General features: G+C 43.9%; 2 long non-coding RNA genes across 2 annotated transcripts; one reads left to right on the forward strand and one right to left on the reverse strand.

Annotated features, from left to right (window-relative positions):
• Positions 1-11,839: 11,839 nt before the first annotated feature.
• On the reverse strand, positions 11,840-37,609 carry LOC307220494. Its single transcript, XR_013840895.1, has 3 exons — positions 37,559-37,609; positions 13,117-13,325; positions 11,840-11,986 (listed from the first exon to the last, which is right to left on the reverse strand). It is a non-coding gene; the product is annotated as an uncharacterized lncRNA (long non-coding RNA).
• On the forward strand, positions 32,508-51,141 carry LOC307220557. Its single transcript, XR_013840925.1, has 3 exons — positions 32,508-32,876; positions 36,296-38,704; positions 50,930-51,141. It is a non-coding gene; the product is annotated as an uncharacterized lncRNA (long non-coding RNA).
• The last annotated feature ends 20,948 nt before the right edge of the window (positions 51,142-72,089 follow it).

Raw genomic sequence — 72,089 nt, forward strand, 5'->3', positions numbered from 1 at the left:
CCAGGGGAGCAGAAAAGACTATTTATGTATGCAACAATGGCAGCACGGATGCTATTAGCCCAGAGATAGAAAGAAGATACAGTAAAGTCCCTACCAGAGAAGACTGGCAAATCAAAATGATGGACTATGCCAAAATGGCAAAATTGACCGGAAAGCTCAGGAACCAAGAAGACCAAAACTTTAACAAGGAATAGGGAAAAATATATAATTTACCTTAGAGACCACTGTAAACAAATGAAAACATTAGCAGGATTGAGCAACACTTGTAATGCAATGGGTATTATGGAGATAATGAAGTTTTTTGTTAAAAAGAATATGGAGTAGAGAAAAAGATGCAGTAGAAAAGATTGAATAACAGAACCCATGGAGGGGATGGTGGGAAGTCCAGAAATTCAGAGAAATCTCTTAATTGTGGATATGTGTTAATGTTATTTTTATAATTTTATACTTGTAAAATCAAATAAAAATTATGTTAAACAAAAACAGTGCAGTACAGCTGCCTAAACTGATGGGGTCCAGTTTAGCTAATGTGGAAGATAATGGTGTAATAATTAAATTACTGAAATGAAAAATGGCTCTGTCAATCCTTGATAAGTTAGGCGGTGATTCTATATAAAGTATGGGGAGTCAGTGCCATAAACATCTGCGGTCTTACTTTTGATTGAACATTCATAGAATTGTGCTTTTGTTATGATATTATTATGTGGCTCAGCATATGATAAGGCACAAAGGGGGATAAGGCAGAATCTGAGTTCACTATCTCTTAAGCAGAATTTTAAAATACCAATAATAATTGTCAGTGGCGTAGCGTGGGGGGTGCAGGGGGGGCCAGCCGCACCGGGTGCAACATCTGGGGTTAGGGCAAATCCACGGGTTAGGGGGCGCAAATCCACAGGTTAGGGGGCGCAAATTACTTGCCTTGCCCCGGGTGCTGACAACCCACGCTGCACCACTGATAATTGTAACACTTCCAGTGTCATTTTCAGATAAGGAGCACTGATTAGTTCAGTATAATTTAAGAGAAAAATCAATTCACCCAATAATATAAGAAAAGCAAATACCTGGCTTGGAATAAAATTACGATGGAATAAGGACTAGCCAGTAACTAAAGCTTCCTTACCTGTTGTACCTTTGAAAGGCAACATTGCTTGCACCTGGAAATTGCATTGAATTCACATTTAAAAATAAGTCTACATAATGTTTCCTAAAGAATATATGAACTGAAACACAGGCGTCCTTCAGATGAATTTTTCAATGGAATTCTCCAACCATGTAATGTGTACATTAAGGGAAATTGTGCATAAAAATCAATTTTATTAGGTAACATGTACATATTGAGGAAACGTACTTTGCAAAAAACAAAAAAATAGTATATGCTCAGCAAAACTACATACAAAAATATGTATTTTAGGATAAATGTGCATTAAAATACTGATTAATTTCCATAAGGACTTCTTTAAAAAAATAAATTTTCAACCTGATGTGGAAATGTGGAAAACCCTATAGACCCTCTTGGGTGTTAAGGTCAGCCGAGAGGGTCCTCTTGTTGGTTCCACCATCCTCAGATGTTCAGGGGTGGTGGTGGCCTGGAAGAGAAAATTCCCCTTGGCCGGTCCTAGGTTGCGGAACTCCCTCCACACAGAGGTGAATCTTGAATCTGGCACCTTCACTGAACCATCCTATTCCTATGACTGTAATTTGTTTTAACTGTTTTTACTAATGAATTTTAAATATTTGTAGCTCACCCTAGGACCTGATGATTGAAGGGCAAGTAATAAATTGAAATAATTTTTAAAAATAAAAAGAGAACACAATCCTACTCTTTCTTGGAATTAACTCCTTCTCTGAGCCGATCTCTTTTGTAAAGTTCAGTAATGGGCTTGCTGAGGCTCAAGAAACTTATTATTATTGTTATTATTTATTCAATTTGTATACTGTGCTTCTTCTGAATATCACAGGATGGTTCACAACATAACAATACAAAATGATAACACAAAATGCATTATAAAATGAAAACAAACACAAACTAATAGCCCCCTCCCACAAACACATTTTAAAGGCCATAGAATGATTCCTGTATTTATTTTGTTAGTTGTAAGTGTTTAGTCAAAACCTGCTAGTAAGTCCATGTCTTTACATTGTTTCTGTATGTATAACATAAATGGTTCCCAGTCCTCCTTAAAATCTCTATTATCTTTTTCTCAAAATCTTGCAGTTAACTTTGCCATTTCAGCATATTCCATCAGTTTTCCTTGTCATTTTTCTTTAGTTGTTATTTCCTCACTTTTCCATCTTTGGGCTAGTAATATCCTAGTCGCCATTGCAGCATACATAAAAAATTCTTTTCTTTTCTTTTGGCAAATCTTGACCTGAAATGCCTAATAAAAAAAGCTTCTGATCTTTTCACAAAAGTTATCTTAAACATTCTTTTCATTTCATTATATATCATTTCCCAATAGTTTTTAATTATTATACAATTCCACCAAATATGAAAAAACTGCCTTCTTTTTCTTTGCACTGTCAACATTTGTTGGAGCCTAAAGGCCATAGAATGTTAATCAGCCAAAGGCTTGGTTATGAAGAAATGTTTTTGCCTGGTGCCTAAAGATATATAATGAAGGTGCCAGGTGAGACTCCCTCAGTAGGTAAAGGGTGAAGGGACCCCTGACCATTAGATCCCGTCGTGACCGACTCTGGGGTTGCGGCGCTCATCTTGCTTTATTGGCCAAGAGAGCCAGCGTACAGCTTCCGGGTCGTGTGGCGAGCATGACTAAGCCGCTTCTGGCAAACCAGAGCAGCACATGGAAACGACGTTTACCTTCCCGCCGCAGCGGTACCTATTTATTTACTTGCACTTTGACATGCTTTCGAACTGCTAGGTTGGCAGGAGCTGGGACAGAGCAACGGGAGCTCACCCCATCGCGGGGATTTGAACCAACGACCTTCTGATCGGCAAGCCCTAGTCTCTTCCACAAATGGGGAGCCACCACAGAAAAGGCCAATTCTCATGCAACCAACCTCCAGAACTCTCATGGAGGAAGCACATGAAGAAACGGCTCAGATGATGAATGCAAAGTCCGACTGAATCCTGACAAGAAGGAGGTGTGGTTGAAGGTAGTTCTTATATCCAGGAACAGATGTAAAGCCTCTTCTATGTCCTTAGGAGTCAGAGGCGGAGAGAGAAATGGAAAGAAACTGATATTGACAGAACAACCTATCCATACTTGCACCTATAGAAGACTATTCATTATGTCTATGTTGTGTTGCTCTGGTAAAAATACATTAACTTCCTTCCCTGCAAAAAGAAAACCTTTTTCAATTGAGAGAGTAATATAAGTTGAAATGTTCACATTAAACACTAGGGAAAAAAATAATCCCACCATTCAAGATAATAATAAAAAGTTGTCACGTAGCAAATTACTCTTGGCTACCGCTTAATTTCCCACAACATTCAAAAATGAAAGGGTGATTAATACCAAGCCTTCAGATTGCCCTTCTTCTATTATCCACATTCAGCCACAATTATGGCAATAAGGAGACAAGGCAAGAAAAAATAAATTACAGCTATTGAAAAACTGAACTGCATGTGGCACAAAATAACCACAAGATAACAATCTTGGAGCAGAGCGATGGGTTTCGTATAGAGTTAACATGGAATGGAGACATGTAAAATTATCTGAATTAAAAGTAGCAACGCCAACATTTTCTCGTGAATCGTGCAGGCAAAGTAGTAACATCTGTGGAAGGGCTGGGGGGGGGAGCTGTGGCCTTCCAGATATTACTGGACCTTCATTTCCCTGCCCTCTGGTGGTGTTGGCGGCGAGGGCTGGGATGGCGTTACAGGTTCTATTCATCCTCTACACCTTGCCCCCTGGCACACATGGCTACAGGTGCCAGCAAACCATATTACACCACTGGCCAGGTCCATTCTCTCCCCCCCCCCAACTTTTTTTATTCAAAATTAAAACAAAACATATTATCCAAAAACATACCATCCTTCTCCCCCCCCCATTTTTTCCTCCCTCCCCCCCAGCCAAGGAGTCCAGTTCGCTTTGTTGCATCTTCAGATACTTTGTAAAGGGTTTCCATTCATCTTTAAAGTCACAGTTATCCTTGTCCCGTAGCTTATATGTCAATTTTGCCAGTTCTGCATAGTCCATCAATTTTTCTTGCCATGATTCTTTAGTTGGGGTTTCTTCAGTCTTCCATCCTTGTGCTATTAGAACTCTCGCGGCCGTTGTCGCATATATGAAGATGTTTTTCAGCTTTTTTGGCAGATCTTTCCCTACAATCCCTAACAAAAATGCTTCAGGTTTTTAAACAAATGTTAAATGGAACATTTTATTCAATTCGTTGTATATCATTTCCCAAAAATTTTTAATTACATTACAGTCCCACCACATATGATAAAATGTCCCCTCCTTTTTCTTACACTTGAAACATATATTTGAACTAGTTTTGTACATTTTCCCTAACTGCACTGGTGTTGTGTACCATCTTTACATCATCTTCATGTAATTCTCTTTCAATAGGGAACAATCTGTAAATTTTAAATCAGTTTTCCATAATTTCCCCCAATCTTCCATCATAATGTTGTGACCTACATCTTGGGCCCATTTAATCATAACTGATTTTACCTCTTCATCTTTCGTCTCCCATTCTAATAGTATTCTGTATGCAGCCTTTTCCAGGTCCATTCTCATGGCAAGAAGAGGGGCAGTGGTGGCTGGGCTACTTGCAGCTGCAGCTGCTTCCTTGTAAGGAGCAATATCTGTGAAGCACCTAAATCAATAAAATGTTGATGCTGACCTTTAAAGCCCTAAACTGCCTCGGCTCAGTATACCTGAAGGACCGTCTCCACCCCCATTGTTCAGCCCGGACACTGAGGTCCAGCTCCGAGGGCCTTCTGGCGGTTCCCTCACTGCAAGAAGTGACGTTACAGGGAACCAGGCAGAGGGCCTTCTCGGTAGTGGCGCCTGCCCTGTGGAACACCTTCCCATCAGATGTCAAGGAAATAAACAACTATCTGACTTTTAGACGACATCTGAAGGCAGCCCTGTTTAGGGAAATTTTTAATGTTTGATGTTTGATCGTGTTTTTAATAGTCTGTTGGGAGCCACCCAGAGTGGCTGGGGAAAACCCAGCCAGATGGGCGGGGAATGAATGAATGAGTGAATAATTAAATGAGGTGTGCCTGAACTTGTGCTCCATAATGATCACCCAGAAAAGAAATACATCATGATGTATGAACAGTGAACTTCTAAGCAACCCCTATACATCTAGGGTTAGAGCTAATGGTTGCCAAATCAAAAACTCTAGCATCAAAGTAGACTTGAACAATGGGAAACTCTGTTTTAGAAATTGACCACCTTAAATGATACCCATCCATTCTCTCCAGTCTGCAACACCTTGGCTAGAGTTATCCATGCCTGATCTCTGAATCAGAGTCAGCGCTAAGAAACTGCCTTTACTTTGTTAAATGAAACCATGATCAAAATTAACACTGGAAATTTTGAAATATGCTAGTGGCGTGTGAGACAAACACACACACACAACCACAGCTGTAGCAGGTGGCATGGTGGCACTCACTGGACCTCTCGGCAGCTGAGTCACCACTGATTAATGAGTAGGAGAGGTTGAGGGGTGAGCCAGTGCGGAGGGTGCTGCAGTGCGAACCCACTGGCAGGACCAATCTAGCATCCTGCCAGTGCATATGCACAACACTGAACTCCCGACCACATTGACCATTCTCCTCTCTTTCTGGTAAGCAGAAAAATCTCAGCTGCTAGGCTGTCAGGTGAGCGCCACTGTCCCATCATGCCCCCCACTACTGATACACACAGAAAAGAGGCAGGGGAAGACTAGTACCACGTTTTGATGCCTGCCCATTCTGGTTCCCCATGCAATTTGATCCCTGATTGCCTCAAAGCTTTTGCTCATATGAAGAAGCCAGGTGTACACTGGCCCTTTGCCACTAGCCTGAGCACATGGATGGAAGTTGTTGGATAGCAGCAAGACTCGTGGGCATTGTCCCACTTCCTCTGCCATGCTTTCTGTAAGCATGTGGAAGGGACATGTCACAGGCCTGAAATCAATCCGTAACATTACAGCCACACTTAGCGCCAAAGTGTTGTACCTTGGTTCTCAAATGCCTTGGTTCCCAAACACCAAAAACCCAGAAGTAAGTGTTCCCATTTTCAAATGTTTTTCGTAAAGCCAAACATCCAATGCGGCTGTCGGCTATTGTTTCCGGGGCACCTGCACCAATCAGAAGCCGCGCCTTGGTTTTCGAACATTTCGGAAGTCAAACGGACTTCCGGAACGGATTACGTTCGAGAACCAAGGTACCACTGTATTTGGCGCTTTTGGTTTTGCTATTTATTTTGTGGTTTTGTTTTTGAAGCTTTTTTGGTTAATTTGTTTTTGTGAGTGTGTGGAATCCAGTTCAACTGATTGATTGATTGTGTGACTGTGGAAATGGATAAAAGTCCCTCCTCCAAACAATGATGATCATCAGATGAAGCAAGATTAAAAAAAAAAAAAAATCTACAATACTGTGTTATTTATTTTATAGTACAGTACATTGATTATTGCTTTCATTTTATGGATCAATTGTCTCATTAGAGTGTAAAATTCATGTTAAATTGCTGTTTTAGGGGTTGTTTTTAAAAGTCCGGAACTGATTAATCCATTTTGCATTACTTTCTATGGGAAAGTGTGCCTTGGTTTTGGAACACCTTGGTTTTGGAATGGACTTCCGGAAGAGATTACGTTTGAGAACCAAGGTACCACTGTACATGTATGAAAGCACCCACTACTAACATTAGCAACCTGTCCAATGCCCTGAAGTCCTCTGCACATCTTAGTCAAACTTAATGTAGCATACAGACATTTGGGGAGCTGTCAGGACTACTCACAGATTCTGTTAAATCCCAGCTCCAATTCACCTGGAACTCCACCTCTGAAATTAATTGTCAGGGACTGGACTGAGGAGGAATGGTGAGGGCCATCCCCTGCTTCTCCTGAACCTTCCCGAGGACAAGAGGACATCATAGATTTAGAACAGTGGTTTGCAGAAGGGCATAGTTCAGAAGCTGCAGAGGGGAGAACCTGGGAAATATTGGGAGAGGAACAGCAGGAAGAAGAAGCACCAGGAGAGAGACAGCTGACAGACTCAGTGTCTTTGGAAAGCATTCCTGACCCCGCCTCCCAAAACTAGGCGGGCATTGAGGGTGGTAGAACAGAAAGCTCAGCGACAGAAAGCTCAGATTAGCTGATGTAGGGGTGACGTGGATTAGTAGAGATGGAGGGGTGGGACTTTGCTTGGAGCAACACAGTTTCTAGAGAGAGACGCATTCCTTTGTCTCTCGCTGTGATTAATGAATAAACTAATTGGTGGTAAGAGACGCAGGTGGCACTGTGGGTTAAACCACAGAGCCTAGGAATTGCCGATCAGAAGGTCGGCGGTTCGAATCCCCACGACGGGGTGAGCTCCCGTTGCTTGGTCCCTGCTCCTGCCAAGCTAGCAGTTCGAAAGCACGTCAAAGTGCAAGTAGATAAATAGGTACTGCTCCGGCGGGAAGGTAAACGGTGTTTCCGTGCGCTGCTCTGGTTCGCCAGAAGTGGCTTAATCATGCTGGCTACATGACCCAGAAGCTGTACACTGGCTCCCTTGGCCAATAAAGCGAGATGAGCGTCGCAATCCCAGAGTCAGTTACGACTGGACCTAATTGTCTGGGGTCCCTTTACCTTTTAAATGGTAAGAACTCTCCTTTTCTTTTATCTGCATCTTTTATTGCCACCAGGGGAGGGATCTGATTCCCCAAGATTGACATTAATCCACATTCATTAGGAGCATGTGGCTCAAAATAGGATATAGTTTGGCTGTTTTCTATGGCACAAAACATAACAAAGATTGAGAAGACTGACATAGGAACATAGAAACAGAGAAACTAGGAGCATTTTCTAGTCCTACCTGTAGTCACAGGATACTCTTGGCATGCAACATAGATACTCTACCTTTGAGCTATGGTCCATATAGAAGTTACACACATAGATGAAGCATAACTGTTTCATGTATAGTTTAGCACTGAGAAATTTCAAAGTCTTGTGTGATAGCAGAAGTCATTCCATAGCAAATTTGTACTCCCAGGGTGGTAGCAAATGTGCACACAACCTGTTCTTGAGACGGAGCAGAGTCTTGTTGGAAAATCAACATGCTGATTTGATTCAATGAAAGAAAATAAATAAATAGCACACCCCCCCACACACACTTGCTAACATTCAGGCTCAATAGTGATCCCAAAAGGGAACATATCATGATGTATAAACTGTGAACTCTTTTTAAAAAATATGTTTTTAATTAAAAATGTCACTTACGAGATGCCAGCTGGTGAATATTGTTTTGCTGATGTATGACATCCTCTCTGACACCCACAGCATGGTACCTCCTTGCCAAACTGTATGCCAGGCTCCCATAATGCCAATTGCTCAAATGTTGACATTTCCAAAAAATGGTGGACACGAACAGGAGGCTTGGAAAAGCTGTTTAAATTTGCAGTTTCCAACAGAAAATAGTGTTCTGCACCATGGGAGCCTATACTGTATTTGTGCCGAAAGACAAATAAAATCCATCTCTATTAAATGCTATTTTACTAATTTGGAATGCTGTGTAGCCTTTGGCAGATATTTTGTATGGGTACATTCCAGACCGACTCCAGGATGGTGGGGTTCATTGGCAGTGTATGATCTGCTGAATCCCAAGCAGCCATGACTGTGGTCAGCATTGTGATTTCCCCCAAATATGGTGCTCCAGAAGTGCAATTGTCCCATGGCATTGTGGGTAAAAACAACCACACATGACAAAGCATGATGGTTGTTATGTTTTGAAGTCAGCACCAGGTTTTGTTTTGTTTACCCACAGTGTAATGGATTGACAAAACATCCAGGGCATTGCATTTTGGAAAAACTAAGATGTTGGCCACAGCTGTGTTTACTGGGAACCCAGAACAATCACCCTGGAAGAGACCATCATTGGCAGTGGATCCTGGCAGACCTGACACCAAGAGCCCCGAGACTCATCGTGACCCCTCCCAGGCCCAGCCTGCTACCCACTCACTCATCGCAGGCACTGGCGGAGGAATGGGGGTGGGGTGGGGGGAGCGTACCCCCCCAGCACCATTGGGGAGGGGAGTACCATCGTGGCTGCCCCCCGGACATGCACTGTGCACCTCCCACTGCGTGATGCATGCCACGCCCCCACAGACAGCATGCCATGCCCCGGGACGCACACCATGCCCCCGCAGGTGACATACCATGCCCCGGGACGCACGTCAGCTACGCTCCTGCCTGCTCTCCACCCCTGGTGCCAGAGCGTGCAACTTCGCCACTGATTGCAGGGTCCAGTTCCCATCGGCAGCTGCTGGCTAGCCATTCACCTCCACCTTCCAGCTTCCTACTTCCTGTGGGCTCTGAGACAGGGCCAAGGAGATGCTTATTCTCAGAGAATAATTCTGGGTGAGGAGGCCAGGCGAAGACATGCACTGCTATGGATTTCCACAGCAGTGAGAAAGGCTTTTAAAACTTCTAAATCCTAATTTAGAATTCTGAACCCTAAATTAGAATTTAGGTTTAAGCAGTGCTATTTTTCTAGAAAAAGAGGTGCCAGATCTCACCATGAACACCTTCCCTGTTCTCTTATAATGGCAATGGCGCCCACCAGAGAGGTGCCAGAACTGAGTTCTGCTGAGTTCTAGCTAAGGAAAAAAGAAAAAGCCCTGGGTTTAAGAATGTGGATCAAATCCTCTGACATAACCCATGTCTTGTTTTCTAGTATGAGTAAAATGTAATTTGATGGGAAAATCCCTTTGCTGACATACTTGTAGACTTGGGTCCATCAGCTTATAGCAATTTCATCTACCCTAAGTTATCACAGGCTAAGTAACAGGTATAGACAATGCTATTCTTCTTCGGGGGAGGGAGAAAGGTGTGGGCACTGCATACCCTTGAGTACCCCCAGAAAAACGCGGGTAGCTCTGTGGTCTAAACCACAGAGCCTAGGGCTTGCCGATCAGAAGGTCGGCGGTTCGAATCCACACAACGGGGTGAGCTCCCATTGCTTGGTCCCAGCTCCTGCCAACCTAGCTGTTCAAAAGCACATCAAGTGCAATTAGATAAATAGGTACCGCTCCGGTGGGAAGGTAAATGGCGTTTCCATGTGCTGCTCTGGTTCTCCAGAAGCGGCTTAGTCATGCTGGCCACATGATCCAGAAGCTGTACGCCGGCTCCCTTGGCCGATAAAGCGAGATGAGCGTTGCAACCCCAGAGTAGTCCGCGACTGGACTTAATGGTCAGGGGTCCCTTTACCTTTACCTTTATAGAAATGGCTTGGGGGGGGGGAAACGTAAAGTAACAAACATGTGCGTTTTACCCAATCTGCCACATACTATAGAAGCATAGTTAAGGATGTGAACTATAGAGTGGACAGTTTTCACTGCACACATGGTCCCCCAAACTTTGAAAGCGGATTCTAGTTATGAAGACGCTATCCAGAAACTGCAAGAGAGGTTGGTCAGTGAATTAGCTGATATGTTTCTGCCCTTCCATCTAGCCTCAATCCCTTTTGAGGAGATTTGGAGCATTTGGTCTCCGTGCAGCTCATTAAGTTTCCTTCAGCTTCTCTCTCTATTGAACTCCTTTTCAAATCCCTGATGGCCGAGATGGCACCATTTTGTTGCATCTACTCCCAATTAATCTGACGCCTCCTTTTTTCTATCTTTTTCAGGGGTCTGCCCTCACTAGCCCCCGGGGTCCGCAAAAGGTCTTCACCCTGTTACAAGCCTTTAACTGGCTTCCCAATAGGAATAAATGAATCTGACAAGATGTTGAAGTTGCATTGCTAAATGGGGGAGAACGGGAGCTGTGGAAATGGATCTCTGCAAAAACAGACCAGAGGCTTGCTGAGAAACAAAGACTCGTGGATTTTATCAGACTTGACACCCGCAAAACAATTTAATTAACTCTCTTGTATATAAATAGTACATGGGTTAGCCAACATGGAGCACTCCAGATGTTAGGTAAAAGGAAAGGGTAACAGGACCCCTGACAGCTACGTCCAGTCGCGAATGACTCTGGGGTTACGGCGCTCATCTCGCTTTACAGGCTGAGGGAGACGCCATTTGTCCGCTCCGCAGACAGTTTTTCTGGGTCATGTGGCCAGCATGACTAAGCCGCTTCTGGTGCAATGGAACACCGGCACCAGACCAGCACACGGAAACGCCATTTACCTTCCAGCCGGAGTGGTACCTATTTATCTACTTGCGTTTTGACATGCTTTTCAAATGCTAGGTTGGCAGGAACAGGGACCAAGCAACAGGAGCTCACCCTGTCGTGGGGATTCGAACCACTGACCTTTCAATCGGCAAGCCCAAGGCTCAGCGGTTCAGACCACAGCGCCACCCACATCCCTACTCCAGATGTTAGTAGACTACAATTCCCATCATCCCTGAACCTTGCCCTTGCTGGTTGAGGAAAATGGGAATGGAATTACAGCATCTAGAAGGCATCTTGTTGGTTACCAATTGTATAGTGCAGGCAAGTCCAACGCATAAGAGGTTGTGATCTACTCCCAGTATAAAATAACTGGCAGTGATCTACACATTGTCATTGGAGGGAGGAGGCGCATATGGGAAGAGGAAGAGGAAGGCATGCTTGGCAAACCCTCACTATGATCAACTCCCTCCTGGAAACCTATGTCCCCACTGCAGGAGGACGTGTGGATCCAGAATTGGCCTCCACAGTCACTTAAAACCATGCTTATGGAAGACAATCTTACTCGGCTACGAGTGATCGCCAAAGAAGAACAGACAATGTCATTTTCAGAATTTAGTTCATGGAGAAGGCAGCAGCACTGTTTGTATCTAGTCGAGGAAGCTGGTGAATAACAGGTCAGCCGCCAGCTGCACTGTTAACTCTGGAAACTGGCACTCTAAATAGCAAAGCACAAAGATCATCAATTCAACACAGTGTTATAATACTGAGCTCAGCATTTTGCTTCATCAACAGCTCCCCTCCCCGGCACAGCACCTTTTTTTCTCTTCTGGTTTATGACTGAATTCTAGTACATGAACAACCCATTAAGCTCCAACACCTGCAGTGCCTTTATCTGAAGAACACTTCATCATGTAATATGCCACATGTATAATAGCATTGTGGTGGTTCTAAAGGAAAGAATAGTGCCGGTGAATTTATTTAAGGTCGGGAAAGCAAAGTGGCTGGGCTGTGTGTTTTCCGCACCCTTGACTACAACCTTAGAAATCAATCAGCATTTCTACTCTTTATGCAAATTTTTATTAATCATGAATAGGACGAAGGACCACCCTGACACTGCGTGCGACTTGCAATACAGTGTTGTCTTGCTGTGGGAAGACGGCGTAATATTATAGCTAAGAGCAAGGAGCAAGGAAACCTCCCATTCAAGTTTCTCCTCTGGAATGGACTTGTTTGGTGGTTATAGGAAAGCCTCTCACTTCGTTCCCCTCCCATTTACCTGCCTTACAGGGTTGTTGTTACTGACAGGGCCATCTTACCAATAGGTGCTAGGGGTGCAGGGCACCTGGGCACCTGGGCACCGGGCTCGCGGGGGTGCCAGGTCGAGAGTCCGGGGTCGAGATTTGGAGTCCGGGGATTGGGAATAGCCGACAGCTGCTGCCTAGTGGAGAAGAGCCCATCAAAGTACCACAGCTCTTCTGCTGTGGGCAAGCTCCGCCCTCCTGCGTGCCTGGGATTGGCGGACCGCCGAGAGGCCCGCCCAGCACATGCTGCTCACATGAGCCTTGGGCTCAACTGCTGTTGTGCTGGGCTCTGCTTGCCCACCCCAGGCGCTCGGCTCCGGCCTTGCTCTGCTGCCGCCGCTGCTGCCTCGGGCTCCTGTGTTGTAGCTGAGGTGGCCAACAACTTTGCCCCCCCCCCCTAAAAAAGGGTTAACAACTCTTGGAAACTGGGGGGGGGGTGCCAGACGGATCTTTGCACCCCAGCACTGCATATGCTTAAGACGGCCCTGGTTACTGAGATCATTGTTCATCATTGTTCTGGGCCTGGAACATCAAAAATTGTTACCTTAATAATGGTTTTCATGAATGCCCTCATGAATTCTGCACGAATGTTCCATAGATGAAGTGGAAGCAATGTCTAAATACCATTTATTCTTGATGTACAGTGCAATTCCAGAAAAATGATCCAAAGGTACAGGACGAGGTCATCTTGCTGAACCTAAGCAGATCTGGGTGTGGTCACTGCTTGGAGAACACCAGAGAATCATCTGTATTCTGTCTTAAAATAAGAAAAGAAGACTGTAAATGAAATACATCTGTATCAGTATTGATAAGACACTTCATGAACATTTCCACTGATGTTCCTATGATATAGGCAAAGTTACTATGTTCATATTGGGGTTGGATGGGCCAGCATATTTCCTTTCTATATCAATTTGGCATATCTTCATAAGTCTGTCCTAACAGATTTCTGCACTGATCTAAAAGAAAATTCATACACAATTACGATTTTTCTCAGAACCTTTTCTAATTTTTTAATCCTAGAAAACTCACTGCTGCAAATGTCAGGGAAAAGAGGGCACTTTTTATCATATGTGGTGGAATGGTAAAAAAGATAAGTATGGGAAGTGATATATAATGAATTTTTTAAAATGTTTAAAATAACGTTTGTCAAAAAACCAGAAGCCTTTCTCTTAGGAAATTTAGGTGCAGATATACCGAAGAATTTGAGAAGACTGTTCATGTACGTGACTACAGCTGCAAGGATGCTCCTTGCCCAGCGATGGAAAGAGGAGAATACTCCGACAAATGTGGATTGGCAAATGAAACTACTTGATTATGCAGAGATGGCTAGACTGACTGGGAAAATCAGAAATCAGGAGGATCAAAACTTCAATAGAGAATGGGACAAATATAATTGTATTTAAAAGAACACTGTAAACACTCTCTGGCAGGCTTTGAATAACTCTTGCAATGTTACAAAGACTTTGGACATATTGGACAACTGTAGTTTGGATGAACTATAATATGCAGTTGACTAAGATATTTAAAGGACCCAAGGACGAAAATCCTAAGATTCGGAAGAATCTTTTTTTTTAGGTTTAATATTAAAAAAAAAATGTTAATTGCGTGTCGAGGTCCCCAGGGCCACCCCAATAACTCACACATCACACAGAATTTTTGTTTAAGATTTTGGCATAATTTTGGCCACAACTTTATTAAAATACAAATTTGTGAGTGGTTGCTTAGGCATTGGTTGCGACTATCTGCCCCCACCATGGGGGACAGACTGACTTTCTGCACGATGCGAAAGTCAGAATAGGGGAATACACTTTGGGGTAACCACGGAGCAGGGAACCTGCCCTCACCCCAAATGCAACCAGGAACTCACTGCTATGGCCCGAGCCCCCTTGTCAGAGTGGACAAGCAATAGTTAGCTCCCAATTCCTTTAACGGAATCCCTTGCAGCAGCAGCATTAGAGGGGCAGACACTCAACCTACCAAGGGCAGGCACTCAACCACTGCCCCTCAACCAACCAAACCATAAATCAATGCCTAACCGCAACCTTACAAGTTGTGATGATTTGCTACGCAGTAGGCAAAAACCAAATGGCCCCAGCCAATCAGCCAGATGGACAAAATTCCTACCGGGCCCCTGCCCCAAGAGCAGACGGCATAGCAAGGTCAAAGCGAACAACCCTAAGTCTAGGCGGGGGGGGGGGGGACGGGCAATCTGATGCACGGTCGAAAAGAGGAAGCCCTAGCCTCGTGCAAGGAGTTTTAGCATTTCTGGCTGTCAATCAACAAATGGCAACATTAACTTCTTCCCAACAAGAAGGGAAGCCCCAATCGCATCAGTGGCCAACGATCAATTAGCCCGCCCCCAACTCTGGAGTGTCCTGGCGGCCCCCACTGCAACACGTGCTCTCTGTGAAGGAGAACACGCTTTGTGTGATTTATTTTGTAAAACCAATAAAAATTATTTCAAAAATAAAAAAATAGAAAACTCACTTTAAGCACAGGTCTGCATGACCTACCAAACAAAATACAACATATAGGCCATACTCTTGACCACACTCAAGATTTTGCAGTCCTAGACTGGTGTGGGGAGGGCAGCAGGTTTATTAAACCAATGGTGGGCCCCCTGTCATAGTTGGTAGGCTGTGATGGCTCAGTAGAAGGAAAGTTGTACAGTTGTACATAATAATTCAATGCTGAACAGAGGCAAAGCACAGAAATGAAGCCACATCTACTTAACTGAAGTAGCTCCTGGTTACATAAGCAAGTAAGGTCCAAAATGTTGCATATCTTCCTCTAGATAAGTACATCTTGTAGTCAGAGCCACCGGTGCAAACCTGGTTATCTCCCATGTTGAATCAATGAAAACTACAGATTTTCCACTGAGCAAGTATACAATTTTCCATGTGTCCTGTTTAATTAAGCAGAAACGTACTGGAACCATGTGACTCCTGCCCCTCGAGGTTCCTATTCAATTTCCCATACAAACCTGACGAGATTGGAATTGGGTATCAAATAGGTTTATTTAAACACACACACACACAAACCCTGGCTTCATTCTTTCCAAATTTCCTTTGAGTAGCCTCCAGAGAGATGTAGATAGTCTAAATGCTGCATATTAAACTTTAATTACTTATTTCTCTGTTAGGCAAGTGTGATAACTAACATTCAGGAAGAGATCTATGCATCGCAGCGTTTTCAAGCATTCTGCAGCAGCGAGGAAATGAAAAATGACTCGGCAACCTATCACCAATCTCTGTCGGCACCTCCTGCCCCTCCGGCTGAACAGTGGGATGCCAGCTGGTCTTCTATTAACAGTAAATGGAAGATTCTTATTTATTTATAAGCGTCATTAATCTGATAGCTTTGAACGCAATTTGTTTTCCAAAGGAGAGTGCATGGAAGGTTTGCTTGGCACCATCAGGGCAAATAAAATGGATGGTTTATTCGAAACCCCACAATATTTAATCCCTGGTAAATTACGTTGCGGCAAGAGTTTTAAATTTTTGCCATTGCAGCCATCTTATAAACACAGAAACAAGTGCATATAATGTAGTGTATTCATTGTGTCACCACATGTAGCGAGGTGTGTTGTTTGGGAGCAACAACGATGCGGAGACTGGTGTGGATTAGAAGTGGCCACAATTCATATTGGTTACAGGCTTCCTTACCAGAGTTTGGTAGGAATCCAAGCACCAGTTTTCCACCTGCTGGAAACTTTCATCCACCCTGCACATGTGCTGGGAACTTGCCTGACCCCACAAGCAATATGAGTGTTTTGGAAGCTAACACTAGCCCCTAAGCCTGAGGCAATAGTATGATAGCCCAACACAGGTGGAAAATACTTCAAGGGGATATTGATCAATGATAATACACCCAAAAACACATTGAAAAACCAGTCTCAAACAAGATAGTCCTGTAGAGAAGATGCTACACAAACTCTTGTCATCTATTATGACTGTAATTTGGAAGCCTTGATAAAGATTGCCAATGATTCCAAAGGGAAAGGTGGATTAAGTAAGAAGTTAGAAATTTTCTTTGGTATGAGGCATCTAATCATAAGCTTGCATTTTTATTAAAGCTTATATGTTTGATCAGGGCCTGTATCTTAAAAGACCAGTCTTAGAAGACCAGCTGCCTAGAAGAACCTTGGCAATGTTTTTCTCCTAGACAAGGGGCCCCCTGATTTATAGCAGAAAACAATTCTCAAAGTCGTAAAAAGGGAATTACAGGCTGACAGCCAAGGTTACACTGACCCTACAAATTAAGGGTTGATAAATAGTAAAATGAGCCATATCTTCTTCCTAAGGTTAAAAAGGTCAAGAGCAGTGAAAAAGCAACTGGTCTGGCTGGCAGAAACAGAACATTTTTGGGAAGTCTTTTCTAAAGCTGTTTCTTTCTTAAACTAAGATCCTTTTAAGATTTCTTTTCCTTTTAAAAGGTTATTTATGTATTAAATATATTAGCTTAAATATAATTATGCAAAGGATTTAAGAAATGCTAGATTCTTATTTCATATAGTTGGAAGAGATCACAGGAGCCATCAGCCACCAGCCCCTCCTGCTAGACAGGAGACGCCATCGAGCACTCCTGATATATGGTTGTCAGGCCTTTTGTTTAGAAACCTTCAGATGAAGGAGATCTCTCAATGTTGATGTGAACTCAAAATCCTTGACATATGTTTAAGATAAAAATTCAAGATTAATCATCTGTTTTGGAAGGCAATAGGGCAAGGAGGGCAAGAGGTGAGCTGGTAATTAAGATTCCTTGTTGAGACACATGTAAGATATATTACTACTTATTTGTCATTTATAGATAGAAGAATATATAGCTTTTTGATTTCCATAAAAGGGCAGAAGGAAATGGGTGTATCTTTTGTGATTGGTTCTAGCAAACAGCCAATAGGAATTTCAACCAGGCTGATTGGACAGAGGCAGCCACAGGAGGAGCAAGGGGGCTGGATTAAGGAAATATAAGTGCTGGCCAGAATGGCAAGAGGCCAGGCCAGAGCTTGGTAACCATATACCACTGTGCCTCATATTTATTTGTCTGACAAATAAATTACTATTTTAATTTCTCTATTGCTGCGTTGAATATTTCATTCCAGCTAAGCGTTAACCACAAGCAGGGTGCTACAGGTAAAGAAATTTTAAACATTTGAAATATATTTTATGCTGTATTCTGGCATAAAGTCCTTCACAGATTTAACTGTGTCTACAAAAATTTCAAAAAAACAGGCCCCTTTATATTGTGTCAGGGGAGGGAGATGCTGTTTCTCTCGTTGTTTCTTCTTCCTCCTCCTCCTCCTCTTCTTGTTCTTCTTCATCTTCTTCTTCTTCCCCCACTACCAAGAAGGCCCTCTGCTTGGTTCTCTGTAGCTTCGCTTCTCACAGTGAGGGAACTGCCAGAAGGCCCTTGGAGCTGGACCTCAGTGTCCAGGTTGATATACAGAACAACTTTGAATAATTTGAAGAGGAGGCAAAGAAACTGAGTAATCAAGTGGAATCTGTATATTCAGAGACACAGATCTGTTTTCTCAGATGGAAAAAGTGACTGCAAAAAAGGAAGAGACAAATTTAGGGTGGAAGCATACTACTGTGTCTTAGATAATTTCCCGTGCTTACATAGAAGCTGTGAATATATTTGGATTCCTGGAAAAACTGAACAGTTCTTCCCAAAATAATGGTACACTGGAAAAGGATGCACATAGCCATTTGAAGATAATTTACAGTAAAGATCTGGTTGAATGCTATCATAGCTCTCTGCCTTTATCTAAGTCTGCCAGTTTTGAATGCTGAAGGAAAAACAGAATTCTCCAAATTAGTCTTTATTAAAAAAAAATAAGTTACATTGCACAAAGTTACAGTCAAGACAGTCATCATTATCTGTTCTATCTATAGATTGGGATCTTCTGAGAGAAATATTTTTTGGTAATCTCATCACTGAATTTGTTGACAAGAAAACTAGGTGGGGAGAAGATGAGATGACTTTTTAAATATTCTGAATGCAGCTTGTCATTTTGTGTAAATATTTTCTTTAACTTTAGTCATAAAATTTTAATATTCTGATGTCAAATATAGCTGGGGGTTTTTTCCAAATATTATATGTATTTTTCCAACTGAGGGGGAAATGAAACTGACATAAAGTGCTGTGGGATTGTGCTGTGGAATTTCAGGGATGGACCCTCAAATAAGCATTTTGCCCTCGGCCTCTCAGTGTCTTAACAAGACTCCAGTGCCCTATGATGCTCTGTTGACAAAAGACTTCACTTTAATCTATTGCAATAGAGTCACCAAACAGTGTCTAGGCCAGGGGCCAGCAAACTTTTCCAGCAGGGGGCCGGCCCACTATCCCTCAGACCTTGTGGTTGGACTATATTTTGAAAAAAATAATGAACAAATTCCTATGCCCCACAAATAACCCAGAGATGCATTTTAAATAAAAGCACACATTCTGCTCACGTAAAAACACCAGGCAGGCCCCACAAATAACCCAGAGATGCATTTTAAATAAAAGGACACATTCTACTCATGTAAAAACATGCTGATTCCCGGACCGTCCGTGAGCCAGATTTAGAAGGTGATTTGGCTGGATCTTGACCCTGGGCCTTAGTTTCCCAATCCATGGTCTAGGCTCTTAGCACCAACCCTAACAACTTGGCTCCACTCATCTCCACTCAAGTTCAGCTAATTGGACAACCCCTATGGATGCTTTGTACACCAAAGAGACAGTTATTGAAGATCCTCTCCACCTCCATCATCTTTGCTCTCTTGTTTTCTCTTCATTTTCTTCAATTTTGACCTTCTTTCTTTCGAATCTGGCCTTGGTAATGAGAAGACACCCACATATCAATCTTCTAGGATGTGTCTCCATCATCATTATTATTATTATTATTTTATTATTATTATTATTATTATTATTATTATTATTATTATTATTATTATTATTTTACATAGGAGGTGCGTGCCTAATGCTTCCTCACTCATTACAATTATAATGTTTACTTACTGTATTGAAAATCGGTCTGATTCAAACTTTTCTATATATATATATAAAACTCATCCATGCAATATGTTTTGAGAACCAGGCAGTCTCTGCTGATACATCCCATGGACTGGGATTGTCCAGGAATATAAATGTGGCTGCCTTCAAGCAGTTCCTACTATTATGGTGACCGATAAACGTACAGTGGTACCTCGGGTTAAGTACTTAATTTGTTCCGGAGGTCCGTTCTTAACCTGAAACTGTTCTTAACCTGAAGCACCAATTTAGCTAATGGGGCCTCCTGCTGCCGCTGCACCGCTGGAGCACGATTTCTGTTCTCATCCTGAAGCAAAGTTCTTAACCCAAGGTACTATTTCTGGGTTAGCGGAGTCTGTAACCCGAAGCGTATGTAACTTGAAGCGTATGTGACCCGAGGTACCACTGTATTGCCACAGTTGTGGAAATCACTGCAATGACCCTTGTAACCTGGACAAATACATGCCTCAGAAGAGTCAAGATGGAGGAGGTATTTTGAATGTCTGTGTGGCGTTTGTATGGAGGCCCAGGTCGTTTTGTGGACTATTGACCCGTACACCACTAATTCGCTGCCACCAACCAGGTACTCCCCGGTAAATCACTTAGTCTCAGTCAGGTTCTTAAGTTAACAAAGAAGAGTGTAGTTTATTGCAGACACAAATAAACTTTAACTGCATTCAAAATGTTGTTGCTCTTTACCTTGTTAGTCTTATTTTTATCCTGTCTCTAACTCTTCTACCTCCCCTCACACAAGAACCAACTGCACTAACTGTCTCTCTAATTCCAACTGTCTGCCAACTGCTTTCCCAACTGCCTTTCCCCAACCAACCAACTAACTAAAACCAACCAAGCGGCCCTTAGTGCTGGAAATAGTACTTGGTACATATTTATAAGCTATTCCTACTTCATGAGCCCCAAAGTTGAATGGCAAACAAGTTCTGGGAACCCGTGGGTCAGCTGAAGTCCTGACAAATCATCCAAATGAGACATGGGAAGTCTACATCAAAAAGGTAGATCTCATTTATGGTATGTGAGAAATTGTAATGGATGGCTGATGCTTTTCTGTGACTTCTGTCAAGGCATACATGATGTAACAGGGCTGTGATTGAGCCATGACAAGAGAAGAATTAGTAATCCCAAGGCTTCTGAATATCTAACAGCTAAATGCCTTGCTCTATGGATGCATGTGGCTGGAAGAGATCATAAAATCATAGAACCCCAAGTGTCATCTCATTTAAGTTGCTGCAATGCAGGAATCTAAATATATATTTTATTAAACAATTTCAACAAAACAAATTATCAATCCAATTAATCAATTGCATTATCCCCCCCCCTTTTTACCTCCCCATCCCTCCCCCACCAAAGACTTCCCTCAACTCCCCTCTCTGATTTGTTTACACATATTATTCTCTGCATATTAAAAATTGTACATATCATTACTTTATTTGTCATATATTCTATTAATAAATTTGTGGATGTTTATTCAAAACCTGCCAAGGAGTCCAAGTCATTTTGTTGTTTTTTTGAATAGTTTGTAAAAAGTTCCCAATCTTCCTTGACGTCACGGTTGTCCTTCTCACGTAGTTTATGTGTCAACTTTGCCAACTCTGCATAACTCATCAGTTTTTCTTGCCATTGTTCTTTCGTTGGGATTTCCTCCTTCTTCCATCCTTGTGCTAACAAGACTCTTGTCGCTGTTGTGGCATACATAAATAAATTCTTTGTTTTTCTTGGCAGGTCTCGTCCTAAAATCCCTAACAAAAATGCTTCTGATTTCTTTACAAATGTCATTTTAAACATTTTTTTTTCCAATTTATTATATATCATTCCCCCAAAATTTTTAACTTCTCTACATTCCCACCACATATGATACATGTTGTTGTTGTTGTTTAGTCGTTTAGTTGTGTCCGACTCTTCGTGACCCCATGGACCAGAGAACGCCAGGCACTCCTGTCCTCCACTGCCCCCCACAGCTTGGTCAGACTCATGCTGGTAACCTCGAAAACACTATCCAACCATCTCGTCCTCTGTCGCCCCCTTCTCCTTGTGCCCTCCATCTTTCCCAACATCAGGGTCTTTTCCAGGGAGTCTTCTCTTCTCATGAGGTGGCCAAAGTACTGGAGCCTCAGCTTCACAATCTGTCCTTCCAGTGAGCACTCAGGGCTGATTTCCTTCAGAATGGAGAGGTTTGATCTTCTTGCAGTCCATGGGACTCTCAAGAGTCTCCTCCAGCACCATAATTCAAAAGCATCAATTATTCGGCGATCAGCCTTCTTTATGGTCCAGCTCTCACTTCCATACATCACTACTGGGAAAACCATAGCTTTAACTATACGGACCTTTGTTGGCAAGGTGATGTCTCTACTTCTCAAGATGCTGTCTAGGCCTGTCATTGCCCTTCTCCCAAGAAGCAGGCGTCTTTTAATTTCGTGGCTGCTGTCACCATCTGCAGTGATCATGGAGCCCAAGAAAGTAAAATCTCTCACTGCCTCCATTTCTTCCCCTTCTATTTGCCAGGAGGTGATGGGACCAGTAGCCATGATCTTCGTTTTTTTGATGTTGAGCTTCAGACCATATTTTGCACTCTCCTCTTTCAACCTCAATAAAAGGTTCTTTAATTCCTCCTCACTTTCTGCCATCAAGGTTGTGTCATCTGCATATCTGAGGTTGTTGATATTTCTTCCGGCAATCTTAATTCCGGCTAGGGATTCATCCAGCCCAGCCTTTCGCATGATGAATTCTGCATATAAGTTAAATAAGCAGGGAGACAAAATGCAGCCTTGTCGTACTCCTTTCCCAATTTTGAACCAGTCAGTTGTTCCATATCCAGTTCTAACTGTAGCTTCTTGTCCCACATAGAGATTTCTCAGGAGACAGATGAGGTGATCAGGCATATGATACATAGTACCTTCTTTTCCTTTACATTTCCAACATATATTTGACCAGGTGTTGTTCATTTTTGCTATTTGTATTGGTGTGGTTTACCATCTACACATCATTTTCATATAATTTTCTTTCAAAAGAGAACAATCTGTAAATTTCAAATCCACTTTCCACAGCTTTTCCCAATACTCAAATTGTATATTGAGCCCTATATCTTGTGCCCATTTGATCATAACTGATTTGACCAGCAATGCAGGAATCTAAACCAAGGGTCGGCAAAGTTTTTGTGGCTTGGGCAGATTCACAGTCCCGCAGACGCCGTGGTGGGTCAGAGTGTGTGTGCGTGCACACACACACATGCACAAATGCTATTTCCAGCACTCCTTCTGGCACGGAGGAGGCGTGCGCAGCTTCCCATTAGTTGCAGGGGCTTCCTGAAGCCAATGGGAAGCTGGCCAGCATCGCAGAATGCGGTCCTCGCACTGCTCCACACCAGTTTAGCGCATAGCTGTCAACGTACAGATTTGAAAATAAGGGACCAGATGCCTCGAAAATAAGGGATCAGCAGCCAAAATAAGGAATTTTAGCCAACCAGCTCCTTTCCTTTTCCCCATAACAGGTATGTTCAACTTCTGAGCCCCTCCGAGCCAAAGGTAGAAAGCCCAGCCAGCAGCCAAACGAAGCCTCAAGCGGTGATTCCCACAGTGCAGCAACCCGGCAAAGCGGATGCAGCAAGGAAAACCACCGTCACCTCTCCGCTGGGAAGCGCTGAGCAAAGGCGAGTCCCCAGGCAACACGGCCGGGCACAAAGCATGCAAGCTCCACCCCCCAGTCATCTTAGACTCCTTATTGGGTGAGCAACGCAGCCAAGCAACACAGCTGGAGCCTCCCTCCTCCCTGGCCGGCAGGGAGGGAAGGAGAGGAGCTGCTTCCTTTGAAACCTGGGAAATTTAAGGGACATTTAAGGGAGAGCAGCAGGAAACGGCGCTGGGATAAGGGAGTTTCCCGCCAAATAAGGGATAGTTGACAGCTATGGTTTAGCATGGTGCATGGGAGCTGACTGAGCAGGCAGTGGGGGTCCATGGGCCAGTTAAACGACCCCGACGGGCCACTTGTGGCCCATGAGCCTTAGGTTGCTGACCCCTGATCTAAACTAAAGCATCCATGACAGATGGCCATGGATGTTTTCTTCAATGAGCATTGGTGGACCATGATGGCAATTAATAGTTGCTAGACATCTACTGATGCAGATGAGGGGTGAAACCACTCTTCAACATTTGTCTGTGTGACATAGAGAAAAGCAGGTTGATTGGTTGTTAAGGAAGGAAGGAAGGAAGGAAGGAAGGATTCCCTGGAGGCCAAGATCCAACTTTGGGACAAGTACTCTTGGCGAGAGAATCCCAGCAGTGATTTAAAGTCACAAAATATACAGCAAAGTAAATTGTGGAAGTATAGGAGGTTAGACCTTTGAAATATGCCCTTCAAAGTTTCCCACTTCCCCCAGAGTAGGGGAAAGAATGGCTTACTTACAAACTCTTCAAAGGTCTGGTTCATGCGCTTCAGAAAAGTTGCACAGGAAGTAATACTTAGGCTAGTTACAAAGTGGCAAAAGTTCAGCCATACAGTTGAGCTGGAACAACCAGCTCAAATCTCTTCACATGGTAAGTTTCTCAGGTAGATGGGGGGGGGCAATAGGATTGATCAATGAGTATGTAGTTTGCACATCTGTGTGCACAAGGCGGCAGAATGTTAATCAATAGCTTACCTAGAAATTTTATTTAGAGTTGTCTATATGATTGTGCACTCAATATATGATCTATGTAAGCGAAATGTCTACTAGTTACAACTGAGGCTTGGAATGTTTGCAATATTTGAACTGTTCTTGCTTACTTAAAATCAATAAAAAATTATATTGGGGGGGATCAACAATTGCACCCATTTTCACATGAATGCTTGTAACATGTGTAGAGGTAGCTTGCAGTGTAAAATGAAAAGCACACATCAAAGAAACAGCATTGGCCCCAGTATTCTCATCTAATGAGAAAATAGATCCTGTGAATTGCTACTCCTGGAACTTCCTCTGAAATACAGCAAACAAACACACAATGGAAAGTGACTCCAGTATACTATGTTCCATGCTTTTCACCACGGCAGTTCAGGTTCAAAAGACCTGAGATATAATTTCACATGATGATTCCTGATTGATGTCATCTTTCAGAGAGAATAAATTGGAATAAGAAATGCAGATGACTTTTCTCATCTATGGAGACATATAAATATCTGAAGTTGCAATTCACATATTGGGTTTTTAAAAATTGAAAACGGAACTTCAATTTCACAGCAGAATAAAACCATTTATTGTACCACCCACGTTATCTTCTCTCTTTTTTTAAGGAAAAAAATGGTTCCCCCCCTAAGTGCATTTTATTTCTTGTATTTATTTAATGAGGTAATAATCTTTGCTGTTCTATGTATTTGAATAAAGCTGGGAATTACCCTCTTTTAGAAAATAAATTGTATTTTAAATATTCATAACATGAAATAATAATTTCCCTCTGCTGCAGTTACTGCTTTTAGACCGTGTTTTTATACAGGTAAGATAATTGTATACAATGCTATCCAATCAGATTTTGGTGGGAATGCATTATTGAAACAAGTAATATGAATGAAAATGGTTTCTTCCTATCTTTTTTCATAATGAACAGGATCTCATTACATAGATCTCCCTAAATGGAAAAATGTGAACACTGCAATCATATATTTAAAAAATGAGATGTTCATATGCACCCAAAGTAACATCACAATAGCTTTTCATAATCTCAGTGCATTTCCTGTGTTTTAAAAATCACATTTCATCATAACTGTGACTAAATAATCTCAAGGATATATTCAGGAATGTGATACATGAAACCAATTATCTCCCCAAAGCATTCCTTTCCCCCCCTTTTATCAGTCTACAGTGTAGGCAAAGTGAATCTTAATAATGATGTTCCTAGTCTTAAACTGTTAGCAATTTTGGTTCACTTTTCAATGGATTTTTGTTTGTTTGTTTTGTTTTCTCAGTTTAAAAAAAGTGACAAGGGAAATGTTATGGTTACTACGTTCTCTCTTTTTAAAAATAGGCTGCTGGAAAAGAAATTGAAAATAGTCACAACAGCCTAACAGCTACAGTCCTCAGAGAAGGTTAACAGTCAATCCTTCTTCCCATGGAACTCTGGGAATTGTTGCTCTGTGAGGAAATAGGGGTCACTCAACAACTCTCAGCATCCTTAACAAACTACATTTCCCAGGATTCCCATGGCTGTTAAAGTGGTATGATACCACTTCCAATACATACTGCTTGGGGCTTTTAAGACACGATGCCTTCTGCTGAACAGAGAAATTTACACTGCAACTCAGCGACACCATTTGCTTGTCAGTTTGAAATGTGGTTAGATCTGAAACTGAGAGAAATGATGTGTCAGAGCTGCAGTACCCCTGAACCTACTTAAGCTCAGCTGCAGTAGCTATAGGCTTTTGCTTTGAAATGGCGTTTTCTTCTTCAATCATTTTGCAGCAGCCAACAATGAAATCAACAAATGCTTCTAGAAACTCCTTCTTCACCATTGTTTGAGTGTGGATGAGACCATACCATTAGTAGGAAAGGCTCTGGAGAGGTCTCCTTTTTAGTCATAATAACTACCAGTCATGTCTAATATGTGTACATTGAATCAGAGGAAGGGAATCTGGTGCTTTTCATATATTGTTAGACGACAACCCCCATCATCGGTGACCATTGGCCATGCTAGCTGGGACTGCTTATTAGAGTCTGACAATATCCAGCCTCTACCTGATGTCCAACCCCTGATTCAGAGGCAGTTTTGTTCAGGAGAATGAGCCACATTTATGAGGGAATGTGGATAATCTCTTCAGTTTCTCAGCTGCATTTTCATTTCATTTCATTTTCATCCCAAACATGAAACCAGGCAAACAGGATTTGAACCCTTGTGCAAAGTTGAAGCTGTGACGAATAATAATTAATCCCACCCACGTAGATTTCCATGTTCTAAAGTCGTTTCATTATTGGGCCGGTGACTCTGATAGTTCTGTCCATTCTGTCTTGCACGAAAGTACAATTTTATCTCCATGGAGTTGTTCACAGTTACATCTTACTTGCTCGGGACTTGAGAGTTGTATCCCACCAAGTTCTACTGAGACTTGAGTTATTAAAATTAGCAAACCTGTCATGTCCATTCATTTAAATTGGCCTACTCTGACTATGGCTGCTCCAAGGTCACCTAGTGAGGTTCATGGCCCTAGTCTTCTAGTTCATAGTCCAACACTCTGATCACTACAACATTTTTATTGGCTTTTTGTGATTCCTTTTCAGCTGAAGAACAGGGTAAAAATGTTGCAAATAAATGTTGTTGTTGATGTTGTTAGTGCTATTTTTCTAAAAAAAGAGGTGCCAGAATTCACCATGAACACCTCCATTGTTCTCTTGTAACGGCAATGGTGCCTACCTGAGAGGTGCCAGAACTGAGTCCCGGTGAGTTCCTGCTGCAAAATAACCTTGATACTATTATTAAAATGTATTGATGCTAGCTACAATGTCAAAGGCAGAAGCTTAGAAAGTGGGACTGTTCCTCTTGCATTGCTGTAGCTATTTTGAAGTACAGAAAGTAACCACAACAAAAGTTCTTAAAATTCTGCAATGTAACCTTGAATGTATCCAACAGGAGGTCTTTAAACCTTAATGAGAATATTGTCCCCATGCTACTGAAATCTCTTACATATCTATGAACGTATACATCTGCTTTATAGTGATCCAGATCATTAGTCTTTCTAGCCCAGCATTTGCTATTCTGACAGTCAGACAGTGACTTGCCAAGGACTCTGGTAGAGGTCCTTCCCAGGCCTGCTACCCGAGAGCCTTTTTCAACTGAGATGCCAGCAATTGCACCTGAGACATGGTCCAGATGAGGCCTCAAACTTCCCCCACCCTTACTGAAATCTGAAATAGCATCCCAGGATAATGGGAATGCTGGCCTCATCATTCATATACATTAGCCACAGACGTAGGGACCAATGTTTAGCTCTTTCCAAAGATGTTCCCAGATGGCAGTGCTGATACTTCAGATGGCTTTTCCTCCTGGTGTGTAGGTGGGGGTCCTTCTTCAAACAACTTCACCCAGTGTCACATGTCTGAAAATTCGACCCCCACCCCCACCCCACGGCAGCCAGCAGGAAGGCAGACAGGAAAAGCTCTTACCAAAGTCTTTTATTCAATATTCACAGAGAGAGGCTTAAAAAGGTAGTCGCTCAGTGTAATCTCCTCCCCCCCGCCTTCTCAATCATCAACCACCACCTTACGGCGGCTGCTTAAGGCCACTTGTCTCTTAGATCTTTGCTCTTCTACTTTCAAGGCCCGCCCCACCCCCACCCCACGGCAGCCAGCAGGAAGGCAGACAGGAAAAGCTCTTACCAAAGTCTTTTATTCAATATTCACAGAGAGAGGCTTAAAAAGGTAGTCGCTCAGTGTAATCTCCTCCCCCCCCCCCCCGCCTTCTCAATCATCAACCACCACCTTACGGCGGCTGCTTAAGGCCACTTGTCTCTTAGATCTTTGCTCTTCTACTTTCAAGGCCCGCCAGGTTCTGGGAGGTGGTGGTTCTGGAATGCTTTCTAGTGATAACATGTCAGCCAGCTGCTTTGGCTCTACTTCTCTTCCCTCCCCCCTTCTCTCATTATTTTTCAGCTCTGCCCCTCATCTATCTCTAAGCCGTGACCTTCTGCAAACCATTGTTATAAACCTATACTGTCTTCTTCTTCTCTGGAAGTTTCAGGAGGAGGGGGGGTGGTCTCCACCATTCCTCCCCAGCCCAGTCCCTGACACCCAGGAGGGAAGCATTGTTCCACTCACCTCTGCCCCGGGAGTCTTTACCAAGGTACTGATGGTTCTGGTAGCCCATATGAGGATCTGGGGCTATGCGTCGGTGCCCCCTAATTTGGATGATGTCCTAGTCAGGGCATTTTCAAGAACTCCGTGTGAGAGAAATGTGGCGACCACTCTGTCGTGTCTACAGTTTTGTTGTGAACTTGGGAAAAAGTGCCCTGGAGCCTACATAAATCAGTACACACCTATAATGTAGATAGATTTGCAGCACATATTTGCAGAAGTCATTTGAAAACGGACCCTACCTGCACACTAGGAGAAGGAGGGGCCATCCTTAGTATCTAGGAACCTCTGTTGAAAAAACTATTTTGTGTATGTTCCTTGGTTAAGTTATACTGAGTACCAGGGCTGCCATCCAGGGACCTCTAGAGGGAAATGGAAATTATTCCTGGAGGCCAGTTGTCCCCTTCCTCTTTCAGCTGCCTGGGTCATGTCTGTATCAATGACTTTTGTTGGCATAGTACAAGTGGGATGGTAGCTAGGGCTCCCTATAGAATTCCTGACATGTCCATTTCTAATCCAATTCATGTTAGTGATGTTCCATTTGTTCCTGCTGGGGCTGTTTTCAATTTGCAACCTTATAGTTGCTCTGTGGGAGAGATGGGAATAACCATGTCATGTGTTCTTGCTGCATCAATGGAGTTGTGGGGTTTGAGAGGTAATCCTTGCTCAACTAGCTGGTCTGAAGTGTAAAATGGTCCTTCCCCCACTGGATAGAGGCAGATTTAGGGGAGCACGGCCAGTTTGGCCACACTGGGCATGGAGCCTCAAGAGGGCTGCAAGGGACACTGGGGCACAAGATTCGGGAGTACTAAATTTTGGTGTTGCACAGGGTGTTGCTGAAATTTGAGACCTCAAGGTCCACCACTGCTCTGGTTAGGTCATTTGAAGATGGACCCTGCCTGAACAGCAAGAAAAGGAGCCATTCCAACTCCAGAAAAACATGAATTCCACCAAGGATTCCTGTTTTTCTCACAATTATGTGTTGCGTTCACAAACAAAAAATAATCCCATTAGATACAACCGTTAACCATGTTACCTTTGTCCACAAGTTTGTTGCTTTATAAATTCAAAAAGGTATGTTTTCCCTCTCCAACAGTCTCTCCTTCAACAGGATACTTAGGCCTAGGTGTAAATTTTGAGTAGACTCATCAGCCTGCTGCCCTGCTGAAAGCAAAGTGGAGCTATCTATACTACAGGGGTGCGGGGCATTTGTGGCCCTATGGGTGTTTTTGCACTTCAGCTCCCAGCAGCTCCTCACACACAATAATACAACAACGAGACTTACCGTATTTTTCGCTCCATAAGACACACTTTTTCACTCCTAAAAAGTAAGGGGAAATGTGTGTGTGTCTTATGGAGTGAATGCAGGCAGGAGGCTCTGCTCAGCGTTTAAAGAGCCGCACACACGATCCGTATTTTTCGCTCTATAAGACGCACCAGACCATAAGACGCACATAGTTTTTGGAGGAGGAAAATAAGAAAAAAAAAATATTCTGAGTCCCAGAAGCCAGAACAGCAAGAGGGATCGCTGCGTAGTGATCCCTCTTGCTGTTCTGGCTTCTGGCTTAGCCACGTGAAGCCTCTTCAGGGCAGGGGGAGCCTTCATCCCGCTGCCCTGAAGAGGCTTCGCGTGGCTATCCTAGAAGCCAGAATTGTGACAGGGAATGCTGCGCAGCAATCCCTCTTGCTTTTCTGGCTTCTGGGACTCAGAATATATTTTTTCTTGTTTTCCTCCTCCAAAAACTAGGTGCGTCTTATGGTCTGGTGCGTCTTATAGAGCGAGCCTGCAATAAATCTAGATGCCAACTTTCCTGCCACATACACCCAGACAACATCATTATTGGCCCCAATAACATCAAACGTACCATTTCAGGCCTATTTAATTGTTCATCTTCCAACATTATATATGCTATCAAATGCCAACAGTGCCCTTTAGCTCTTTATATTGGACAAACTTTACGCCAAAGGATAAATGGGCATAAATCTGACATCAGGAATCATAAAACAGAAAAACCAATAGGAGAACACTTAAATCTCCCAGTACATTCTATACAAGTTCTTAAAGTAGCTGTCTTATTGCAAAAGAATTTTAGAAATACATTTGAAAGAGAAGTTGCTGAATTACAACTCATTACCAAACTAAAAACTATGGAGAGACCTGGTCTGAATAGAGATATTGGATTCATGTCCCATTATACATACTAAAGCTAATTTTGGTCATCTATCCTTTTAAAAACCCCTTACCCTTCCCTGTGGAACCAACTGCCATAACAGTCATCAACAGTTATAAGGTTGAAGCAACCTCTGCTTCAGAGTATCTGACAAAGTGTGTATTACACACGAAAGCTCATACCTTGAAAGCTTATATTTAGTTGATCTTTAAGGTGCCACTGGAATTATTTAATAATAATAAATAACAATAATTAATTTTATTTATATCCCGCCCTCCCCAGCCGAAGCCGGGGTCACGGCGGCTAACAACAACAAAATAGTACAACATTCTAAAATCATTCCATTATAAAATTAATTCAAATCAAATTGATGGCAACCATAAGGCTAAAGTTCTGTGAAGATTGCCAAAGGAGGGAGTCAGGCTGTGCCCTGACCAAAGGCCTGGTGGAACAGCTCTGTCTTGTAGGACCTGCAGAAAGATATCAAGTCCTGCAAGGCCCTAGTCTCTTGTGACAGAGCGTTCCACCAGATTAGAGCCACAGCCGAAAAAGCCCTGGCTCTAGTTGAGGCCAGCCTAACCTCTCTGTGGCCTGGGACCTTCAGGATATTTTTGTTTGAAGACCATAAGTTCCTCTGTGGGACATACCAGGAGAGGCAGTCCCATAGGTACGAGGGTCCTAGGCCATATAGGGCTTTAAAGGTTAAAAGCAGCATCTTAAACCTGATACTGTACCCCACCTGGAGCCAGTGCAGCTGGTATAGCTCCGGGTGAATGTGATCTCGCAGCAAGGACCCCGTAAGGAGTCTCGCCGTGGCATTCTGCACCCGCTGGAGTTTCTGGGTCAGTCTCAAGGGCAGCCCCACGTAGAGCGAGTTACAATAATCCAGTCTGGAGGTGACCGTCGCATGGATCACAGTGGCTAGGTCAGGGCGAGAGAGATAAGGAGCCAACTGCTTAGCTTGGCGGAGATGAAAAAATGTCGCCTTTGTTATAGCTGCAATCTGCGCCTCCATGGAAAGGGAGATTACACTCAAACTCTTAATGGACGGTGCTGGCACTAATTGCACCCCCGCAAGAGATGGGAGTTGCCCCCCCATCCCATATCGTCCCGTCCCAGCCAAAGGACCTCTGTCTTCGAAAGATTTAACTTCAACTGCCTCCCATGTAACCATCCAGCCACAGCTTCCAAATATCTGATCAGTGTGTCTGGGGCCGAGTCAGGATGGCCATCCATCAACAGATAGAGTTGGGTGTCATCAGAGTACTGATGGCAGCCCAGCCCAAAACACCGGACAAGCTGGGCAAGGGGGCACATAAAGATGTTGAAAAGCATCGGGGAGAGTATCGCACCCTGAGGCACTCCACACACCAAGGAGTGGCACGATGACAATTCCCCCCCAAGCACCACCCTCAGTCCCTGACCAGAGAGAAACGAGCACAGCCATTGAAGGACTGTGCCCTGGATCCCCGCGTCGTCAAGGTGGTGGTTCGCGATCGACCATGTCAAAGGCTGCTGACAGGTCTAAAAGAATCAGCAGCCCCGACTCGCCTCGATCCAGCTGCCTGCAGAGATCATCTGTTAGGGCGACCAGAGCCGTCTCGGTCCCATGACCAGCATGGAAGCCAGGCTGGAATGGATCCAGAGCTGATCTTTCATCCAGAAACCCACCAAGCTGTTCAGCAACCGCTCTCACAATCACCTTACCCAGGAATGGAAGATTCGAAACCGGGAGGTAATTAGATAGATCTAAGGGATCTAATGATGTTTTCTTTAAGAGCGGGCACACCACTGCCTCCTTCAGTTCCCCTGGGAATGTCCCGGTGCCAAGGAACAAATTGATGATATCTCTTAGGGGGCCCCGCACCACGTCTGGACACACTCTAATCAGCCAAGATGGGCACGGGTCAAGAGGACAGGTTTCATCTTTCATCTTGTTATTTATTATGACTATGACAGATCAACATGGCTAGACACCTGAATCAGTAAACTCCTTCTTCTGTTCTGCAGATCGTGCAATGGAAGGCAGGGTGAGGGGGCAGGGCCGGAAAGGGACCCACGGATCGACTGCAATCTACCAAAACCTCCCGAGGATCTACCAGTAGATCGTGATCAACCTGTTGGGCATCCCTGGGCTAGAGTATCCTTCCTCAACCTGGTTCCCTGCAGATGTTTTGGACTTCAGTTTCCATGAATCTCAGCTGCTACAGCCCAGTTGGTGAAGCCTGGAAAAGAAGATAGCAGGCATCTGTTGTATGGTCACATCTATAGCAGTTAAGTTGCTCCCTAAATGCTGTAAGTGCCAACCACATGCCTGCGCTAAGATTGGATATTGTGAATTTTTGCTGTGGTCATTACTGAAAGCTGTATATTAGGACTGGATTCAAAATCTATTCAATTGCAAAAGAATTGGCTACATCTGGTATTCCACTTATTGCAAATCTGTTCCCTCATTCATGGGCATTATGTACACGGTGAGCAGAACTAGAATAGCCTAATGTTCCTTGCAGGTTGCTGTGGTTTTTTTGAGGCAAGCTGAATTAGAAGATTATATTGGTTTGCTCCATTACCCCCTTTGCCTAGATAATGATGGACAAGTTAAGGATAATATCACACCTATCGGGTGGTTCACACATAGCATACCCATCAGTAGATGTTGCAGGCATGGAGCGATGTATGAATGGGATATCGGAGATGTAACAGAACTTTCATATAATCTCATACATATAGTCAGCTCATAGATTCTTCTGCCAGTCATCAGGTGTCAGGCTGCCAAAAAAGCCCTTCCGTCTGTGGTTCAGTGCTGTAAGCAGAAACAGGCATGGCTTGACAGTAATTAACTCTATTGCCCAGTAACCAAGGAGACAGCTCATGGCACATCCGTCAGCTAAGCAAGTCAGTTGCAGAAGCTAAAGTTCCGTCCTCTCTTCCCCTGTATTTATGCATTTTTTCGCCGTGACTCAGCTTTTCTTAATTGTTCTAGCCTTTCCCCGACTCTTCTTTCCTGCACTGAGAAGGGGGATGGGGAAGGAGCTGAATCAGAACTGTATTGCAGGGCAGGGGACACAGCCCCTGCTTCTCCTCTAGGAGTCAGTGGCTGGTAGCCTCTCCCCTTCCCCCTCACTCTCTGCTGATGATTCCTCCCTGCTCCACCAGTCTGAACCCGGTTCGAAGTCTGCTTCCCTCTCAGGTGCCTCTTGGACTATTGGCTGCCACCTCTCTTCCTCTTCCAGCCAATCCCTGGCATCAAACCTGGTTCCCATTTGAATATACATCACTTGATGTTTTAGTACAGCACCCAGTGATGCTTTGCCTATATGAACGGGCTACCACAGAGATTGTGCCATAGAGAAAGTGTTGCCTTCATTGTCAGAGCACATGCTTTGAATGTCCTTGCTTCAATTCCCAGCATCTCCATCTTATGACTGGGAAAGATTCCACTCCAAAAACTAATAATAATAACAACAACAATAATAATAATAATAATAGTCATACCTCATGTTACGTCCGCTTCATGTTACGTTCTTTCAGGTTATGTGCTGTGGCGACCCAGAAGTACCAGATAGGGTTACTTCCGGGTTTCGCCGCTCGCGCATGCGCAGAAGTTCAAAACGGCATCGTGCGCATGCGCAGAAGTGGCAAATCGCAACCCACGTGTGCCCAGACGCGCCGCTGCGGGTTGCACTCTTTTCATGTTGCGAACGGGCCTCCGGAACGGATCCCATTCGCAACCAGATGTACCACTGTAATAATATATTTATACCCCACCCATCTGGCTGGGTTTCCCCAGCCACTCTGGGCGGCTTCCAACAAAAGATTAAAAATACATTAAAACATTAGTGATTAAAAACTTCCCTAAACACGGCTGCCTTCAGAAGTCTTACAAATGTCAGATAGTTGTTAATTTATTTGACATCTGATGGGAGGGCGTCCCACAGGGCAGGCGCCACTACCAAGAAGGCCCTCTGCCTGGTTCCCTGTAGCTTCACTTCTTGCAGTGAGGGAACTGCCAGAAGGCCCTCAGAGTTGGACCGAACAATGCGGGTGGAGACGCTCCCTCAGGTATACTAGGCCAAGGCCATTTAAGGCTTTCAAGATCAGCACCACACTTTGAATTGTGCTCGGAAATGAACTGGGAAGAAGAGCTGCTGTCCAATTGTGCAAACTCAGTGGTAGGAATCCTCTGGGACACAGGCTGAGGGTACCTCTGCCTGGTCCCTAAGACTCCATCTGGTCACATTCTCTCTGACTTGAGCTGACCAAGTGTATCTCTCTCCCCCTCCCCCCAATATAGTCAGATACCAGTTACAAAATGTTGTGAACTACCCTAAGACCTGTGGGTGAAGGGCAGTTTACAAATTTAATAAATAATAATAAAATCATAAAATATATAGTAATCTAGGGAATAGCAGACCCTCCTAAAAAGGGACATGGGTGGCGCTGTGGTTTAAACCACTGAGCATCTTGGGCTTGCCGAGCAGAAGGTTGGTGCTTTGGATCCCCACGATGGGGTGAACTCCTGTTGCTCTGTCCCAGCTCCTGCCAACCTAGCAGTTCTAAAGCACACCAGTGCAAGTAGATAAATAGGTACCTCTGCGGTGGGAAGGTAAACGGCATTTCTGTGCTCTGGTTTCTGTCACTGTGTTCCATTGTGCCAGAAGTGGTTTAGTCATGCTGGCCACATGACCCGGAAAGCTGTCTGTGGACAAACGCTAGCTCCCTCGTCCTGAAAGTGAAATGAGCGCCGCAACCCCATAGTCGCCTTTGACTGGACTTAACCATTCAGGGGTCCTTTACCTTTTCTACCTTTTAGCAGACCCTTCAAGTGCCCCTATTTTCCAGGGATGTCCCTGATTTAGAGAAGCCATCCAGGTTTCTGATCTGATCCCAGATTGTCCCGCTTTCTCTTAAGATGTTCCTATTTTCATTGGATAAATGTTGGAGGGTATGGAGTTATCTGCCCCCCCCCCCAAAGCTATCTGAGGGTAATCCTGTATAGCGAAGGGGTTTTTTTAAAAAAAGTTTAATGTTTTATTATGTTATCAGATATGTTGGAGGCTGTCCAGAGTAGCTGGGGCAAACCAGTTAGATATGTAGTGTATAAATAGTAAAATTATAATTATGGAATGGGGCGTCCCTATTTTCATCGGAGTAAAGTTGGAGGGTATGGAATAGAAGTTGAAAGCTAAGCAGAAATGTGACGTCGGCTGCAAAGCAATCAAGTGTAAAGAAATCATGTGCATTGAGTGATGTATGGAGCTCAGGATGTTCTTCATTAGTGACTGAGGGTTTGTGTGCCCCATATTTCACCAGGCAGGTGTAACAAATGGGCTCTTGATTAAGAATAAGGAGCTAACAACAACCCATGTTATCTACAATCCTGTCAAATAGAAAAGGCATAAGAAGATTAATCATATCACTATAATGCTAATGGTCATAAATATTGGTTGACATTCTTCACTTTGGATCACTTTGATCGAAACCCTAAGAACTCTTTCCAAATTTTAAAAAAACAACCACATCACCTTGGTGTATGCCATGTTTCAAAGCTGCATTCCCTTTTAAATTATATTTAGGTGGATCGGTTCAAGTTGCCTACAGAAATATGCTCAATTGCAGTCAGGCTTTGTCAGAAGCAAAGAAGGAGAAGATCCTCTTATGAATGTGTCTGAAGCCATCTTTTCTTTCTTTCTTTTCTTTGCATGACCGTGCAGATTTCAACTCCACAAAGTGGTTCCCCCTCTCCTGTAAGTCTGCATTGTGTGGACAGGCAGAGTCCCCCAAACCCTGGGCAGCCCCCATGTGGAATAACGACTGAAGACAATGTGCTATGGGATTAAAATTGGCCACAACTTTATTATGTTTCAGATGTGGGTAGACCTTGGCTCAGGCATTGGGCGTTTATCCCTCCCAGTCCCCTGCTGGGGATCTGGGGAACATCAGGGTTATCCAGTATGTGGGGGGATGGGCTGGCTCTGGAGAACATATGTTCAGGCAGAGAGAGCCCGCCCCCGTTATGCTGCCGTCGCAGGGGAGAGCAATGACAACCTATCAGCGTACGGCCAAAGCTTCCTCTCAAAACAACCCCTTTAATGGGGATCCCTGGTATCACCGCCACAAAAAGAAGGGGGACGTAAGTCACTGCTACACGCCCACCCCCAATTTAGGGAAGGTAGACTAAAGGATTCCACCCAAAGCCCGATACTGCGAAAGTTGTGATGTTTTGCTATGGGAAAGTCAAACCTGCCAATGTAGGAGATTTCCTTTCTGACCCATCAACAGTGACCTTGACGTAGCAGCGCCCGCCTACCTGTGGAGAAGAGGTTAACCTGCAAAAGAAGTCTTAACTGAGGGTGGGTAGGGTGGGAGAAGCTCTGGAGCCAACTGAAGATTCCCAGGTAAGATCCTCCCCCTATTGTGTGGGCAGGGTGGTTCCTCCCCCTACCTGGCCTGATCACCTTGGCAACGCTTCCCCAGGTGTGATTGGGCAACTGGCTGAGGTAGGCAGAGACATCCAGGTATCCCACCTGGAGAAGAAGAAGCCAAGCCTGTGCTAATGGTGCCTCATAGGGTCCGGTGGCTGTGCAAGACCACGCAAAGGGCGCCCCCCATTTAATGTGGGGAGCGGTCATTGTGGCCTGGCCACAGGCCTGGTCAACGATATGGCAGCTGGCTGGGGAGTACTGCAGTTTTACTTTGTTGTCCTTTCCTTTATGTGGCCCAGGATTGGTTTGTTTTTATCATATGCTGATTTCTATTTCCAGGTACCTAAATGGTTGTTGCTGCAAAACCGATAGGTATATTTATCTGTAAATATCAGGCTTCACATGTCATGGCTAGTGGCTTAAAAATACACTCACCATGTTCTTTCCCCCTAATTTATAACAAATTCATATCTAACCTGCCCATTTCTAACTATAATTCATTTCAACAGAGCCTGACTCAGACACAAGAAGGGAAATAAATACAGTACGTACGCTTTAGCTCCATTGCAAGATCTCATGGGGATTTCATCAGCCTAGAAATAACAGAAGGGGGAAGGCATGACAAAAATCACTTAGGCCTGATTCACACCTTACACAGCAGATGTGTCAGCCACATCTACGTACATTGATGCCTCCCTATGGACACTGTAAAGGGTCATGAAGAGAAGATGCGGATACAGATAGCGCACTGGGGAGTTAGCTGTGGCATCCTCACTAGGGCTTAGTCTCACGTTTCACTTGGTCTCCAAAACAGGGAGGTGGGGAGTGTTACTGTTTTTGTATCCCACCCTTCAGCCCTATAGGGGTCAAGGGGGGCTAACAAAGAACAAAAAAACTAATGAAAGCCACATAAAAGAACAGCTAAAACCCATTTCTGTGATGAAATACAACACAGTGGACAGTGGACTTTTGCATTATTTGGAGCTCCACTCCAGCTGTGTACACAAGGCTCAGTCAAACAAGTATGTATTATATTGTTGTCTGAAAGATAATAGTGGGGAGTGGGGAGCCTACAAAGTGTCCACCAGGAGCGAATTCCAGAACTGGTGTGCCACCACCAAGGAGGTCCCACAGGCCCACCAGCAGAACCTCTCCTGATGATCTCAAACCCAAGGTTGGTAGATACTGGGGAAGGTGCTCCTTTAATTATTTGGGTCCCAAGTTATTCAGAGCTCTGTACATACATACATGCATACATACATAATTATATCTGTACGCCATCTTTCCACAGTTCAAAACATGCTCAAGGTGGCTTATGACATGAAAAAATACATGTTGGGTATATTCCATAATGTCTCCTGCTCTGAGCTTGAGTCCGCATCACAATGCAGGCTTCGGAAGCCTGGTCTGCATTGTAATTCACTGCCTGGTGCAAAGCAGCCAATCATGTACTAGGTGGGTGTTGCCAGGGGTTGGCCAAAATGTATATAAATCAGACCCTTTCCCCTGTTTCCCTGATTTGTTCCTGAGGCCTCAATAAAGCCTTTAAGCTGAATTGTTTCCTTGGGTCTTTCGTGAACCCACATCTACTTCAACTACAGTATAAGGAAAGCAGTCAAGCAATAAAGGAAACGTTAAAAAAATACACAACTAAACTGAACAACTTCCACAAAGACCACAGCGAGGTCTCAAAGAAAGGTATGTTCTTAATTATCTAATGAAGGAATGTTGTTGGATGCCTATAAGCCCTAGCAAGAATACGTAACAGTCCTAGTTGAGGATGGGAGCTGCAGTCAGGCAGAGAAACAGGTTCCCCATCCCTGGTCTAATGCAAAGACTTACTTGGGTGTCACTAGAAGGTTGGTAAATGTAATATGCTATGACATGTGATGCTGTGTGTGGCGTTTGCCCATTCATTTGAAAACGTCTGTACAGGGAGAGAGAAAGGGTTAAAATGTAGACCAATAGGAAAGCTAGAGGCGGAGCCTACCTGTTTATAAAAGGACTTAGCCCGATGATTGGGTGCGGGTAGTTGGTTGGTTTTAGTTGGTTGGGAAAAGGCAGTTGGAAAAGCAGTTGGCCGGCAGTTGGACATAGAGAGACAGTTAGTGTAGTTGGTTCTTGTGTGAGACGAGGTAGAAGAGATAGAGACAGGATAAAATAAGACCAAGAGGGTAAAGAGTAACGACGTTTGGAATGCATTTAGAGTTTATTTGTGTTTGCAATAAACTACAATCTTCATTCATTGCCAGTCACGGAGACTAAGTGATTTACTGGGGAGGACCTGGTTGGTGGCAGCGGATTAGTGGTGTACGGGTCAATAGTCCATGAGACGACCGGGGGCTCTGTATGAACACCACACTGTGGCTTTTCACTTCACTGTAAAGAAATCTATTCCTTCACAGCACTGAAGTGGTACAGTCCAGCAAGAGCTGCATGCTTTCTCCTGTTGACCATGTAGTGCTGCTCTCTGTACTAGAATAGCTACTCGCCCCTTACCTGGGTGGGAGACAGTTGATGCCTCATCCTCACCCTGTGGCATCACCCTGTCCTGAACCAGCAGTGGATTCAGGGTACCCCATTAGAGGGGTCTTGGGGGAAGACTCTGTCCCAAAGCCAAGCATGGGGAAGATGGGCCATAGAGCTTCCAGTGGAGGCTGATCTCCACCTCGGGAGATCAGCATCTTGGGGAGCAAGGGGCATAATCTTTGGCATGACCCTGAAATGGCATGATCTTTGGCATGACCTGGTTCCCATTTGAATATACATCACTTGATGTTTTAGTACAGCACCCAGTGATGCTTTGCCTATATGAACGGGCTACCACAGAGATTGTGCCATAGAGAAAGTGTTGCCTTCATTGTCAGAGCACATGCTTTGAATGTCCTTGCTTCAATTCCCAGCATCTCCATCTTATGACTGGGAAAGATTCCACTCCAAAAACTAATAATAATAACAACAATAATAATAATAATAATAGTCATACCCTGAAAGTTGCCTTTTATCAAATGGCAAGGGCATAAGTGGTCTGGTATTACTCACCAAATTGTAATTATCAGCCCAGTGAGGTACATTGGAAGCTGCTTTTGTGCATTATGCAAGTATTAAGCAGTTATCTGGGCCAGTAATGGGGTAGTGGAGGCTACCACTGCAAGCACACTTGCTTGGAAGTAAATCCCTTTGGAATCAATAGAATTTACATCCAAAGAAATGTTCTGAAGCATAGGCTGTTACCATTGCTAATTTTTAGGCTTCTTGTATCCTACTTTTATGAGGGACGCGGGTGGTGCTGTGGTCTAAACCACAGAGCCTAGGGCTTGCCAATTGGAAGGTCGGCTGTTTGAATCCCTCCAATGGGGTGAGCTCCCATTGCTCGGTCCCTGCTCCTGTCAACCTAGCAGTTTGAAAGCATGTCAAAGTGCAAGTAGATAAATAGGTACTGCTCCGGCACAGTGGCGTAGCGTGGGGGGTGCAGGGGGTGCCAGCCGCACCGGGCGCAACATCTGGGGGTTAGGGTTAGGGATAGGGTTAGGGGGCGCAAATCCAGGGTTAGGGGGCGCAAATTACTTGCCTTGCCCCGGGTGCTGACAACCCACGCTATGCCACTGCTCCGGCAGGAAGGTAAATGACGTTTCCATGTGCTGCTCTGGTTTTGCCAGAAACGGCTTAGTCATGACCTGGAAAAACTGTTTGCGGACAAACGCCGGCTCCCTCAGCCAGTAAAACGAGATGAGCGTCACAACCCCAGAGTCGTTCGCGAATGGACTTAACTGTCAGGGGTCCTTTACCTTTTTTATCCTACTTTTATAACTTGGAGCTGAAGCCTCACAGGCAGCTACAGAGATGTTTGCCAAGCCTCTGACTTTGTTAGGGAATTCTTAACAACATCAAAAATGAGATGAGATGATCTTTAAACTACTTTGGTGGCTCTGAACGGTAATACTGGGAAGGAAATGCCATTTTTATTTTGATGACTTTGCATCTACTCCTTTGCTGTGATAGGCTTCTCTGCACCAGATCCCATTGAGCAATTTTGAAAAGAGATGGGGGGGGGGGCAGTGGGGAGACAGGCTGACAATGAGGCCTTTAGGAGATTGTTGGAAGCAACACTCATCCCCGATAGTTTATCTTGGGGATTTATTTTAAATGTAAATCGCTTTCTTGAGGGCCCTTCTGAAGCAGGCCGGGAGAAGTTTGCCAGTCACCAGTTACAAGCAAACTTTGTGGCAGAATAAACTTATTCAGAGTTGCAACTAAATTTGCAACACAATAAACCTCAAGTTGGCAGATCCACATTCCACCCCATGGCAGAGAGATGCCAATACTACAACCACATTTCCTTCAGACCCCATTGCTCGGTCCCTGCTCCTGCCAACCTAGCAGTTTGAAACCATGTCAAAGTGTAAGTAGATAAATAGGTACCACCCTCAGAGCTGGACCTCAGTGTCTTGGGCAGAACGATGGGGGTGGAGATGTTCTTTCAAACATGCCGGGCCAAACCCTTCTGAAAGCCCTGTCAATAAAAAATACTTTGTACAAATGTCAGGGATGGAGCAAGGCCCTGAAGGAGTGGAGTATGTTCCCTTAAAAAAAAAAAAAATGCTTTATTGATTATAAAAAAGAAAAGAAACAGTCAACAAAGAAAAAACCAAAGGATAATACAAATTACAAAAATAAAAATAAAAATAACTTCTTACAATACAACTTCTATTATGACTTCCAGTCACCCTATCGAGAGTCCCAGTTTTCTTTTAGGTAGTGCACTTTTCATAATCACTCCAAACTTCTCCCAATTTTTTGTTTCAATAAGGTTTTATATGTTCATACAGGGGTCATTCTAAGCCCGCCAGAGAATTCACATTTCTACAATGCTCTTTAAGATATTTTATGTAAATGTCCCACTCTCTAGTAAACATTTGTTCTCTATTATCTCTAATTCTTCCTGTCATCCTTGCTAATTCTGTGTATTCTAATAATTCCGTCTGCCAGTCCATTTTGGTCCATTTTGGTCGGAGTGGAGTCTCCTTTTCATTTTTTGGGCTGTTAAGATTATTGCTTAAGAATAAGATTATATTATTATTGCTTAAGAAGATAAGATTAAGAAGATAAGAATAATAAGATTATTCTTATTATTGCTTAAGATTATTGCTTAAGAATAAGATTATTCTTTGGAATATCTAGGAGTATGTTCCTAAAAGGTGCACACCATGCTTATCTGAAGGTGGAAGGCCCAGATCTGCTGAAGGTGGGTATTAGGAATTATTGGTGCTTTACTGAAGTTTTATTAATAGTTCATGCCCTCCAAGTGACCTGATTTTCCAGGGACAGTTCTGGAATTACAAAAACCATCCCGGCTTCTGATTTGATCCCAGAACGCCTCTATTTCCCCTGCCAGAGCAGCCACTGGGAGGAAGATGAGCCGGCACTTGTTCCAAGCAAGGTCGGCTGAAGCGATGGCTGCGAGGGACCATTTCATTGCCTCTATGTTGCCTCTCCATGGCCGCTGCTGCTGGCCTCCACCCTGAGGAATGTTGGAGGGCATGTGTGGCTGTGGCGTTAGCCCTCCTAGGTGCGTCATAAGGAAAGGGTTAAATGAGTGTGAAGTGATTGGCCAATGGGAACCCAAGGGGAGGAGTTAGAGTTACAGTTGGAGTTGTTTGGAAGTCAGTTGGGAGTTGGAGAAGGAAGAGGGAGGATAAGTCTGTGGGTTGGTCGAGTTTTGATGTGTGTGTGAGAGAGAGAAACTGTTAGGAGGAGTCAGATAGACAGTTGGGATAATTAGTTAGGAGTTATTAGGAAGGTATAGGCCAGTATAGAAACTAAGGATAGAATCATAGAATCATAGAGTTGGAAGAGACCACAAGGGCCATCGAGTCCAACCCCCTGCCAAGCAGGAAACACCATCACAGCACTCCTGACATATGGTTTTCAAGCCTCTGCTTAAAGACCTCCAAAGAAGGAGACTCCACCACACACCTTGGCAGCAAATTCCACTGTCGAACAGCTCTTACTGTCAGGAAGTTCTTCCTAATGTTTAGGTGGAATCTTTTTTCTTGTAGTTTGGAACCATTGCTCCGTGTCCGCTTCTCTGGAGCAGCAGAAAACAACCTTTCTCCCTCCTCTATGTGACATCCTTTTATATATTTGAACATGGCTATCATATCACCCCTTAACCTCCTCTTCTCCAGGCCAAACATGCCCAGCTCCCTTTGCCGTTCTTCATAAGGCATCGTTTCCAGGCCTTTGACCATTTTGGTTGCCCTCCTCTGGACACGTTCCAGTTTGTCCGTGTCCTTCTTGAACTGTGGTGCCCAGAACTGGACACAGTACTCCAGGTGAGGTCTGACCAGAGCAGAATACAGTGGCACTATTACTTCCCTTGATCTAGATGCTATACTCCTATTGATGCAGCCCAGAATTGCATTGGCTTTTTTAGCTGCTGCGTCACACTGTTGGCTCATGTCAAGTTTGTGGTCAACCAAGACTCCTAGATCCTTTTTCACATGTACTGCTCTCAAGCCAGGTGTCACCCATCTTGTATTTGTGCCTCTCATTTTTTTTGCCCAAGTGCAATACTTTACATTTCTCCCTATTAAAATTCATCTTGTTTGTTTTGGCCCAGTTCTCTAATCTGTCAAGGTCGTTTTGAAGTGTGATCCTGTCTCTGGGGTGTTAGCTACCCCTCCCAGTTTGGTGTCATGTGCAAATTTGATCAGGATGCCCTTGAGTCCATCATCCAAGTCGTTGATAAAGATGTTGAATAAGACTGGGCCCAAGACAGAACCCTGTGGCACCCCACTAGTCACTCTTCTCCAGGATGAAGAGGAACCATTGATGAGCACCCTTTGGGTTCGGTCAGTCAGCCAGTTACAAATCCACTGAGTGGTAGCATAGTCAAACCGCATTTTACCAGCTTCTTTACAAGAATATCACGGGGCACCTTGTCAAATGCCTTGCTGAAATCAAGGTAGGCTACATCCACTGCGTTCCCTTCATCTACCAGGCTTGTAATTCTGTCAAAAAACGAGATCAGGTTAGTCTGACACGACTTATTTTTCAGAAATCCATGCTGACTATTGGTGATCACAGTATTCCTTTCTAGGTGCTCACAAACTGTTTGCTTAATGATCTGCTCCAGAATCTTCCCTGGTATTGATGTCAGACTGACTGGGCGGTAATTATTTGGGTACTCTCTTTTCCCCTTTTTGAAAATAGGGACAACATTTGCCCTCCTCCAGTCTGCCGGGACTTCACCTGTTCTCCAGGAATTCTCAAAGATGACTGCCAGTGGTTCTGAGATCACATCTGCCAGTTCTTTTAATACTCTTGGATGCAGTTCATCTGGCCCTGGAGACTTGAATACATCTAAACTAGCCAAGTATTCTTGTACTATCTCCTTAGTTATTCTGGGCTGTGTTTCCTCTGCTGAATCATTTGCTACAAATTCTTCAGGTCGGGCATTGTTTTCTTTATCGGAGAAGACTGAGGCAAAGAAGGCATTGAGGAGTTCAGACCTTTCTGTGTCCCCTGTTTGCATTTCACCATCTTCTTCTCTGAGTGACCCCACTGTTTCTTTGTTCTTCCTTTTGCTACGAACATACCCATAAAAGCCTTTTTTGTTGCTTTTAACCTCTCTAGCAAGCCTGAGTTCATTCTGTGCTTTAGCTTTTCTGACTTTGTGTCTACACGTGCTGGCTATTTGTTTGAATTCCTCTTTGGTGGTTTCCCCCCTTTTCCATTTTTTGTACACATCCTTTTTTAATCTTAACTCAGTTAAAAGTTCTTTAGATAGCCACCCTGGCTTCTTTAGGCACCTTCCATGTTTCTGTCTCATTGGTATTGCCTGAAGTTGTGCTTTTACTATCTCCCTCTTAACAAACTCCCAGCCATCATGAACTCCCTTTCCTTTTAGTATTACTGTCCATGGGATCTCACCCAGCACTTCCCTAAGTTTTATGAAGTCGGCTTTCTTAAAGTCAAGAAATTGAGTCCTAGTATGCTTGGCTGCTCCTTTCCGCTGTATAGTAAACTTCAGAAGAGCATGATCACTCGTGCCTAATGATCCTTCCACTTCTACCCCACTAACCAGGTCATCAACATTGGTTAGGACCAGATCTAAAATGGCTGTTCCTCTTGTTGCTTCTCCCACTTTCTGGACAATGAAGTTGTCTGCAAGGCCAGTGAGGAATCTGTTTGACCTTATGCTCTTGGCTGAGTTTGACATCCAGCAAATATCCGGGTAATTGAAGTCCCCCATTACTACTATCTCCCTTCCTTTTGCATGCTTGGCCATCTGTTCCAGGAAGGCATCATCTATGTCCTCCATTTGGCTTGGGGATCTATAGTAAACTTCCACAATGAGGTCCCTGTTATTCATCTCTCCCTTAATTTTGACCCAAATGCTCTCACTTTGGCTTTGAGGTTCTAAATCTTGGATCTCTTCACAGGTATACACATCCCTGACATATAACGCCACTCCTCCTCCTTTCTTGTCTGGTCTGTTTCTCTGAAATAGATTGTAACCCTCCATTATTACATTCCAATCGTGGGACTTATCCCACCAGGTTTCAGTGATAAGAAGCTGACAAAAAAATTATCTGAAACCATAAACTTGTTCATGCTTATAAAATAAACTTGATTATTTGTTTTAATGTTAAAAACTGTCTGGACTCAATGTGTACCCGAGAGAAACGGGTTGGTGGCAGCGGGGAAGTGATCATAGTGGTGGCACAGGGATCAAAGACCGTCAAACGTCCGGGGACCCTGTGTGATCATCATAGTGGCATTTGCCCATTCATTTGAAAATGTCTGTACAGGAGGAGAGAAAGGGTTAATAGGTAGACCAATAGAAAAGCGAGAGGCGGAGCCTACCTGTTTATAAAAGGGCTTAGCCTGAGGTTTAATTAGTTAGTTGGTTGGTTGGGAAAGGGCAGTTGGGAAAGCAGTTGGCAGACAGATGGAAATAGAGAGACAGTTAGTGCAGTTGGTTCTTGTGTGAGGGGAGGTAGAAGAGTTATAGACAGAATAAAATAAGACCAAGAGGGTAAAGGGTAACAGCATTTCGAATGCATTTAGAGTTTATTTGTGTTTGCAATAAACTACAATCTTCATTGTTAACTTAAGAACCTGATTAAGAGTAAGTGATTTACCAGGGAGAACCTGGTTGGTGGCAGTGGATTAGTGGTGTACGGGTCAATAGTCTGTGAGACGACCGGTGGCTCCATACGAATGCCATAGCATGCTAGGTTGCCATCTGCATGTTCAGACCCAGAAACCTCCCCCCTAAATAAATTCACACTTGACTCAAATTTTGGTTTTGTTTTTTGGCAGAATTTAGGCCACAACTTTATTGATTATAGAAAGTGACTGGTTGCATAGGCTCTGGTTCGACTAGCTCCCTGCCATGCAGGTAGCACTGACCCAGGTCAGCCAAGGGTGAACACCTGGATAAGCGGAATGCCAGGAACAGGCTAACTCCACCACCCAAATGTCCCCCTGGACTCAGGCACGGGCACAACCCCTTCTCACATGTTGACCAAACCATTGAGTCCCTGGATTCCTTTAACGGAATACCCTTCACACAGGGATGGCAAGAGCGTTCTCCCATCCCTATCACCTGAACCAGAGCCTATCTGCAACCTTACAAGTTGTGGCGCTTTGCTATGCAGCAGGCGAAACCCAAATGGCAACAGCCAATCAGCCAAGTGTGGGAAATTCCTGCTGTGACCCTGTCCCAACGACAGATGACACACGACGGCATAGCAAGGTCAAGCGCAAAACCCTAAACGTAGGGAGAGGTGGATGGGTGTTCCAAATACATGCACCGAAAGAGGAAGCTCTGGGTCACGTTTATGGGTATGAATAGGTCCCTCAAACCGCTTAGACTGCGTCCCATTGGCCAGATTGCACCCAGCTACGAGGCACCTACCAATCGGGTGTTTTGGCTGACCAATTGTACCCACCCACAACACAGGGTGTCGGTTTCCAGGTCTCACCGCAATACGTGCCCTCTTTAAGGGAGGACCCGATTTATGCTTCAACTTTTAAGTTTGCTGGCTTTACATGTATGATGATGATCATGATCAAACTGTTCATTTTTATAGAATACATACACTTCATATGAGTTTTTATTGATCGATCACCAGCCACCTTGAGCTGCTAGCCATTTGAACAAGCAAAGAAGGTTTTCCATCTGCAATCTGCTGGCCTGTTTGTGGGGTTGACTCCCGATGAGAGCTCTGCCCATAAGATGAATATGCTTATCTGAAATATGAATTAAGAGGACGTTGCAGATAAATGTGGTAGAAGTGTGAGCTTGGGGGTATTGAATTCCTTGCTGCACAGTGCTTAACCATAATGCAATATTAATGACAAGAAAACAAGGATAAAATCCCTGCTGCCACAGCCAGCGTGTTTTTCTTGTAAATTCTCCAAGGAAAGGTTGATTCGAGAAACACACAGAGATATTTTTAAAGCAACAGAGCCAATTATCTTTACTTCTCTCTCTCTCTCTCTCTCTCTCTCTCTCTCTCTCTCTCTCTGGGAGGGGCAGTTTATACCTCATTAAGGTGGAATTGGGATTCAAGATAACCTTAACAGGTTGGAGTACTAATAAAATGCATTTCAATGGAGACAATTCTAAGGTTCTGCACTTAGGAAGGAATAACCAGTTGCAGAAATATAGAGTGGGGAAGATCTGGCTTGACATCAGCACATGTGAAATATTTATTTATTTATTTATTTATTTATTTATTTATTTATTTATTTATTTATTTATTTATACATACCCCACCCATCTAGGTGGCTCCCAACAGAATATTAAAAACACTGTAAATCATCAAACATTAAAAACTTCCCTAACTGCCTTCAGAAAAAAACTGCCTTCAGATGTCTTCTAAAAGTCAGATAGTTGTTTCTTTCCTTGACATCTGATGGGAGGGTGTTCCACAGGGCGGGCGCCACCACCGAGAAGGCCCTCTGCCTGGTTCCCTGTAACCTCACTTCTCGCAGTGAGGGAACCGCCAGAAGGCGCTCGGTGCTGGATCTCAGTGTCCGGGCTGAACGATGGGGGTGGAGATGCTCCTTCGGTTATACTGGGCGGAGGCCGTTTAGGGCTTTAAAGGTGAGCACCAACACTTTGAATTGAGCTTGGAAACGTACTGTGAGCCAATGCAGTTCTCTCAGGATCTAGGGGCCTTAGTAGACCACAGGTTTAACATGTCAACAGTGATGCAGGAGATAAAAAAGCCAATGCCATTCTAGGCTGCATAAACAGAAGTCTAGTGTCCAGAACTCTATTTCGCCTTCATCAAACCACACCCGAGGTGTTGCATCCAATTCTGGCACTAGAGTTTATGAAGGATATTGACAAGCTGGAATGTGTGCAGAAATGGGCATCCAAGACAATAAAAGGAATGGAAACCAAGCCTTATGAGCAATGGTTGAGGGAGTTATGTATGCTTAGCATGGGAAAGAGTATAATGAGCAGGCAGTATAGTGAGCAGGCAGCCCCAGTCCTATTCGGAAGCAATTTTGCATTAGGATTCAGCCCTCAAACCTCAGTTCAATCCATGTTTGCGAACCCAAGCGCCGTTTTTGCATTATGCGAGAGTACTTTCCATTGTAGTGTAGGGATTATCCAATTCAGAAACATCACGAAGCATCTATATGGTACAAAATGATGGAATTTATCTGAGGAGCATTCTGAAAAAAGTTATGCTGTTTTCTACAGCATGGCTAATACGCTTTTCTATGATCCCTCGGGTTGTAAACGCCATTGATATTCAGGCTTGTGCTGAATATTTCTTACTAGCAACATTTGCTTTGTTTGTTTTTATACCATTGATCTAACTGCATGTCGGCAGAAGGAAATACACTTGTTTGGCTTTGCTTTCCCATAGTGGGGTATTAATATTACAGCAAGGAGATGGGTATTTCCATCATCTTAGAAACTTTTGAGTTAATAATGTATTATACGGTTGGGCTTATGTTCTATTTGATGCAAACAAGAGAAGGCAATGGGGAGAAGACGATCATTGCCATGTATACCATGTGATTAATTTATTTTTTAATAAATTTTATTTTTCATTTTTTTAAAGATATTTGAACAACAGTACAAATCCAATGTTACAATAAACATCAAAAGTTTGACTTCCTCCCACCCCTTTTGTGGTTCCTTATATTATTTTAATTTCCGTCATTGCGTTTTCTTCATTATTCCAATAATTAGTTAATCCTTGATTTCTCCTTGAATTTCATTTTAACTGTTTGGTTTAAGTTAACCCGGGATGCAGGTGGCGCTGTGGGTTAAAGCCTCAGCGCCTAGGACTTGCCGATTGAAAGGTCGGCGGTTTGAATCCCTGCGGCGGGGTGCGCTCCCGCTGCTCGGTCCCAGCGCCTGCCAACCTAGCAGTTCGAAAGCACCTCCGGGTGCAAGTAGATAAATAGGGACCGCTTACCAGCGGGAAGGTAAACGGCGTTTCCGTGTGCGGCTCTGGCTCGCCAGATGCAGCTTTGTCACGCTGGCCACGTGACCCGGAAGTGTCTCCGGACAGCGCTGGCCCCTGGCCTCTTAAGTGAGATGGGCGCACAACCCCAGAGTCTGCCAAGACTGGCCCGTACGGGCAGGGGTACCTTTACCTTTACCTTTTTAAGTTAACCCTGCTAACAAACTTATATGTGTACAATAACATTTCTAATAATCCACAATTTCCCCCAAGTCTGTGATGAAGTCTTTCTCCTCTTGGTTCCTTATAACTCCCGTAAGCTTTCAGCATAGTTCATTAATTTAATCTGCCACTCCTCCTTGCTTGGTACACAATCTTCTTTCCGTCTCTAAGAACAAAGCATCTTGGCCACTGTTGTAGCATACATAAACTATTGTTTGTTGTGTGTGTGTGTTGTTGTTCTTGTTTTGTCTTTTGGAAACTCTAAACCAATTATCCCTAAAACAAAAGCCTCTGATTTAAAAAAAATAAATAAAACTAATTTTAAACATTTTCTTCAATTCATTTTATATCATTTCCCAGAAAGCTTTTGCTATCTTACAGGACCATCACATGTGGTCAAAAGTATCTCCTTTCTCTTTTCATTTCCAGCACCCATTCGACTTTGATTTATACATTTTTGTTAACTGTATATATGTGATCTTTGATATACAGTACATATTGGAAGTGAAGGGAACATGCAGCAGATAATGGAAATCCAACTTGGTGAACATTATTTTTAAAAGGGATATATTTTAATTAATTAAGGGGTTTGAGAGATATTTTCTCCTCCCCTGCTGCTGCTACTGTCATCCCAATTTCAAAGTAGCCTTGCTTTCAGCTGAGTTTTCAGAGTTTAGAGTCAGCTTCTGCAAAAGCCAAGTTCTGCAACAGCCAACCTTGATTCCACATCACAGCTTGTCATTGTGCTGCTTGCTCAAATGAATCCAATGGACCATGAAAGTGTGTGTTCTGTGCCTTCTCATCCGGAGATGGCATAAACCATATGCTCCTACTATGAAAAGCTGTCATTAGGCATTTTATTGCTACCTATGGTCTTTAGGGTCTGTTGTTATTCTTTTAAGTTTAAATTATGATCAGATGGGTAGGGGAAGGAGGGAGATGAAAATAAAAACAACCTGTCAAAAATTAGCTCTGGAATAATCGGAATCTAGTCATGAAACATTTTTTGATCCTAGCAACTGTTTGACTATATGTTTGGTGTGTGTCCCCAACACAATGTTTATTTCTAACGGAAAGCACCCACAAACTTTTAGCATTGATTGAACCACTATTTGTTAGAAATCTTTACAGAGCATAAAAGGTTTGCCTTGAGAGACCAAACATTATTGCAACAGATTCAGTGGTAATGAGGCATTAGAGCAATTGTTCCCAGTTACATTACGATGAGAAACCAGGAATTTTTGTTTTCTTACAGGGCGTATCTGCTGAGCAATAGCCAGAGCGGTAGAGCTGGATAAGAGGCACCCACTTTCAAATTTCAAGTTCAGTGAAGCTCACTAGGTGGTCATGCCCAAGTCACCACTTCTTAGCCTAGTTCAGGGGTAGGTAATGTAGTTTGCACCAGATGTTGCTGGACTACAGCTCCATTCATCCTTGACCAGACAGAAGTTGTAATCAAAGAGCATCCAAAGGTTATTAAAAAGGCCAACCAGCAAAACAACCATAGTATGTTTGGTGCTTTTGTCCCAGTGTGGGCTGCCAGTATCTCCTTATATACCAATAGTTGTTGTTGTTGTTTAATCGTGTCCGACTCTTCGTGACCCCCATGGACCAGAGCACGCCAGGCACTCCTGTCTTCCACTGCCTCCCGCAGTTTGGTCAAACTCATGCTGGTAGCTTCAAGAACACTGTCCAACCATCTCATCCTCTGTCGTCCCCTTCTCCTTGTGCCCTTCATCTTTCCCAACATCAGGGTCTTTTCCAGGGAGTCTTCTCTTCTCATGAAGTGGCCAAAGTATTGGAGCCTCAGCTTCAGGATCTGTCCTTCCAGTGAGCACTCAGGGCTGATTTCCTTCAGAATGGATAGGTTTGATCTTCTTGCAGTCCATGGGACTCTCAAGAGTCTCCTCCAGCACCATAATTCAAAAGCATCAATTCTTTGGCGATCAGCCTTCTTTATGGTCCAGCTCTCACTTCCATACATCACTACTGGGAAAACCATAGCTTTTACTATACGGACCTTTGTTGGCAAGGTGATGTCTCTGCTTTTTAAGATGCTGTCTAGGTTGGCCGTTGCTTTTCTCCCAAGAAGCAGGTGTCTTTTAATTTCATGGCTGCTGTCACCATCTGCAGTGATCATGGAGCCCGAGAAAGTAAAATCTCTCATACACTTACAATAAAATATCCATCCATTGCATTGTTCATTGGTGCTCTCTGTATGCTGAACCCTCGATAAACACTGGTCTTGATGACTGTTTTGTATAATCTGATAGGAGACTACTGTAACCATAAAATTATCCCAGAAACTTTTATGAGAATTCAAAAGACATCTCAAATCAGTCTGTGTATTTCTTTCTCAGTCATATGTCGGGATGCCAGCCTACCTTACCCTGTAGGCCCAATAGTGTAAGATGCTGTCTACAATGGAAAAGGTCGACAGCTCTAAACATTGGCCAGCGACATGTGAATCAAATGAGATGCAAGAAGGGATCCTGAATCCTGAATCAATGAAACATGAGGGTTGACAGCTGGACTGCAGGTGGAGTAAATCTCAGTCTGAACCTAACCAAACACAGATGAGAGCACATCATCATGCCTATCCTGTGGTGGTGGCAGCAACAGTGAAGAAGAAGAAGAAGAAGAAGAAGAAGAAGAAGAAGAAGAAGAAGAAGAAGAAGAAAGGTTACTTCTACCACCACCATTGCATCAACAAGTCCAGCAGAACTTGGCCAACTGGGGGAATAGGCTGTGGCCAACTGGCCAGCGATTTTTAATCTTTTGTTTTTTTAAAATGATATTTATTAAAGTTTCCAATTAACACATAAAAACACAAATAACAATAAAAACATACACAAACACAATACTAAAAACATGTATAATTTCCAATCTTATTTCTTAAACCTAATTTCCTCGACCTCCTCACACCTCCCCCTTCTGTATTCTAATTCCATTTATCTAATCAGCAAATCCATTCCCTTATTTCCCATTATTTTTTATAATTCTGTTCTTTTTCCTTAATCAACACCCCTGAAAACCACAAAATTTTAAGACTCATGTCGATTCTAGCCTTCATTAATATTATAGTGTTTGCTTAAATAGTCTTTAAATTTCTTCCAATCTTCTTCCACTGTCTCTGATTTTTAATCTTTTGTTGGAAGTCAGTCAAAGTGGCTGGGGAAACCCAGCCAGATGGGCGCGGTATAAATAATAATAATAATAATAATAATAATAATAATAATAATTGTTGTGATACCCTTGGCAGCATGATGTAACTAATTTCTAAGGCACTTTAGGGACAAAATTGCTTAGTGTTGGATGTCACAGTGAAGTCTGATAAAGGTGTCCAGAGCACGGTCTGAGTCAGTTTAGATTATTGCATCTCAAGGATGCGAACAAGTGCAGATCACCTGCCTCCTTGATGCTTGCACATCATCACTTGTTAGAGCTAACCACAGGAGGCTATGGGTATGTCCAGGCAGTGATTATTGCTTCATGGGAGGAAGGGCACATATCATATTCCTTGAAGGAGATGGTGCTGTGCCCCCTTCTTAGGAGGACCTAGACCCAGTAGGTATGTAGTTTGGGGATTCTCTTGGATCCAGCACTGTCATTGGAGACTCAGGCAACCTCAGTGGCTACGAGACCCTGTTTCCAGCTATGGCTGGTTTGCCAGCCACAAAATCCTGGCCACGATACTCCATGCTCTGTCGGTTGCCAGACTGGATTACTGCAATGTGCTTTCACATGGGGCTGCCCTTGAAGATGTTTTGGAAACAGAGAGAAACCAAAACTGATAGATCTGTGCATGCCGGAAGAAGAAGAAGAAGAAGAAGAAGAAGAAGAAGAAGAAGAAGAAGAAGAAGAAGAAGAATTTAGACTTGATATCCCGCCTTTCACTCCCCTTAAGGAGTCTCAAAGCGGCTAATAATCTCCTTTCCCTTCCTCCCCCACAACAAACACTCTGAGAGGTGAGAGAGGTGAGTGAAGTGAGAGACTTCAGAGAAGTGTGACTAGCCCAAGGTCACCCACCAGCTGCATGTGGAGGAGCAGGGAAGCGAACCTGGTTCACCAGATTACGAGACAACCGCTCTTAACCACTACACCACACTGGCTCTCTGTGATAGAGCATCTTCCTTGAGCATATTCCTGTATGCATAATAGAATTCTGTAGGTGATAGAGCATATTCCTGTATGCGTAATAATTTTGCTTAGTACAGTCCTTTGCCAACATTTATTAGAGACACCTCTCACCTCCTTTGCAGCTGCAGTTCCAATCAACACACACACACACACACATTCCACTGCATTCCTCACAATGAAATTCTACGTCTTCTTGTACTCGTCTGGGAAGATGGCCCATCTGCTTCTTAATTACCCTTTATTTTCCCCATGTGGTTTTCCAATCTAAGCCAAGACACTTCTCGGAATTCCCCTCAAGCCTGGCCATTCAGCTATTTTCCTTAATTTCTTATTAACTCACTGCTTTTTGTTTCTTATCCACTTCTCATTAAAGACTGAAGAGAGCATATTGGACAATTGAATCAGATCCTTGTCAGAGTTAATTACAAAGGGTTCTGATTTTGGAGATATAAATCCATTGCTATGCATGAGGGCTTTTTAAAATTTTTATTTAGCCAGGCTACATAAGCAAGCAAACCTATATGAGGAAGAGGTCATAGATTCCCCTACCCTTCATTGTCTTAGGAGCATAGGAACCTGCCTTATTCAGGCACCTGGTCCATCTAGTTCAGCAATGTCTATACCAGGGGTTGGCAAGGTTTACCTCGCCTGGGCTGATTCACTCCAGTGAAGATCCTTCCATGGGCTGGATTGCGCACGTGCATACAATCTCCAGGGTCTGCGCAAACAAGATTTCCAGTGCCACGGAAGCGAGTCCCTGCACTGCACCGATTTAGCGCAGTGTGCGGGGACTCACCAAGCAGGCAGCTCGGTTGGAGGGCAGCTCGAGGGCCAGTTAAATGGCCTTCGTGGGCCACTTTGTGGCCCATGGGCCTTGGGTTGCTAAGCCCTGGTCCACACCAAATGATAATGGCTCTCCAAGATTTCAGACAGAGGATTCTGTGGCTTAGGGCCTTCGTATCTATGGGACAGCCTCTCCTGGTATGCCCTGGTATGCAGAGGACCTTAAGGTCCATGAATAACCATAGTTTAGAGGTCCCGGGCCCTAAGGAAGTCAGACTATCCTCCACTAGGGCCAGTTGGAAAAATTCCTACCAGGCCCCTTGATGGCGACCAACCGCAGTTCATAGCAACATCAGAGAGCCTAGCCTAATGGGTGGAAGGGAAGGGGGAAAAACCTGTCTGGCTGCGGCGCGGCAAAGAGGGAGTCTCTCGGCCACGCCGGACCTAAATGCAGCTAGGCCACACCCCCTGAGCCAGCCGATAGGCTGGCTCGGCAGTGACACGGCCAAGGATTCCCCAGGTATCGTGGGGGCTGAAGCCAGCCCCCGCGAGTGTGGGGAAGGGGCATGAAGCCCGCAACCCCACCTCCTCCCTAGCTCGGAAGTGGCTTTACTGTTCTGACAAAAGACAGAGCCCTCTTGAAGGCCGTTTCTCCCACGACATTGTGCTGAGGGGGCATGAGGAGACACTTGTCAAACCCAGGCAATGAGAGGCGTGCAGGGAGGCTGCAGATGGAAGAGCCATAACCCAGTAGTTGATCTCACACTCTGCAGGTAGAGGGTCTTAGCTTTGATCCCTGGCACTCTCATCTGAAATCCTAGCCATCCGCTGTGTATCAGCATAAACAACACCAAACAAGATGGACTAATGTTCTGGATCATTGCAATGCAGCTATCCATATTCCTAGGTAGCTAAGCAGGCAGGTCCTTGCTAAAGGTAACTTGAATGGTACATGCATATCGGTCACAAGACTCCGGACTTTGTAAAATATAATTCAGACTGCATTATCAGTTGTCACGACTCAAGGGGCTAGCTGCCTAGTGAAATCAGAGATGTGGAGAGTTTCTTCCAGTTCTTTTCTTTAAATCAACCGAATACACAGAGAGACCACTGTCTCGAGACGCTACTCAGAATGTCTGCTCCACCCCCCTAGTGATACTTCCTAGCTTCCAAACCCCTCCTTACTGCCTACGGTGGCCACTAATGACCACTCCCCACATTAAATGGGGGGCGCCTTTTGCGTGGTCCCACACAGCCCCCTGGACCCTATGCAGCACCATTAGCACAGGCTTGGCTTCGCCTTCCCCAGGTGGGATGCCTGGAGGTCTCTGCCTACCTCAGCCAGTTGCCCAATCCCATCTGGGGAGGCGTTGCCAAGGTGATTAGGCCAGGTAGGGGGAGGGACCACCCTGCCCACACAATACAGGGAGGATCTTACCTGGGAATCGTCAGTTGGCTCCAGAGTTTCTCCCACCCTACCCACCCTCAGTTAAGACTTCTTTTGCAGGTTAACCTCTTCTCCACAGGTAGGCGGGCGCTGCTATGTCAAGGTTGCTGTTGAAGAGCCGGAAAGGAATTCTCCTGCATTGGCAGGTTTGCCTTTCTCGTAGCAAAACATCACAACTTTGGCGGTATCAGCCTTGGGCGGAATCCTTTAGTCTACCTTCCCTAAATTGGGGGTGGGCATGTAGCGGTGACCCACGCCCCCCTGCTCTTTGTGGCGGCAATACCAGAGTTCCCTGCTATAATGGTTATAAGGGGTTACTTGTGCGTAAGTTGCCGTTACTTTCGGCTAGATTGCCTGGCTAACCATGCCTTGGCTGACAGCCCTCCACTCCGTGACCGGTCAGTTGCTTGCAGCATCCGTCAGTGGGCGTTCCTTGAACCTCTTCCAGCATAGAAGCTGTTTGACGCCCAGTCTCCGCCTACTCTCCCTGCGCGGAACCCTTCTGCGCAAGGAAGGGCTGGGCAGAGGTGTGCCTGCGCTCTCTCCACTAGTTTCAGGCGAAGAGTCTTGGAGACCCCTCTCCCGATCCTCCATCTCCCTCCCTTCTCTGCTGGTGTTGCGCTGAATTCCTTCCCCTCTGCTGGTTCCCTCTCCTGCATCGCTCTGGAGCCTTGCCTCCACCTATCTTTCCGATGTCAGTTCCCTGACACCTGTTAAAGGGGTTATTTTGAGGGGAGGCTTTGGGTGTACGCCAAGAGGTTGTCATTGCTCTCCCCTGCTACGGCAGCGTAACGGAGGTGGGCTCTCTCTGCTTGAACGTATGTTCTCCAGAGCCAGCCCATCCCCCCCACACACACACACTCTGGATAGTCCTGATGTTCCCCAGATCCCCGGCGGGGGACTGGGAGGGATAAACGCCCAATGCCTGAGCCAAGGTCTACCCTCAACTGAAACATAATAATTTTGTGGCCAATTTTAATCTCATAGCACATTGTCTTGAGTCATTATTCCACACAGAGGCCGCCCAGGGTTTTGGGGGACTCTGCCTGTCCACACAAATAAATCTTTCTGTCTCTGTTTGACTTTCTGCTCCATGATACGAAGGGAGCACCTGGTCCTTGAAGGAGGAGGTTCTACCAGGCTTTCAAGTGATGTAGTGTCCACTGTCGGCTATAGTGTTTCTCCCACTTCTGAGTCCTGTTTCTGTTCAGGACTAGAGCATCTGCTACCCTCCTGCTGTTCCTCACCCTCCATTATTTCTCAGCTCTTTGCTTCTTCTTCTGGGGTGTGTCCTGTTCGTCATCACCATGAACCTGGGTCCATACTACCATCATCTTCCTCCTGCCCAGAAGCCTCTTGGAGTGGAGGTCTCTACCACTCCTCCTCATCTGCCCAGTCTCCGACATCGGTTTAGGTAGCATAAAGAACACCCATTGCTATTGTCAACTTCAAAGCTGATTCTATCTTTTTTCAACATTTTCTGTGCCGTGACATTATGAAGTGAGTTAAGAACGAACATTCTAGAGACAAGGACATGAATGCTGTTAGGTTCTCCATCAATTAGGCCATCTGGTTGCACAGGGAAAAATATTAATTCAGACCATGTTAAATCACACTTTTAAATTTCTTCCTTTATAACTCCTCTGAAGGAACTGCAGATGATGGATGAGAGAGCTTTAGGATTAATAGAACGGCTTATAGATAGTCTTATACTGCCAGTGACTAAATCAATCACAGAAGCTCAGAATCACAATGACAAGCACAGAATAAATATCTAGAAAGATAATAGATAAGAATGAGCCCAAACTGTTGTGCTTCTTTGTCAAGCATACCCAAAAGTGACATAGGTAGTGAATCTCCGTGTTTCATGTCTCTGCAAACTCAAGCAAATTCAAAAACATTGCAAGAAATGCATCACTCCATAACTCTGTTTTTAAAAGGATATCTTCCTTGAATTCCTGTGGAATCAAATGCAAAATATTCTCGCAAAAAGGAGGGGGGGCTTAAAGGAGAGCTACACTGGTTCACACTGCAGGTGGTAGAGAACACCTGAATGGTTATCTGAAGGAAAAAAAGCTCTGCCCACAGGCAAAGTGTTAGTGCTGACCTTTAAAGCCCTAAACGGCCTTGGTCCAGTATACCTTAAGGAGTGTCTCCACCCCCATCATTCTGCCCGGACGCTGAGGTCCAGCGCCAAGGGCCTTCTGGTGGTTCCCTCATTGCGAGAAGCAAAGCTACAGGGAACCAGGCAGAGGGCCTTCTCGGTAGTAGCGCCCGCCCTGTGGAACGCCCTTCCAGCAGATGTCAAAGCGATAAACAACTACCTGACATTCAGAAGACATCTTAAGGCAGCCCTGTTCAGGGAAGTTTTTAACGTGTGATATTTTACTGTATTTTTGCTTTCTATGGAAGCCGCCCAGAGTGGCTGGGGAGGCCCAGCCAGATGGGCGGGGTATAAATAATAAATTATTATTATTATTATTATTATTATTATTATTATTATTATTGAAAGTTAGCAAGTCAGAGAAAAGGGCTCAGCATAGCCTTCTGATATGCTGGTTTTCTTGGTGTGGGTTAATCCACAGACCCTAGGACTTGCCGATCAGAAGGTCGGCAGTTCGAATCCCCGTGACAGGGTGAGCTCCCGTTGCTTGGTCCCTGCTCCTGCCAACCTAGCAGTTCGAAAGAATGTCAGAGTGCAAGTAGATAAATAGGTACAGCTGTGGCGGGAAGGTAAATGGCGTTTCCGTGCCCTGCTCTGGTTTGCCAGAAATGGCTTAGTCATGCTGGCCACATGACCTGGAAGCTGTACACTGGCTCCCTCGGCCAATAAAGCAAGATGAGCGCCGCAACCCCAGAGTCGGCCACGACTGGACCTAACGGTCAGGGGTCCCTTTACCTTTATGCACATGCCTAAGGAACAGTTTAAAGGATGAATTTATGCACCTTCTCACACATTGGCTGTTGTGGCCTGTCTAGTTAACATCCACCTCCTATCCATTCTTCCTCTTCATCTTCCCTTCAGTGTATCATTTCTGGGCCATCACTTCTATTATTAAAAATGTTTTGTCTCCAAAGAAATCTCTCTAGTCTAGGCGGTGTTTTTTCAGGCCCTATTTCTGGAAACTCACAATAAGGTGTCGGTGGTGATTAAGCACTGTATATATCTGTAACAGCACTTCTCTAAACAAATGGTCTGCAGCCCCTGACAGAACAAAAATGGGATGTTTTCTAAATATGATGACTAAATAAAGTGAAGCAACAGGTCTCTAGAAGCGAATTTAGAGGTCTCATAGGATGGGCCACAACCGCAACAATATTAATCATCCATTTCTTCCTCTTATTTCATCCCCCCCCCCTTTCAGGGTGTCCTTCAAACCTTTTGAAGCTTAAGCTGTTCCTTTTTGTTGTGTTACTGCAAGCACCTACGTGACTGACATTATCTTGCTATCCAAGAGCATTGAATAATGGAGACAATTTAATCAGATGCAAAGATCATTACTTCCTGGTGCACTTCTTCCAAATGATATCCCGTTTGAGGATTAGAGTAGAAGCAGCTCCACAAAATTATACAGACTGAGGTGGTAAAATTCTTCAGGCAGTAGGTATGGAATGCTTTCCCACATGAAAAGCTCCCTGCATGTAACAAACAATCACATCATCTTTCTCCTTGAGGTAATCCATTTTTAATCCATTAAGTTGCATTCACACTCCTACAACAGGGTACCTGGACAATTCTGGAACAACAGTACATAAGATAAAACGTATAAAAAATTTATTTCCAAATTCAACCATCCATAAAACAATAATTAACAGCATCAACACTAAGTAAATACCTGAGCAAACTAGCATGCCTTAGCTAGCAGCGAAAACTCTTCAGAGTTGGTTCCAGTTGCATCTCAGAGGGGAGAGAGTTCTAGAACTGGAGAGCCCTCCCCTCAGGTTGTCACATAATACGTTTCAGATATCTGGGGCATCACTAGGAGGGCTTCCCCATAGATCTTAACCTACAGGCAAGTCAGTATGGGTCCTTCAAATATCTAGGTCCCAAGTTTCGTAGGACTTTGTAAATTCGCATAAGCGCCTTGAATTTGGCTATGTAGAATTAGCAGTCAATGTAAACTTTCAAGAACTGGCATTCAGAAGCCAGAATGGCCACCATAACTGTGTTCTACCTCCCCAGTTGGAGGCAGTTGTTAGTTATTAGGAATTACAAGATGGCTGTGGTGTGGCCTGCTCTGGATGAGCAAAGTACACTCCCTCTGAAGGAACAAGAGTGTAGCTTGGGGTGCTTTTAACTCAGGCATAGGCAAACTCCGGCCCTCCAGATGTTTGGGACTACAATTCCCATCATCCCTGACCACTGGTCCTGTTAGCTAGGGATGATGGGAATTGTAGTCCCAAACATTTGGAGGTCCGGAGTTTGCCTATGCCTGTTTTAGCTCTACTAGTTTCTAGAGGCTCAGGTGACTATGATGGTGCAGGGGGCCTTCCTTCAACATAGGTTTGTGGCCCAGCTCGCCTAACTCCAGTTGTCTATGCTGCAGTAATCTGTAGGTTACATTTACTGCAATGTGTTATACGTTGGGCTGCCATTGCAGATGGTTTGGAAACTGCTGGTGGTGTAAAATTCAGTGGCCAGATTATTGTTGACCAGAGTAGAATGATCTGAACACATAACACTGATTCTGGCACAGCTGTATTTGCTACCAATTAGTTTCCAAGCATAATTCAAAGTTCTGACTTTGACCTATAGAGCCTTATGGAACTGAAGACCCCAAGTGGGTTCATACTTTGGTATTGGAACAAATCCAGTGCACAGCCTGTGGCGATCACACAGGGTCCCCGGACGTTTGACGGTCTATTGACCCTGTGCCACTACTGTGATTGCTTTCTTCGCTGCCACCAACCCGTTTCTCACAGGTACACACGGAGTCCAGACAGTTGTCAACATTAACAAATAATCAAGTTTATTTATAGGCATGAACAAGCTTATGGTTTTAGTTAAATTTTCTTGGCAGTTTCTTAATCTTCATTCCTTAACTGTCCTATGCGTTCCTAACAACTTCAAACTGATTATTCCAACTATCTATCTGACTCCACCTAACAATTCCTCTCACTCACTCACAACACAACTCGACCAACCCACAGACTTAACCTCCCTCTGCCTTCTCCAACTCCCCACTCTCAGCTGACTTCCACATAGCTCCAACTCTCACTCTAACTCCTACTATCAGTTTCTCTCTGGCCAATCACATCACACTCGTTTAACCCTTTCCTTATGACCCACCTAGGAGGAAAACGCCACACAGCCTTAGACATGTTTCAGCAGAAAGAGACAATTAAACTTTTTTCCTGGGCTGTACCACTTCAAGGTGCAGGTGGAAGCCTACGTGTTTCATTGCTATTCCAATAAACAGTTCTATACATATTGAGCACACACACCCCCCCGAATCAAGTGATAGATTCTGCTGCCTTTCTAAAACTGGCCCTTGTACAATGGCTCTAATGTGGAATTGTGAATCAAGTTACCTCTCATTATATCAGTTTCCATTATGGCCTTCAAATGGCAACTCCTTCAAGTCAACTCTATTTTAACCTGTTATGGAGAAACTCCAAAAGAGGATGCAATCCAAAAGAGGATGCATCCAAAAGAGGATGCAAAGGAAAGGATGAATCGTGTCCTTTGCGTGGCAAGTTCCCTCCCCCATAAGAAATGAAGACACAGGACACGTTATTTAAGGTTAATGGGCGTAAATGGCCACAACTTTATTGATTACAGAATTGAAGGTATTGGCCTTAGGCATTGGCTCCTATCAACTACCCGGCACGGTGACCGGGAAGGGTTGAACACTAACCGTGGGTGTCCTGTTGAAGTACGCCAACTAGGACCCCACGGGTGTCACCGCTCGTGGGCGTGCCGGTGGCCCTTACCTTACTAGGTCTCGGACAAGGCAACGCCCCCGGAGTCCTCTACCGGACTACCCTTTTCCTTGGGGGAAGGTGATGGCATTTCCTTCCCCCCCGTCCATTTGCATAACAATTGACCCCTGCCAATGCCTAACCGCCAAATACCGTGAAAGTTGTGACGTTTGCTACGAGGTAGGCGAAAAAACCAAAAGGCTGGAAATTTGCCAACTTGGAAAAATTCCTACCAGGCCCCTTGTGGCGACCAACCGAAGTCCATAGCAAGGTCAAGCCTGCCTAACCTGAGGGTGGGTGGGATGGGAAAACCTCTCGGCCGCCGAGGAGTGAAGAGGGAGGACCCGAGGCGTGCCTGGCCTTAAATAGTATTAGGCCACGCCTCCCTGGCCCGCCGATTGGCAGGCAGGGGGGGCAGGCACGCCCGGGGATTCCCTGGATCTCGCGGGGGCTGAAATCCAGCCCCCACGCATGTGGGAGGGGCCAGCCCGCAACCCCCTCTCTTCCCAAGGCTCAGAAATGGCTTTGTGTGCTTCCTTAAAGGCCTGAATCTACAAAGCATCCAGGAGGCTTTCAGCATCAGCAGTTTTTCTTTGTGGCTGTCTATGATTTTTGTCATCACAGCAGAATTATTGCTGCAGCAGTTGTTAACCAGTGCACCAATGGTTTTTTCCTTTTTTGCTAAGCACTGCTGCAGCTGGAAAACTAACAGCTTTGGAACTCTTCACTGTGTTGGGAACATTCTACTGTATTTTACTAGACAAAGAAAGATGAGTAGGAATATTTTGCTTGCTGCCTGCCCAACCACACAGGTAATGGTGCGCACATCATTTGGTTTTCCTGAAGCACATCAATTGGTTCTCCTTGTTTGATTACGATTGTACACTGAGGTCATAAAGCATATGAACATTTCAAGGTGTGCATTGGTGTTTGAGTATCTCATGTTAATGTAGGGGTGGGAAACATCTGTTCCTCACTCCAACCCCAGATACTGTTGGATTCCAATGCCCATCAGTCTCAGCAAGCACAGCCAATGGCCAAGGATTTATTAACTGGCTCATGTTTATAAAGGACATTATATAATAATAGTAACACCTCGAACTGGAACCAATAGCAAATCTGCAGATCTCTGAGCAGTGCGGGATTTACGTATAAGCGAAACAAGCTATAGCTTAGGACCTCACTCTCTTGGGCCCCCCCCCCAAAAAAAAAAATTAAAGGGGAAAAAACCTGGAAGTACATCTCCAAAATATAAGATAAAAAACAAATAAAATAAAACTTACATACAGCAACAGTGTTTTGTGTTGTGTATGAGGTAAGTAATGGGCACCACCTGCTAGCCTTCTCCCTAAAAGATCACTGGTTTGCTCATTTCTATATATAGGGTGCCTACATTCTGCATGTGGAAATGGCTTTAGAGACCTATTAGGTCCATAAATTACCATCTAGCATATATTCAACACAAAAAACAGTGACAATTTGTTGTTGACAACGGACAGCTGGACATATAAAGGGCCCCATTACCTTCAATAGCTTAGGGCCTCATCAAACCTAGATCCGGCCTTGTCTCTGAGTACAGGTGTGAGATGGAAACAAGGTCTCACTTCTGTCGGCAATTGTGCTGCAACATTCTGCACTACCTGCAGCTTTTGGATCGAGTGCAAGCGCAGCCCCATGTAAGCGCGGCATTGTAGTAATCTGCTATTGAAATAACCAATGTATTAACTACTGTGGCCAAGCCCAGGAGAAGCTTTAGGCAAAACACTAGATTGGGTCTACCATGTTGGTGTTTTTGATGGGAAACACAGATGCTGGTTTACAAAGCATGTTCTCCTTCACATGTTGCGGTAGGGGCCGACAGGACACTCCAAAGTTGTGGGGCAGGCTAATTGATCATTGGCCACTGTTGTGATTGGGCTTCCCTTGTTGTTGGGAAGAAGTTAATGTTGCCATTCTGTGACTGACAGCCAGAAATGCTAAAACTCCCTGCACGAAGCGTAGAGCTTCCTCTTTTTGCTCTGTGCATCGGATTGCCCGTCCCCACCCCCCTAGAATTAGGGTTGTTCGCTTTGACCTTGCTATGCTTGTCATGGGGTCGTCTGCTCTTGGGGCAGGGTCCAGGTAGGAATTTTGTCCATCTGGCTGATTGGCTGGTGCCATTTGATTTTTGCCTACTGCGTAGCAAATCGTCACAAATTGTAAGGTTGCGGTTAGGCATTGGTTTAGGGTTTGGTTGGTCGAGGGGCATGGATTGGCTGTGCCTGCCCCTCTAATGCTGCTGCTGCTGCAAGGGTATTCCATTAAAGGAATACAGGGGCTCACCATTGCTTTTGTCCGAACCCTGTCAAGGGGCTAGGGCCACGCAAGAGCCCCTGGTTGCATTTGGGGAGGGCTGAGGGCAGGTTCCCTGCTCCGTTGCTATCCACAGAATTTATTCCCCTTTTCTGACTTTCGCAGGCTTGCAAAATGTCAGTCTGTCCCCACTGGGGTCATATAGTCGCAACCAATGCCTAAGCAACCACTCATATTTTTGTATTTTAATAAAGTTGTGGCCAACATTATGCCAAAAACCTTAAACAAAAATTCCGTGTGATGTGTGAGTTATTTGGGGTGGCCCCGGGGACCTCGACATGCAAAAGGGAAGAATTAGATCAGGAGATCAGGGCTGTGGACACTTCTCCTGAATCTTTTTCTTCCATGCCTTCTCCCCAGTATGACTTGCATCCCCCAGAGCTATAATCTGCCCTGTCAAAGATGCTCGCAGATGAAGTTGGTTTTTAGTTGAGTCAACCCATCGACACATCTGGCTCAGTCTCCATATTGTACCTGCATATTTTCCCAAGCTTGGCAAACAGCAGCATTGGGGACAGGTGTGATTTGGATTTCAGTTGGGAAAATAGCTTGGGGGATATCATTAACCCACATCTCCCGCAAGCAAAATGGTTCTCATCAGAGTATTACCTCCCCTCAGTTGCTGCAACCTATGGGACTTATTGTTTGTAGATCCTCTGACTGGTTGTTTTAAAATAAAGCAGATGAAAGTTTCAAATTAATGAATATGTTAAAATACATTAAGTTCACTTTTAAAACTAAATAATGGATGTAGCAAATTTCCTAGGCCCTGCAGGTAAAGAAACTAAATATCAATTTGTGATAAATAGGCAAGTATTAGTGAAAGCTGCAAACTAAGAAACATTATAAGTTTGCAACGCTGCATGGCAAATTATATATTATCCCCCCATGGTGCCTGATTAAGAAGCCGAGATTTCTCACACTGTTGGAACTTATTTTGTTCTTATACACCCATCATATTCTTCCTTCCCATTATAGCAATTAGCAGTAATTATCTAATTACATTCCATAAAAGTCTTGCATAGATGAGAACCTGGTTGCTTGGGACTCATCAGCTCTTTATACATGTTCATTGTGCTTTTTATTTCTGACCACAGGGGGAGGGGGGGAGGAAATAGAAAAGACTTTTTTTAAAAAAAAGAATGTTGTACATTATTTCCTATATTCTACGATATTGGAGAAGGAAGTCTTTTGTTAAAATATATACATTAGCACTTTGTTGTTACAAACCGGTGGCAGCATAATATCAAGTCACTTACTTGTTGCATCCTAACCATTTATCTGTTAAGTAAAGAATGATTACCTTTGCAAAATGTGCCCATTTGAGCATTACCTGCTACCCATTTAATAAATACAAGGCATATTTATATACCTGAAATATAAGACAGCAAGGTGAATGAAAATACAGTGGACGCTTGGGTTGCGAATGTGATCCGTGCGGAATGCATGTTCACAACCCACAGTGTCCACAACCCGCAACGGCGTGTCTGCACACTCGTGGGTTGCGATTCGGTGCTTCTGTGCATACGCAAAGTGCGATTTAGCGCTTCTGCGCATGCACGGCTACTGAAACCCGGAAGTAACCCATTTTGGTACTTCCAGGTTTCGGCGGTCCGTAACTCGAAAAACCAGTAGTGATGTATGGAAGTGAGAGTTGGACCATAAAGAAGGATGATCGCCGAAGAATTGATGCTTTTGAATTATGGTGCTGGAGGAGACTCTTGAGAGTCCCATGGACTGCAAGAGGATCAAACCTATCCATTCTGAAGGAAATCAGCCCTGAGTGCTCACTGGAAGGACGGATCCTGAAGCTGAGGCTCCAATACTTTGGCCACCTCATGAGAAGAGAAGACTCCCTGGAAAAGACCCTGATGTTGGGAAAGATGGAGGGCACAAGGAGAAGGGGACAACAGAGGACAAGATGGTTGGAGAGTGTTCTCGAAGCTACCAGCATGAGTTTGACCAAACTGCGGGAGGCAGTGGAAGGCAGGAGTGCCTGGCATGCTCTGGTCCATGGGGTCACGAAGAGTCGGATATGACTGAACGACTAAACAACAACAACTGAAGTGTTGTAACCCGAGGTATGACTGTATTGGTAAGACTTGACTGAGTTCCATTCAGTGAAGATAACCACGCTAGACAAAATACAGTGGAAACTCGACTTACATACGACTCTACTTACATATGATTCCAGTTACGACCTTCAGTGGGTGTTTCAACTTATGAACTCTCCTCTAGATACGAACGGAGGCCTTACCAGCAGCCCGGAGCTCACCTGGCTGGCTGCAGAGCAGCGCTGGTGTCTCCACTGCCAAGGAGAGGGCCCCCATCCCACCCCCGAAGCTGTGGAAGAGGTGCCACTTGTAAGAGGCACAGCAGGGCGCACTGCAGCCCCAAACCCCGCCAAGGAACTAACCTGAGGAAATCCAGAGAAGAACCTGGCCTGGCAAGAAAAAAAAGTGACCCTGCCGAAGTAAATCAGCTCTTTACTGACCCTTGCCCCCACCCCCAGCTTGTAGCCAGGTAAGCCCACCCACCTCAGTGCATGTAAGGGGGGGGGGAATGTTATTTTTTTTCACCTACAGTACTGTCTTATTTATTTATAGTACAGTACATTAGATTTTATAGTACAGTGGTACCTCGGGTTAAGCACTTAATTTGTTCCGGAGGGCCATTCTTAACCTGAAACTGTTCTTAACCTGAAGCACTACTTTAGCTAATGGGGCCTCCTGCCGCTACCGCACCGCCGGAGCATGATTTCTGTTCTCATCCTGAAGCAAAGTTCTTAACCTGAAGCACTATTTCTGGGTTAGCGGAGTCTGTAACCTGAAACGTATGTAATCTGAAGTGTATGTAACCCAAGGTACCACTGTATAGTACAGGACATTGATTATTGCATTCATTTTATTTATTTATTTTATAATAATTTTTATTAGTTTTCCAATTTTAAAACAAAACAACCACAACAACATAAAAACATCGACAAATACAAACAAACACACAAATATAAGTTCTCAACCTCATTTTCATAAGCCTCCTTTCTCGGACTTCCCCATACCTCACCCTTTTTACATCCTTATTTTACAATTTTTCAGCAACCATTTTAGCCAATTAAATTTAATTTTGTTATCTTTCTCAATTTCACCTTAAATCATCAAACATTTTCGGCTGTAATTCTGCATCTTCCTTCCCTTTGACATTTTAACACTCATCAATATTGTAACAGTTCTTAAGATAAGCTTTGAATTTCTTCCAATCTTCCTCCACCATCTCTTTCTCTTGGTCGCGGATTCTGCCAGTCATTTCTGCCAATCCCATAAAGTCAATCACTTTCGTCTGCCATTCTTCCAGTGTGGGGAGTTCTTGTGTCTTCCAATACTTTGCTAGAAGAATCCTTGCTGCTGTAGTGGCGTACATAAAAAAAGTCCTATCCTTCCTTGACACCAATTGGCCGACCATGCCCAAGAGAAATGCCTCTGGTTTCTTATGAAAAGTACATTTAAGTACCTTCTTAATTTCATTATAGATCATTTCCCAAAAGGCTTTAATCTTTGGGCAGGTCCACCAAAGGTGAAAGAAGGTACCTTCAGTCTCATTACATTTCCAACATTTATTATTGGGCAGATGATAAATCTTCGCAAGTTTGACTGGGGTCATGTACCACCTGTAAATCATTTTCATAATATTTTCTCTTAGGGCATTACATGCCGTGAATTTAATACCGGTGGTCCATAACTGTTCCCAGTCAACAAACATAATGTCGTGACCAATGTCCTGTACCCATTTAATCATGGCTGATTTAACTGTCTCATCTATTGTATTCCACTTCAGCAACAAATTGTACATTCTTGATACATTCTTAGTATTGGGTTCTAACAGTTTTGTTTCCAATTTCGATTTCTCCACCTGGAAGCCAATTTTCCTGTCTGATTATTGCATTCATTTTATGGACCTATGGTCTCGTTAGACAGTAAAATCCGTGTTAAATTGCTGTTTTAGGGGGTGTTTTTCATCGTCTAGAACGGATCAGTTCACTTTTCCATTACTTTCTATGGAAAAGTGTGTCTCTACTTATGTACATTTCTAGTTATGACCGGACCTCTGGAACGGATTATGGTTGTAAGTAGAGGTTCCACTGTATAGCGAGCTGTGGGTTGGTGGTGGTCTGTCACATGCACACTGGATTCAGCACTATTTTTTATGTTTAGATAAACATCATCTTTAAGGGATGATTCAGAAGTTTACAATTCCTTGAAGGAGAGGTACTCGAAAATGATGTACAGATGGTATTTAACTCCGAGTAGGCTTGCTAAGATGCGGGTGGTGCTGTGGGTTAAACCACAGTGCGCTGCTCTGGTTCGCCAGAAGCGGCTTAGTCATGCTGGCCACATGATCCAGAAGCTGCATGCCGGCTCCTTCGGCCAATAAAGCAAGATGAGCGCCGCAACCCCAGAGCCGACCACGACTGGATCTAATGGCCAGGGGTCCCTTTACCTTTACCTTTAGCTTGCTAAGATGTATAAGACTGAATCAGGTAAGTGCTGGAGAGGTTGAGGGCACGTTCTTTCACATGTGGTGAACCTGTAAAAGGGTAAAAGTGTATTGGGAAATAATTTATAATGAATTGGGAAAAAAATGGTTAAAAGCACTTTTACAAAAAAACAGAGTCCTTTTCACTGGGGATAATTCAGAGGGAAATCCCCAGGTGTCAAAAATGTTTTTTTATGTATGCCACTACTTCAGCCCATGTTTTGTTAGTCCCAAAATGGAAAACGAGCAAAGTCCCAACTAAAGAAGAATGGCAACTTAAACTAATGGAATATGTGCAGCTTGCAGACGTAACATAAAGAATAAGAGACGTTTGAAGAAGACTGGAAAATGTTTACTGAATATATGGAGGAAAATTTTGTATATTATGGCAGCATTAAGATAAATTCAACAGTGTAAAGGTTTTGGTGGATGTAATAATGGAATGCTGAAGGGTTTAGTTTATATAAAATACGCAGGGATTAACGTTATGCAAATGAACCATGGAAAGAGAAGAAGGGAAGTCATTGATATTTTAAGGTTGTTTAAATGAATATTCTAAATTGTAAATCAGAAAATTATCTATCTATCTATCTATCTATCTATCTATCTATCCATCCATCCATCCATCCATCTATCTATCTATCTATCTATCTATCTATCTATCTATCTATCATCTCTCTCTCTCTCTCTCTCTCTCTCTCTCTCTCCCCATGCAGAAGCAGCAGGAAATGCTTAACCCTTTCATCGCCTGCTTTTTCTCTGCTTCAAAACTCTCAATGCAAGCAACTATTTCCTGTCCAGGATATCAGCTTTGCATTTGCTCTTTAGAAATTTACACTTGGAAGCTTGAATGGTGAGGGGAAAGCAGGTGAGGAAAGGATTAGGTGTGCCATCTTCCTCCACCACTTCTCAGTTCTCAATTGCCCCACTTCCTACACTGCTTAAAATAATAATAATAATAATAATAATAATAATAATAATAATAATAATAATAATAATTTGTGAATACCATGGAGTTAACGTCTTTCTTGGAAGATAGGATACAGTCCTTCCTGAACTATGGAGAATGGTTAGGGGATGATGGAAACTGTAGTTCAAAAAACCTAAATTGTGCCAGGTTGGGGGAATGCCATCACCTTCATGTAGGTAATCTAGACACACAAATGGGGATTGTGATCTCTGATTCCACTCCTGCAAGAAATACTGCAATCCAGCTTTGAGAAAACTTGATTTTCTTTCTTGAAATGCAAGTTGTATGAAGCACTCCCCACCCACCCCCAATCCCTGCGTGGTTGTGAAACATTATATAACTAATCTGCCCATAATGAAAGCAGCCAGCAGTGGTTAGATGAAAACAACAGAGATATTGTTTGATATATCTCATTATCCAATACTCCTGTTCCAGTAGAACTGCAGGGGCAGTCATGTCAGTTTCATAATTAGCTGAAGGACATGCTCACTGTCACACCACCGAACGACTGTATTTTGATAATATATGGTAATGCAACTGTTTAATGAGAGCATTGTCAATATAATAATAATGGCTCCAGCTGTCATTGCTGTAGGGTGAGAGCTCTGCAAGGGGTGGAAGAAGTCTGATGATAGGACAGTGCTAAAGGGGAGATTAGATTAATAAAAGATCAATAGGCAAGCTCTGTTCCACAAGTCTGATGATTATGCTCTCTGAAGAGAGTGCTTGATTTTGATTGATTCATCAGGCGGCTATGAGATCAAAAGCAGGTCACTATTCCTTATGTATCAACACATTGAAATTCCACCTTTAATAGACTAAGAAATGCTGTATCATTCTCAGAAGAATCCTACACCTTGTTTATGAATGAGTAAGTTCTCATGTCCCATTGGATTTCCTCCCATGTAAATGTGCATAATAATAATAATAATAATTTATTATTTATACCCCACCCATCTGGCTGGGCTTCCCCAGCCACTCTGGGCAGCTTCCCAAAAAATATTAAAATACAGTAATCCATCAAACATTAAAAGCTTCCCTAAACAGGGCTGCCTTCAGATGTCTTCTAAAAGTCTGGTAGTTGTTGTTGTTCTCTTTGACATCTGGTGGGAGGACGTTCCACACGGCGGCTGCCACTACCGAGAAGGCCCTTTGCCTGGTTCCCTCTAACCTCACTTCTCGCAGGGAGGGAACCGTCAGAAGGCCCTCAGCGCTGGACCTCAGTGTCCAGGTAGAATGATGGGGATGGAGACGCTCCTTCAGGTATACTGGGCTGAGGCCATTTAGGGCTTTAAAGGTCAACACTTTGAATTGGTAACGCAATGGGAGCCAATGTAGGTCTTTCAAGTTCTGTGGTCTCGGCGGCCGCTCCCAGTCACCAGTCTAGCTGCCGCGTTCTGGATTTGTTGTCCAGTGTTGCAGCCTCATTTCTTCCCAAATTTGCTCTAGGTGGTAGCTCTAATTTTGCTTGGCAATCATGTAGGCCATGAGATATTGACAAAGAAGAACACGAGCTGATAAGAGCACTGTTGGCTCAGAGGTCTGCAGGCCAGGAAGTCAACGCAGCGAGGAATTCAGAGGTGAGTGAACCGAAGTTAGATATTGACAGTTACAGGTATTGATATGAACTCACTACCCAGATCTTTTAGATACCAGCCTATGAGTATCTCTTAAGGTTGTGTCGCATTTCACTCTGGTATAGAAGATGTCTTTTGATATGGAATGTGAAGCGGAGGCATATAGGCTCAAATAATCTGTTGTGCCTCAGGCACAGAGTTCTTGCATGCAGTTTTGGTACATCTTGCTTCACTAGTGAGTGTCCCTGATGAAGCTGTGTCGAGGTACACATTCATATGAATGGTATTTAGTGTGGTGAGAAGCATATAGCCAATGAGGCATCGACCAAAATCTTCGAGAAACAAACTGCTGAGTAGTGAGGGGAGAGATTTCCTCAGGCAATGCCTCCTTCCACCTGCCTTGCCTCACCCTCTAGTCTCTGCTTCTCAATTTGTATTATTTTATGCACTGTGGCTTGCCATTGTTTTATTGATTATAGTTTAGAAATTATTTATTGTAACTGTTTAGTGGATTTCTGTTAAACTTTTATATGTTATTATTATTTAATACTATTCTAATGATTGTTGAATGTTAGTTTTTGATGTAGGTTGCCTATTTAAAAGTTATGTTTTATTATCACATTTTTGTATTGCATTAGATTGTTATAAGATGTATGGTACATTTTTTGTTTCTTCAGCTTGTAAACTGCCTTGA

Source organism: Podarcis cretensis (assembly GCF_951804945.1).
Source record: "Podarcis cretensis genome assembly, chromosome: 1".
NCBI classification, from domain to species: domain Eukaryota; kingdom Metazoa; phylum Chordata; class Lepidosauria; order Squamata; family Lacertidae; genus Podarcis; species Podarcis cretensis.